Source organism: Pongo abelii, chromosome 4 (assembly GCF_028885655.2).
Source record: "Pongo abelii isolate AG06213 chromosome 4, NHGRI_mPonAbe1-v2.0_pri, whole genome shotgun sequence".
Classification (NCBI taxonomy): Eukaryota; Metazoa; Chordata; class Mammalia; order Primates; family Hominidae; genus Pongo; species Pongo abelii.
Genome location: NC_071989.2, coordinates 118,951,555 through 119,018,253, shown reverse-complemented (window position 1 = coordinate 119,018,253; position 66,699 = coordinate 118,951,555). Strand labels below are relative to the sequence as shown.

The following is a 66,699-nucleotide window of genomic DNA, read 5'->3' as shown; positions in this document are numbered from 1 at the left end:
CTGTGTTACCTGGTTTTACCTCCTTCTAACTGGTGATACTTCATGAGCTCTTACTTCTCTCAGCCTTAAGTTTACTCAACTGTAAGCCAACCTTTTCTGTAGTCTTTTATTTAGCAAGGTCATGCTTAGGGTCTGAGATGAGAAAAATTATCCTTTCTGGTTCCTTGAGAAGTCTAATATTCTTGTTTTTGTTTTTTACCAAATATCTTGATACTTGTTTTTCCCATCTTCCAACATATCTAAGATAAAAATAGAAATAAGATATATTCTTACTACTACCAACTAGCTTAAGGCCGGACAAACCTCTGCTGTAGGTAAAAGCCATCACCTGCCACTTCTTGCAAGGACCAGCATGGCAAAAAGCCAGTTTTGGCTTATATAATAGGAGTCGACCTCATCTGAAGTTGGTAACAACAATATTAATTCACTATGTAAATTATTTTCCTTTGGGGTTCCCTCAACAGAGAAGTGAGGATGTTGTGGAAAACATACACAGAACGTGGACCAAGAGTATCTTCCATTTTACCACACCCATTCTACAATACTTGGAGTGTAAAATGCTGGGGTGCGTGCACAGATACACAAGACATAAGATTTTGCCCATGATCTTGCTGTTAAGTTGAGAAGGCAAGAGATAAATTTGTGAAAATAAATATAATAAGAGTAAAACAAGAATACAAATGACATGGTCTGGCTCTGTGTCCCTACCCAAATCTCATCTTGAGTTGTAATCCGAACTGTAATCCCCGCATGTTGGGGGAGAGACCTCATGGGGGATGATTAGATCATGGTGGTGGTTCCCTATGCTGTTCTCATGATGGTGAGTATCCATGAGATCTGATGATTTTATAAGGGACTTTCCCCCTCTTTGCTCTGTGCTTCTCTCTCCTGCTGCCATTTGAAGAAAGACGTGTTTGCTTCCCATTCCACCATGCTTGTAAGTTTTCTGAGGCCTCCCCAGCCATGCAGCACTGTGAGTCAATTAAAAGTCTTTCCTTTATAAGTTATCCAGTCTCAGACATTTCTTCATATCAGTGTGAGAATGGACTACTACAAGAGATATACAAAGCTTGCATATGATTTAGTGGGGCTTGAGTAGTTCAGCTATTTAGTGAATACATAAAAAATCACCATGAATTAGTCAAACAATCACTCATATTTAGAAGGTATTTTTAACAATGAAAAAAAAGTTGGTCTTCATCACTTCCAAGTTAGATATAATGATAATGATAAATAATTATGGGATGTGAATAACAAAAGTTGCTATTTATTACATGCATATTAAATGTCAGGCACTTTTCATATTAACTCCAATTATAGGAATAATTTTACCTCTCATTGGAAGGGTAGGGAGACAAAAACTAAAATGTCAAGGAAGCAACAATTCCTTGTTGCTCTTGGTACAACCATCACGATCATTATGAGTTTACATAATCATTATCATCATCCTCAAGCTGTGATGTTATCACAAAGACATAGACAAGTTAGGGAGATATTTTATTTTATTATATTTTTTATTATACTTTAAGTTCTGGGATACATGTGCAGAACGTGCAGATTTGTTACATAGGTATACACATGCCATGGTGGTTTGCTGCACCCATCAATCTCTCATCCACATTAGGTATTTCTCCTAATGCTATCCCTCCCCTAGCCTCCCACCCCCTGACAGGCCCCGGTGTGTGATGTCCCCTCCCTGTGTCCATGTAAAAGTCTGATACATTGAGTTTCAACTGTGAGATAAAATATGAAGTCATTGTAGACTGCAGTAGTCATAGAAGGTATTACAAAGGAAGGGAGCTATGACTTGGATCTTGTAGGCTTTAGATGAACAGACTGAAATAAGGAAATTTTCCAGTCCAGGAATCCTGACAAGGCAATCTGTGGGAAGCAGAAATGGCTATGTACATATGGAAAATGTAGGTGTTGACCAGTGTGGTTAGGGTAGAGCATTCTTTATAATGGCCTATGAGGCTGTACATGGGCTGGTCATCATCACCTCCTGATTTCATCTCCTTCCAGTTTTTGTCTCACTTATTCCCATGCCAGCCAGGCTTGTCTTTTTGCCAGTCCTAGAACCTGCTAGACATTCATCAGCTTCAAGGCCTTGGCACTTGCTGTTCCCTCTGTCCCAAATGCTCTTCTTCTAGATATTCATGTGACTTACTCCAGTATGCCTTTCACGTCTTTGTTCAGATGACTTCTACTTGATGAGGCATGTCTTGATCAACTTTGTAATTACAGGCTTCCTTGACACTCCTCATTTCTCTTCTGCACGATTTATTATCTTCTAAGATCTAGTATAATTTATGCATTTTTGTGTGGTTGGTTATTGTCTCTCTCTTCCAGCTAGATAAAGCTCCAGGAGATTAGGACATTTTAAAATGTGCATTTCTGAATTCCAATACCTAGGAAAGTGTCTGGAACATAGTAAGTGATTAATTAGTAAGTGTTGTTCATGAGTGAGATTTAAGACTAGAAAACTGTATGGAGATGTTTCTCTGCCAGGAAGACCCAGGCAGAGAAACTCAGCAAGAGTGTTTGACCCAGAGAGTAACATGAATAAGGTATGCTTTAAGGAAACCAATCTGGTAGTGGTATGTAGTTTGGATTTTTTCAGGGAAGAAACTACATTAGTGCTCTGGAAGTGAAGTGATCTGAGCTTATAAAAGAGTATGGCAATAGAATTGCAAATAAAGAAAAGTATTTTTAAAGAAGGTATTTTAAAAGGAAGACTATTCATATTTGGCAACTGATGCAACATTAAAATTGGGGGTATAAGAATGAAGTGGGAAAATAGAAGGTTCTGACTTTCCTTCCCCTTCTTCTCCATTATTTTCCTTCTCTGCCCTGCTCTGTGCCATGGAAGGCTGACTCGTGGGAACTGCCTCACCGGGGCTCCCATGCCACCTGGCTTCCAGTTGGGTTCATTGAGTGGGAGGAGCAACAATAGAGTTGAGGGTGGAAGGAGATAAAGATAGGAGTCTTTCTTCCCGTATTCTCCCTACTTTGGATCTATGCTCTGGCAATGACTATATCCTTTTATAAGGATAGTGCTATTGGGTGGTCCTTTCTACACAGTTCAAGGTCTCATTGAGCTTCTGATCCCTGGCCCTTTATCTCTAGAGCTATTAAAAGCTTCCTACTATTGACAGTCTCCAAATCCATTACTATCTTTAGTTTGTTTCTGCAACTTGCCCATACCTCTAAAAGTAGTTCTTTCATTAAAGATTCTTAAGTTGGGCTGGGCGCAGTTGCTCACGCCTGTAATCCCAGCACTTTGGGAGGCTGAGGTGGGTGGATCACCTGAGGTCAGGAGTTTGAGACCAGCCTGACCAGCATGGAGAAACCCCATCTCTACTAAAAATACAAAAATAGCCGGACATGGTGGCACATGCCTGTAATCCCAGCTACTTGGGAGGCTGAGGCAGGAGAATTGCTTGAATCCAGGATGCAGAGGTTGCAGTGAGCCGAGACTGCACCATTGCACTCTAGCCTGGGCAACAAGAGTGAAACTCCATCTCAGAAAAAAAAAAAAAATTCTTAAGTTGAACAATTTAACGGTAAACTCTATTTAGTTCTAGGAGTGTGACTGATGGAGAGGGGAAGAAGTTAAGATTGACTGCATACTTTCAAACCTAAGAAACTGAAGAAAAAAAGTCACCTTTAAGAAAAATAGGAAAATTCAGAAAGAAAAACGTCAATTTTGAGAAATGATGAAAATTTAACTTTGAAACAGTGGAAGGTGAACAAAATGGCAAAATATCTAAGTGAAATGTTTGTTAGTCAGACATGAAAACTAGACATATTAGAATAAAAGTTGATTTCATCATCAATTTATTAAGTTCCCAAAGTGAGTCAGATTCAGATTTGGTCTTTATTGAAGTCTGAGTGTAACTGAGACCTTTGAGTTAGGAATGATGAGTAATGTGTAGGAAGGAGTATAGATTGAGAAATTCAGAAGGCCAGGAACTGAAATCCTCTTTTCTAATTTAGGACTTGAAATGATAAAGTGGAGATAGGCAAGAGGCCAGAGAAGAAGAGAGAATTCAACAAGTAGAGCATGGAGAGTGTCAAGAAGGATGAAATAAAAATTCAAATATTATAGACAATATCAGCTATATCCCATTAGAAAAATACTATTTACATTCTTACAAAATCAGAATATAGATTAATTTATAATATGAATTATGTGACGTAGTGTCACAGGATCCTTGGAGTATCTCTTCTGGCCAGAAACCTCACCCAAGTTTTGTTGGGCCTGCTGGGCTTGTTCTGCCCACTTGGCCTGGCAGGCTGCTCTTGGCTCACGCTACCAGCCTGGATCCCACACCTGGCAAAAGTGAGCAGAGTGGCAAGGGGTGTGTTAGCAAGCGAGCATGGGGTCTGGCCACTACGCACAGCCAGGTATGCTGGTTGTGGCAGGGTGGGCAGCTTCAGGCGCTGACATGGGTGTCAGCTCCCTGCATGGCTGTGGCTGAACCAGGTGTACTGCAAGCAGCTTCTGTGGTTGGCACTGGGAAATGCGGTGGTGCCCAGAAGCTTGGAGATGCCTGTAACCGCAGAGCCCAAAAGAGGGTGTCACAGCCCTGGCTCGAGGAGCTCCTAGGTCTGGGCTTCTTGAAGGGCCACAGCTTTTCTCTCCTTCTCTCTTCTCTCCTTGTCATTTGCAATGTGGTGAGAAAGGGGTGTGTTTCAGCCCTGTTTGTGTTACAGCTCTTTCATTCCCACCATTTGGCAGGTCCCGAGTTCTTTCCTCACATCTAGGAAGAACGAGGTACATGGACAAGTGGAGGGTGAAGTGAGCAAGGCAAAGAGGTGCTTTATTGAGCAACAGAACAGCTGAGAGGAGACCACAGTGGGTAGCTCTTCTTCACAGGCAGGGTGTCCTGATGTTTGTTCAGCTCTCAGCAGAGAGAAGACCCATAGGGGTAGCTCCTCTCTGCAGAAAGGTCATCCCAACATTTGTTCAGCTCTCAGCAAAGAGGAAACCCACAGTGGGTAGTTCTTCTCCACAGGCAGGGCATCCCAATGTTTGTTCAGCTCTCAGCAAAGAGGAGACCCACACTGGGTAGCTCCTCTCTGCAGGCAGATTGTCCCGACGTCTGACTGAGTCGGTCTGAGTCTGGGGTTTCTGTGGTCTTCAGAGGGGTGGAAGTGCATGCTGATTGGTCCATGGGTGGCCATGGGTGGGACCAGAAAAAGCACCATACGTTCTCACTTCAGGCAGCGGAACTGGCAGCCCTGCCCCCAGGCTTCAGGCTATCTGAGGCCTGAAGGTGGGGCTTCACCGAGGACCTGTCCTTTTCTGCCCAGGAGCCTGTCTGCCTCTGGCGGCCACCAACCCGCCATCCCCAGCCCCCAGGCTGTTTGTGCCGAGGGACACCACCTGCAGACCCTTGCAGAACCACACTCAGCACCCCCTTGGCCTCCCTCTCGTGCTTGTCGGTGCCTGAGACAGCAGGGGGCTGGCTTGTCCGCGCTGCCCTGAGTGCACGCGCACCTGGCAGGGTCTTGACAGCACCTGGGCTTGGCCACAACTTTGGTCTGAAATCGGAGTGGGCGCAGAGAGCAGGGAGAGGCCAGGCAGTGGGAGTTCCCAGCCTGCGCAGACGTGGGGGCTTCCCGGGCCACTGAGAGTGCAGAGATGCCTGGGTCTGCAGCCATGGCTAGGTGGCTGGCTGCAGCTGCACCAGAGAGGGCGGGACTCCTTCCCCTTCAACTTGGAAGGGGGCGGGGCTTGCACCTGTTCCCAGCTCCTGCCTGCTACTGGGAGCATGCAGCCCTGCCTGCGCCTCCCACCCCACTTCAGCTGGCATCTTGGCAGCAGCCACTCCAGATGGGCCGCCGCTGCCATCAATAGCTTAAGGTCATCACCTGTTTTGTCTGTGAAGATCTAGTTAAAAAGCATGGACTTAGAAGGAAGAGATTTAGATACATCTATCTGAATCAGACAAATGTAGCCTGACACATATATTTCTTAGTAGGGATGATCTTGCAAATGAGAGATATACCACAATTTGTAATTAAATTTATCCTACCCAGTTAGGGTTTGAACAGGTATCATCAATATTTGCCCTTGTGACTCTCTTTTCTAACTTCCATGGTAGGCTAAGTGCTACCATTCAACAAATACATATTGGAAAATTTCAGGCTCTATTCAAGAATAAGACTATAAGACCCCTGCTCTCATGGTGTATATATTATAGTTGAAGAGACACAATAACGTACAAGAAGTCACTAAAAAAATAAAAGGGACTTTCAGGTCATGATAAAAATGATTAAGAAAACACAATATGTGACCAAGAGTGACGGTGCTCTTATGGGGAGTGTTAGATATGCCTGGAAAGGACTTTCAGGAGGTGACATTCAAATTGAGTTCTCAATAGTATGCCAAGTTGTAATACTAAGGAAGAATATTTCAGGCCAGTGAAAAATAGGTATAACTAACCTGAGGCAGGAATGGGTTTGGAATGTTGGATGAACAGAAAGAAGGCTAAAAGTCTTGAGCAGTGTGAGTGAGAAGAGTGGTAGAAGATTATATAGATAGGATAAATCATATAGGCTTGTATGTCAAGTAAAAGTTTGGATTTTACTCTAACTGCAAGGAGAAACCATTGGGGAATGTTAATGGAGGGTCACTCTTTGTGCTCCATGGGGAATGAATTGTAGGGTTCCAAGTGTGGAACCAAAGAGATCGTCTAGGAGACCACTGCAATAGTTTAGGCAAAATATGGCTTGTGGCTTGGGCTGGAATGGTAATAACTGAGATGGAGAGGAGCACATAGATTCAGGATGTATTTTGAATCTGGAGCCACAAGGACTTGGTGCTGGATTAGACGTGTAGGATAAGAAAAAAGGAGGATTCTTGGCTTGAGCAAGTGGGTGAACATGATGGTAATTACCAGTATGAGAAAAATGGGGAGAAATAAGTTTCAGAGATGTGTTGGGAGGTTCCTAAGACCACTCTTATGTTCTGTGATTTGCCATAAGGACTCCCAAAATCAAATAAGTTATTATCATCACTCATAGCGGTGATCCATTACAGCAAAAGGATACAGATTAAAATCAGCAAACGAAAAAGGAGCATAGAGTATGGCCTAAGAGAAACCAGGCATAGGCTTCTACTTTTCCTCTCCCAGTGGAGTTACATGAACAGTATTTAGTTCTCCCATAAATGATGTGTGATAACACATATAAAGTATGGCCAACCAGGGAGGCTCATCTAAGCCTTGTGTCCAGAGTTGGACAAGTTCATTCACATAGTCATGGGGCACCCACATGGCTTGGTTATTCAATGTCCAGCCTTCACCCTTGCTCCACCAAGTTCAGGCTGATATAGCATGTCCCAGGGCTCCAGGTATACAGAGACAGTCTTATTAGGCAGAATATTCCAAGGACTCAGAGGTACATCCCAGGAACCAGACCTGAAGATCTTTGAAATGTGCAGGGTTTAAGCAGTCCAGGTCAGCTGAGTTAACCCTTTAATACACAAGGGGAAAATCAAGAGCTGTGGTTTGGTAATTTTAAGTTTGAGATGCTTCTTTGAAATCCAAAAGGAAATGTCAGGGGTTAGTAATAAAGTTATGGAAGTTTTTAGTTTATGAAAGGTATTTAAAATCATAAGAGTAGGTAAGATTACCCCAGGAGAGTATCTAGGTTAAAAAGAGAAAAGGGCCTAGGACGAAGATACAAAGCTTTCCAATATTTGGAACCTAGAGGAGGAGAATATGAGAGCAAAGCAGAAAGAAGGGAAACTATGAGATTACATAGTCACAGAGACTAAGACAAAAAAGTGTCTTAAGATGGACGAAGTCAACTGTATTGACAGAGTTTCGCTCTGTCGCCCAGGCTGGAGTGCAGTGGCGTGATCTCAGCTCACTGCAAGATATGCCTCCTGCGTTCATGCCATTCTCCTGCCTCAGCCTCCCGAGTAGCTGGGACTACAGGTGCCTGCCACCATGCCCAGCTAATTTTTTGTATTTTTAGTAAAAATGGGGTTTCACTGTGTTAGCCAGGATGGTCTCAATCTCCTGACCTCGTGATCTGCCCGCCTTGGCCTCCCAAAGTGCTGGGATTACAGGCGTGAGCCACTGTGCCTGGCCCGAGATGTTTAAAGGTGAAAGATGGAAGGTCACATGTGCTTGTAGTTGGGATTAATCCAGTGAAGAGCTTAATCTAGACATTGATAATACAAAAGTAAAAATGGGTAATTATAGGTGTTGGTTCTTTGCAAAGACAAGAAAGCATAGAATTTATCGCAGAAGTCTTGTATTGTGCAGCAGGGAAGGCAGGAAATAGAGTTCAGGGCCCGTGGCTTTGGTGCCAGAGAAATTGAAGGAGTTGCCGTTAACTTGCTTGTTATCTCCCAGGGAAGAAAACTCCATTTCAGATTTACGTTTTTTTTTCCTTAGGTCTGGTCAACATAATTTTCCAATTTAAGGACAGTAGTGAGAGAAGAGAAGAATGATTGATAGGCAAAATGAGAGGAACTGATAGACTTGAACAAAGATCTTGATGATGTGTTGGGTGTAAAAGACAAAGCAAGTTGGAAGGATAGGAAAGTGTTGTTTTAAAGGTACTACGTTTATTTATTTAATTTTTCTTTTTTTTTTTTTTCCCGAGACAGAGTTTTGCTCTGTCACCCAGGCTGGAGTGCAGTGGTGCGATCTCGGCTCACTGCAAGCTCCGCCTTCCGGGTTCATGCCATTCTCCTGCCTCAACCTCCCAAGTAGCTGGGACTACAGGCGCCCACCACCACGCCTGGCTAATTTTTTGTATTTTTAGTAGAGACGGGATTTCACCATGTTAGCCAGGATGGTCTCGATCTCCTAACCTCATGATCCGCCCGCCTCTGCCTCCCAAAGTGCTGGGATTACAGGCGTGAGCCACCGCGCCCGGCCTAAAGGTACTACATTTATTTCAGTAGTGAAGTAGCTGCATTTGACAACTAGGCCCAGAATGTGTTCATGGAAGTGAGTGCCCGAAATAGAGCTAAGAAGCAATCCCTAGGTATAAGGAGGTGACGAAATCTAAAGAGAAAAAATTTAAGATAAATCAGTTATGTGTTTCCTCATGGTGATGACAGGATTTGAAGATGAAGGAAAGGCCAAAGGCTTTAATAAATAATAAATGAGAATGACTGAGAAAGGGTTGGAGGTGAGGTTTAACAAGAGAAGAAAAGAGTAATTGTCTAGAAGTGGTGGTGGAGAGGAAGGAGGATCCTGATGACATCCTAGGGTCTTCATATGCTTGGAATATTGGAAAATGATTCAATTCATGGAAGCCATTTTCCCTGGGAAGAACTAAACTATAGTAAATTATAAGCACTGAGGAAATTACAAAGTAAAGATTATGGAGATATGAGCTTATTAATCTTGGAATAGGAATTCCTAAAGGAAGATTGAGTAATGAGAGCAATAGTGGGAATTTGGATTATGAAAGAGAACTTGCATAAAGAGGGAAGTAGGGAGAATACAGCAGTCTAAGAGCTTACTTAGCAGAAACCAAGGAAAACAGGCTAAGGATCTGTGGACATATCTGACTTTCAGGTAGCCAGGAAAAGAACTGATGTTATCTTGGTGAGCATGAAACTCAAACATTTAGAGTTTAATAACATTCAGGAAGAGCCTCAAAAGAAATATCCCCTCTATCTAATATTCTACTTGTAGTCACTGTTGAGATTATTGTATTCAGAATAATGTTACTAAACTGTCAATATGGTTATAGTATCTTCTTTTCTTAAAAAGAAGTCCAAGCTACTAAATCTTGAATGAGTAAAGAAGGAGGAAGAAGAAAGAATAATTTTTGGAGAAATATAAAGGAGTAATATAGAAATGCAGGTATGTTTAGGAAGATGGACAGAGGGAAAAAGAAGAAAGATTGAATAAGTATGTAAACATATTTTGAAGAAGAAAGGAGGTGTATGCTATTAATAGAAATATCAACAAGAAATAAAAAAGTTAAACCAGTGTTTTATTTGTTTCTACCAGTTCTACCCCTTCTGGCTCTAAATGCAAGAGAGTTATTGTGCAAAACCATAGTATTTTGCGTCAAACAGACGAATCTGAATTTGAATAATGGCTCTACCATATACTAGCCATGACCTTAGACAAGTCACTTTACCTCTCTTAACTATATGTTTTTCATTTACAAAGTGAGGTTGACCATCTGAACCTCTTAAGTTGCTTTGAATATTATATGAGAAAACATGAGAAAGAGTAAAACGTGATACTTGAGACATGGTAAATGCCCAGCAAATGTAGATTCTGTCTTTCTTTTTGATTGCTTTCTTTTTGGTTACTTTCTTTTTATTACTTTTCTGATAATGATTTCTAGTTTTCTTGAGAGTTTCTGCTTCTGCCTATCAAAATTCAGTATCATCTTAGACTTTGTTCTTGAACTCCTTCCCTTGATGATTCATTTTCCCATTTTGAAATCTGTGATGTGTGCATTGGTGGTTCAGTTTTTTCATGGGCACTAGAAACCTTCTCACAGTCTTCAGGATATTTTACTTGAATGTTAACCTAGGTAAATTTAAACATATTTTAGAGAATTAAGTTACTCATTTGTTATCACATGCAGCAAAACATTTATCCAAGTTTCATAACTAATGGAATTGGCCTTCATGCCCAATCTGACTTCAGGCAGAAGGGCAATCTGACTTCAGGCAAAAAGAGATTTGTTTTTTAAATGAATCATACTCTCTCACCTCCAAGGCTTTAAGTGCTTTGGAATGAATTTATTTTCCCTTTGTCTAGTGGTAAGGGTTCAAGCAAATCACTTTAGGCCTCTGGGTCTCAATTACAAAATGTGATGGTTATTCTAGCTCAAAATGTATATGATTCCATGAAGCCTATGGAAATTTCACACTTTTCTAGAGGCCACAGCTGGTTTGTAGTAGATTGAGGAAGAGAACCTGTATCTTCTAGCTCAGAGAGCATTGTATTTTCCCATATGCTCCTGTTAACCACGGGAAAATAATGTCACAGTGTTACCAGTGGTGAATACCTACCGGTCTGCAGCAATTTGGTTCTTGCCTCCTAGGAGGAAAGAGTTTGACTGAAGGGCATAGGCAGAGAAAGAGATTGAGGCAAGTTTTAGAGCAGGAGTGAAAGTTTATTAAAAAGTTTTAGAGCAGGAGGAAGTGACAGAGCCGAGCTAGCGCGTCAAAGGTACCTCTATGGTTTTCCTCATGTTCTTGAGCTGGGAAATGGCCGCTATGTAGTCGCAACGGAAATAAATCCCTGGAACTGCGATTCCATGTGTCAGGAATTTGAATTTAGAGTTTAATTTCTCAGAGCATTCTCTCCAGGAAGAATTTTTACAGTATCTCAAAGACTTCACTTGACTTCTTGATCCTACATAAACCCAAGGAGAAAAGAAATGGGTCGCTCCAATTCTAGATCACGTTCTTCAAGGTCAAAGTCTAGATCACAGTCTAGTTCTCGATCAAGATCAAGATCTCATTCTATAAAGAAGTGATACAGTTCTAGATCTCGTTCCAGAACATATTCAAGGTCTTGTAGTAGAGATCGTATGTATTCTAGAGATGATCGTTGTGATTACAGAAATAATAGAGGAATGAAACGAGCGTATGGGTACAGAGGAAGGGGTAGAGGGTATTATCAAGGAGGAGGAGGTAGATATCATGGAGGTGGTTATAGACCTGTATGGAATAGAAGGCACTCTTGGAGTCCTAGACGAGGTTGTTCACATTCCAGGAGTCCAAAAAGAAGATCCATTTCTTCTCAAAGATCCAGAAGCAGATCTCGCCGGTCATATAGCTCTTCTAGGTCTCCAAGGTCATCCTCTTTTCGTTCTTCATCTCCATATAGCAAATCTCCTGTTTCTAAAAGACGAGGGTCTCAGGAAAAACAAACCAAAAAAGCTGAAGGGGAACCCCAAGAAGAGAGTCCGTTGAAAAGTAAATCACAGGAGGAGCCGAAAGATACATTTGAACATGATCCATCTGAGTCTATTGATGAATTTAATAAGTCATCAGCCACATCCCATGATATTTGGCCTGGCCTTACAGCTTATGATAATAGTCCCTGATCACCCCATAGTCCTTCACCTAATGCTACACCACCTAATCAGAGTTCATCTTGCTCTGATGTTCCCATGCTCAGTACAGTTCACTCTGCAAAAAATACTCCTTCTCAGCATTCACAATCCATTCAGCGTAGTCCTGAAAGGTCTGGGTCTGGTTCTGTTGGAAATGGATCTAGTCGATACAGTCCTTCTCAGAATAGTCCAATTCATCACGTTCCTTCACGAAGAAGTTCTGCAAAGACAATCGCACCACAGAATGCTCCAAGAAATGAGTCTAGGGGCCGTTCCTCATTTTATCCTGATGGTGGAGATCAGGAAACTGCAAAGACTGAGAAGTTCTTAAAAAGGTTCACAGATGAAGAGTCTAGATTATTCCTGCTTGATAGGGGTAATGCCACGGATAAAGAGGCTTCAAAATAGAAAGGATCAGAGAAAGGGAGGGTAGAGGGAGAATGGGAAGATCAGGAAGCTCTAGATTACTTCAGTGATAAAGAGTCTGGAAAACAAAAGTTTAATGATTCAGAAGGGGATGACACAGAGGAGACAGAGGATTATAGACAGTTCAGGAAGTCAGTCCTCGCAGATCAGGGTAAAAGTTTGCTACTGCATCTCACCGGAATACTGAGGAGGAAGGACTCAAGTACAAGTCCAAAGTTTCACTGAAACGCAATAGAGAAAGTGGTGGATTTAGAGAAGAAAAAAATTATAAACTTAGGCTGGATATGTAGTGGAAAGGCCTAGCACTACAAAAGATGAGCACAAGGAAGAAGACAAAAATTCTGAAAGAATAACAGTAGAGAAAGAAACTCAGTCACCTGAGCAGGTAAAGTCTGAAAAGCTCAAAGACCTCTTTGATTACAATCCCCCTCTACACAAGAATCTGGATGCATGAGAAAAGTCTACCTTCAGAGAGGAAAGCCCACTTAGGATGAAAATGATAGCAAGTGATTCTCATCGTCCTAAAGTCAAACTAAAAATGGCACCTGTTCCTCTTGATGATTCTAACAGACCTGCTTCCTTGACTAAAGGCAGGCTGCTTGCTAGTACACTTGTCCATTCTGTCAAGAAGGAGCAAGAATTCTGATCCATCTTTGACCACATTAAGTTGCCACAGGCCAGCAAAAGCACTTCAGAGTCATTTATTTAACACATTGTGTCCTTGGTTCATCATGTTAAAGAGCAATACTTCAAGTCAGCTGCAATGACCCTAAACAAGAGGTTTACTTCGCATCAGAAAGCCACTGAAGAATGTAGTACTCAGCAAAAGAGCCCTGAAATACACAGGAGAATTGACATCTCACCAAGTACCCTGAGGAAGTAGCCCCGTTTAGCAGGGGAAGAGAGAGTTTTTAAAGAAGAAAATCAAAAGGGAGATAAAAAATTAAGGTGTGACTCTGCTGACCTTCAGCCTGACATTGATCGCCGTAGAAAAGAAAGAAGTAAAGAACGGAGAGATTCCAAGGGCCCCAGGGAATCCCGTGGATCAAGAAAGCAGGGAAAAAACTCCAAAAGATTACAAGGAATACAAATCTTATAAAGATGACAGTAAACATAAAAATAGAGAGCAAGATCATTCTCTTCACCATCACCTTCTTCTCCCAGTTCTAGAGAAGAAAAGGAGAGTAAGAAGGAAAGAGAAGAAGAATTTAAAACTCACCATGAAATGAAAGAATACTCAGGCTTTGCAGGAGTTAGCCAACCATGAGGAAACTTTTTTCGAATTAGAGGCAGAGGAAGAGACAGAGGAGTTTTTGCTGGGACAAATACTACTCAAATGCTACTTTTTAAAAGAGACTGAAGGAAGAGGAATGGGATCCAGAATATACCCCAAAGAGCAAGAAGTACTTCTTGCATGATGACAGAGATGATGGTGTGGATTATTAGACCAAAAGAGGAAGAGGTCGTGGTACTTTTCAACGTGGCAGAGGGCGCTCTAACTTCAAAAAAATCAGGTAGCAGTCCTAAATGGACTCATGACAAATACCAAGGGGATGGGATTGTTGGAGATGAAGAAGAGACCATGGAAAATAATGAAGAAAAGAATGACAGACACAAGGAAGAAAAGGAATAATAAATATGAAGTAAGATTTCAGCAGAGCAGAAGTTGTACCTACCATTTTTTTACCTGATTTTTGTTTTCAAATAAGAATGTAAGCATTTTACTTAAATTTTACTGTTTGAAGTAGTCTATAGAAATTTTGTTTTAAGTCTTCAAATATCTTGAGAAATAGTAGACTGTATGTTGAAAATTGTACTGAAATAAAGTAGAAAATTGTTACATACCATATTTGTAACTATCAACTTAAAAAAAAAAATTTTAACGTTTTTGTTACACGCATTGTAATTCTGCTTTGTCTACAAGATATGGTCAAGTACAGCTCTGTGAAAGTTCTGATTCTCTTCCTTCCCTGTTTGTCAATGTTTTATTCTGAAGTAAACGTTAGCTGTATATATAAATCCCAGAACAGAAATTGTTTATAGAGACTACACTAATTATTTTAACTGTATACATCTGTTTAATTTGAACACACTACATTGTAGGGTGACTAATTTTTGAAGTATACCACAGAAAAAAAGTTGTTACTTTGGTAAACTAAGCTAGTTTAACACTTGAGCAAATGCTTAAGAAGGAATAAAAAAGCTTTGCCAATAGCTACAAAGTACAAGCTATTAAAAATTAAATTGAAAAGTTTTAAGAAAATGTTATTTTTACTGAAAGCAAGCAGTGGCCTATAAAGAACATTCTTAGGAACCTTTTCTATTTGCATTCACAACTGAGTGTTCTCTTTCTATTCCTATTTGTTAGTTTGAGTCATGGTCTTAAATATTAGCTGTTTGCGAGAGGAAACTGGTTTGTAATAATTCTGCAAATGGAAACCCCATTTCTACTGAACATCCTAGTTTTTTTTTCCATTTTTATTTTTTATTTTTTATTTTTGACAGGTTTTTATTTTATTTTATTTTATTTTATTATTATTATACTTTAAGTTTTAGGGTACATGTGCACAATGTGCAGGTTAGTTACATATGTATACATGTGCCATGCTGGTGTGGTGCACCCATTAACTCATCATTTAGCATTAGGAATATCTCCTAAAGCTTTCCCTCCCCCCTCCCCCTACCCTACAACAGTCCCCAGAGTGTGATGTTCCCCTTCCTGGGTCCATGTGTTCTCATTGTTCAATTCCCATCTATGAGTGACAACATGCAGTGTTTGGTTTTTCGTCCTTGCAATAGTTTACTGAGAATGATGATTTCCAATTTCATCCATGTCCCTACAAAGGACAGGAACTCATCATTTTTTATGGCTGCATAGTATTCCATGGTGTATATGTGCCACATTTTCTTAATCCAGTCTATCATTGTTGGACATTTGGGTTGGTTCCAAGTCTTTGCTATTGTGAATAGTGCCGCAATAAACATACGTGTGCATGTGTCTTTATAACAGCATGATTTATAGTCCTTTGGGTATATACCCAGTAATGGGATGGCTGGGTCAAATGGTATTTCTAGTTCTAGATCCTTGAGGAATTGCCACACTGACTTCCACAAGGGTTGAACTAGTTTACAGTCCCACCAACAGTGTAAAAGTGTTCCTATTTCTCCACATCCTCTCCAGCACCTGTTGTTTCCTGACTTTTTAATGATTGCCATTCTAACTGGTGGGAGATGGTATCTCATTGTGGTTTTGATTTGCTTTTCTCTGGTGGCCAGTGATGATGAGCATTTTTTCATGTGTTTTTTGGTGGCATAAATGTCTTCTTTTGAGAAGTGTCTGTTCATGTCCTTCACCCACTTTTTGATGGGGTTGTTTTTTTCTTGTAAATTTGTTTGAGTTCATTGTAGATTCTGGATATTAGCCCTTTGTCAGATGAGTAGGTCGCGAAAATTTTCTCCCATTTTGTAGGTTGCCTGTTCACTCTGATGGTAGTTTCTTTTGCTGTGCAGAAGCTCTTTAGTTTAATTAGATCCCATTTGTCAATTTTGACTTTTGTTGCCATTGCTTTTGGTGTTTTAGACATGAAGTCCTTGCCCATGCCTATGTCCTGAATGGTAATGCCTAGGTTTTCTTCTAGGGTTTTTATGGTTTTAGGTCTAATGTTTAAGTCTTTAATCCATCTTGAATTAATTTTTGTATAAGGTGTAAGGAAGGGATCCAGTTTCAGCTTTCTACATATGGCTAGCCAGTTTTCCCAGCACTATTTATTAAATAGGGAATCCTTTCCCCATTGCTTGTTTTTCTCAGGTTTGTCAAAGATCAGATAGTTGTAGATATGCGGTGTTATTTCTGAGGGCTCTGTTCTGTTCCATTGATCTATATCTCTGTTTTGGTACCAGTATCATGCTGTTTTGGTTACTGTAGCCTTGGAGTATAGTTTGAAGTCAGGTAGCGTGATGCCTCCAGCTTTGTTCTTTTGGCTTAGGATTGACTTGGCAATGTGGGCTCTTTTTTGGTTCCATATGAACTTTAAAGTAGTTTTTTCCAATTCTGTGAAGAAAGTCATTGGTAGCTTGATGGGGATGGCATTGAATCTATAAATTCCCTTGGGCAGTATGGCCATTTTCACGATATTTATTCTTCCTACCCATGAGCATGGCATGTTCTTCCATTTGTTTGTATCCTCTTTTATTTCGTTGAGCAGTGGTTTGTAGTTCTCCTTGAAGAGGTCCTTCATGTCCCTTGTAAGTTGGATTCCTAGGTATTTTATTCTCTTTGAAGCAATTGTGAATGGGAGTTCACTCATGATTTGGCTGTTTGTCTGTTATTGGTGTATAAGAATGCTTGTGATTTTTGTACATTGATTTTGTATCCTGAGACTTTGCTGAAGTTGCTTATCAGCTTAAGGAGATTTTGGGCTGACACAATGGGGTTTTCTAGATATACAATCATGTCATCTGCAAACAGGGACAATTTGACTTCCTCTTTTCCTAATTGAATACCCTTTATTTCCTTCTCCTGCCTGATTGCCCTGGCCAGAACTTCCAACACTATGTTGAATAGGAGTGGTGAGAGAGGGCATCCATGTCTTGTGCCAGTTTTCAAAGGGAATGCTTCCAGTTTTTGCCCATTCAGTATGATATTGGCTGTGGGTTTGTCATAGATAGCTCTTATTATTTTGAGATATGTCCTATCAATACCTAATTTATTGAGAGTTTTTAGCATGAAGGATTGTTGAATTTTGTCAAAGGACTTTTCTGCATCTGTTGAGATAATCATGTGGTTTTTGTCTTTGGTTCTGTTTATATGCTGGATTATATTTATTGATTTGCATATATTGAACCAGCCTTGCATCCCAGGGATGAAGCCCACTTGATCATGGTGGATAAGCTTTTTGATGTGCTGCTGGATTTGGTTTGCCAGTATTTTATTGAGGATTTTTGCATCCATGTTCATCAAGGATATTGGTCTAAAATTCTCTTTTTTGGTTGTGTCTCTGCCCAGCTTTGGTATCAGGATGATGCTGGCCTCATAAAATGAGTTAGGGAGGATTCCCTCTTTTTCTATTGATTGGAATAGTTTCAGAAGGAATGATGTACATCCTAGTTTTAAACAGAAGAAAAACTGTAATCCTGGGGTTGGTATGGAGGAGGTTTATCCTGCAGAATAAGTTGATACATTAGTACCTGATTTCATATCTTACATATTTATTTGAGCTGAACATTACTTTGTAGTGTAACTATTGGTAAAAATAGAGAAACAAAACATACGTTCATTAATAGTATTTTAAGAAAATTATTTTTCAAATGTCACCAATAAAAGTTTTGGCAGGAAGCTTGTTGCCACATTGATCTAATTTTTTTTTTCTCCCCTATTTCAGTTTCACTTTGTAAAATGGCTTTTTCTTTTTCCTCTTAAGGGTTCTATTCTTCAGGTGGATAATTTTTCAAATGTGAATTATCTTTTGTGTCTATATTGATAGCTCTTAAAGGAGTGAAAATCTAAAATAGTAAATTTCAATGTTAAATCTGCCTGCTTTATGGGCATATGTAAAAGTAGACACATTTCATTTGTTAATTTAGTTGTGTGTGCTAAAAAGAGCTAATGCTTATTCTGTTAATGTAAACTTTTGAAGATCTTAAGTGTATTGCTCTTTCATCTTAAACACTTTCAAGGATTTGCAATGCTTCTAGCACCTAGATTACAGCCAGGGACATTGGTTAAGAGCTTTTGGAAACAAAACTAAAAGGAAACTCAACATATGTGATGTTTATGGTCCTCAGATCCTTAGTATTGTGTGATCTTCCACCCTTAACATGTCTTTCTGAAATTGTCTATTAAAGCAGAGGAAATACCTGCCAAAGGAAGTATGTATTGCATTAATCAGGACATAACTAATAATCTCCTGTTCAGAGTAATATTTATGTGTGAAAGCAACAGGGATGTGATCCTCAACACAGAATTTTCATGACCTTCTATTGTATACAAATAAATACATAACAGTGACTTGGTTAGACATCAAAAAAAAAAAAAAAAAAAAAAGGTTTAGAGCAGGAATGAAAGGAAGTAAAGTACACTTGGAAAAGGGCCAAGCAGGCAACTTTAGAAATTCAAGTTCACTGTTTGACACTTGACTTGGGGTTTTATACACTGGCATGGTTCTTGGATTTGTGTCTCCTCCCTTGATTTTTTCTTTGCGCAGGCTGTCCATATGCACAGTGGCCTGGCAGCACTGGGGTGGGGCCATGTGCACAGTGTGTTTACTGAATTTGTGCACGTGCTCATTTGAGGTGTTTTCCCTTACCAGTCATGTGTTCCTAGAAGGTTATAGACCAGTTAAACTCTGCAATTTTGCCTCTTAGTGCTCATTCTTGAGCCTGCTCATCAAACTCCTGAGATCTTAACTGGAAGCTGCTGATCACAAGCTTCAGTTTTCTATTTTTTTTTTTTTGGAAGACTGCCTTTCCCTGACACTGGCTACAACCAATTATTATTTTAGAGAAACAGTTTAACAACCTCTTGACTATCCCATGATGGTTGCCTGACATTCCTGGTTGTGGGGGTCCCTCTCCTGCCCTGCTCATGTCTGTCTGACTACCTGCTCTAACAACGTGCTACCACCTTTCCTATTACTTTCCCATACATAGAATCAGCTCAACTAAACCATTCTTGACACTTTTCTGGCCACCAACCCAAATACCTCAGGACAGAGAATAAACATGGTGTTTAGGCTGCTGATCTTGGGTAATAGGCTCCAGGGATCTAAGTTAAAAAGAAAGCTTGTAGAGAAAAATAGTTGGCAGGAAAAGAGAGGTAAACAAAAGAGTTCAGATGTCTTTTTTGGAAAAGAAGGAGGAGTTGTCCAGCATAAAATCTAGAGCTCCAAGGAATTTACCACTAATAAATTAAGATGCTGAAATACAGACCTTTCAGTAGTATCAGCAAGGTTGACCTTTGCTGTGATATCTCCTGTTTACTGTATATACAAATTATATAAGTCACAGCAAAGTAGAAATTTGTCACATGGGGAGATTCCATGTGGTTTCATTGCCCTTGGTGGTGTGAAGAGGAAGCCATGCTTTGAATGATCTCACAAAACTCTATGTTTGTGTTATTTCAAGATGACAAGTAAATAAGAGGCCTTGGGAATTCCCAAGAAAGGCAGGATGAAGGAAGGAAATTAGAATGTCAATGCCTGAATAATTGATATTATAGTTAACTCTTCCATGACAGTGGGTAGTAAAGATGATCAGGAAAACAGAAACGTAAGAAGCAGAAACCAACTATCAATTGGTAGGTTTCTGTTTTGAAAACAGCTCTTATTTGTTTCTTTCTCTTTTTCTGGGAAGTTGTAGTTTTTCAGGGGTAAACTCTAAGTTTTCTCTTGTGCAAGATTTTAGTTTCACAAATAAGTGGTGGAAATCTTGGGTTCTTCTTTTTGCATTGGGCACTGGCTGTCCTCTGTAAAAGGAGTTGTGTGTCAGTTGATGTCCCAATATAGAGATATATCCAACTGGTTCTGTTCTGTTCCCCATTGGTCAGGGGCAAGATGCTCTCCTGCATGCCTCTATCCTCATACAAGGTGTCAAAACGCCCCTCCTCCTGTTTAGAGGCTAGGAAGTTCCCAAGACTATTGAACCCTCGGTTTTCTTTAGGTTGATGACATAGGTTGTGCCAGTTCTTCAGTCCATTTGGTAATTGCTTTTCCTTCCAGTCTGCTTATTGGTATTTGTGACAGATAGTATTCCTTCTCCTTTCCTCCGCAAAGACCACTGGTTTTATTCTTCCATATCTCTTTGCTCTATGTTGGAGATACTCTACTTTTGTGTTACCCTCCGCCAACTCCTCTAGTCTATGAGATGGGAAAGTTGGCCCTGCAAGCCTAGATATCAGAATCTTCCTTTTGGATTTGACTTTCCATCTGCTTTGTTATAGGCAAGAGGAGGAAAACCAGCTCTTGGATAGCAGTGAATGTTAAGAGGGAGCAAAATGCACAGGAAGCAACCATACTAATATTCTGAGCTAGCATGCTACAACACCTATCTAAATCATTATGTTTACCTTTTCTTTAATAGGACCAAGTGGTATGAGACCACAGTGCATTTCCTTGATTAGTTTTGTCTTCTACTGAGGTTTCCTTTGCTTACAAGTGACGTATAGCAAATTTGAATTAACCTTAATTAGTAAGGAAATTGATTGGAGAGATACTATGATATCTTGGTGAAATAAAAGGAAGAGAACAATCCAGTCCTAAAAAGGGCAGAAGTACAGCTGGGTCTTGAGAGCTGCTAGTCCCAGGCTCTACAATGCCCTTATGGCTCTTTTCCTCTGTCCATTCACTCTTTTCCTTACTTCTATAGATTGACTTGCTCTGCATGATAGAAAACATGACCACTCACTAATTCCTAAGTGTAACTTTGTAATTGAAAGAAAGATATTATGTTCTCTTTCCCTCATAGAAAAAGAAGAAGGAAAAGACAATCTGAGCAAGATATCACCTAGACAAAAATTTATTTTAGACCTTAAAATAATAAATTTCAGAGCTTCTACTGGAACTTTGTACAGTGAAAGGAACAGCCCTTAAGAGATATATGTTTGACAATGAGTTTGTTTTCCATTCCCAGCAGATACAATAGGATAAAATTGAAAGTATAATTTGGGGATAAAGGAAAGGAATTAGCACTGATCTACATAATAACAATATTAAGTATGTCATTGTGAGATTGCTAGCCTTGCAAAGCCTGTGTTTGGTAAGAACATTTCTTCTCTTCCTTATGAGTTGAAATTAAGCTGTTTTATAAAAACCAATATTTATACTTTCCATATATACATGTGAGTGTGTGTGTTTCCACCACTACCTACTGGAAATTAGAATGATAATTGGACAAGTTCTATGACAACCACTGGTACAAAGACTTTTAGAACCCTTGGGTTGTTATTTTAGGATGAATCACTCAGAGCTGTAAAAATATTCCACAGGGAGAAGTCAAATGCATCATACAGCAAAGGTTTCCTATCGGTAGGGACATAGTATCCCAAAAGGTGTGTGTAGCATCACAAAGAGAGACAGACCTGAAAATCAGCCAGGCGTGATGGCACACACCTGTAATCCTAGCTACTCAGGAGGCTGAGGCAGGAGAATCACCTGAGCCCGGGAGGCAGATTGCAGTCAGCTGAGATCGCGCCATTGCACTACAGCTTGGGTGACAGAGCGAGACTCCATCTCAAAAAAAAAAAAAAAAAGAAAAAGAGAGAGAGAGAGATACAGACCTGAGAAGGGGGCATAAGGTTAGGGAAAAAGGTGTTCATGAGAGGCTACCCTATACATTTTAAACTTCTTGATTGCTTTTATTTTAGATGGTGTACACAGCATATGACAGCCAACAAGTATCACAGACTTAGCTTCAAAATATCTTACTAGCTTCTATACTTACTAGATATCTCTACTTAGCTTCAAAAATATCTGTCTAGAGAAGAAATGAGAAAATGTGTCATGTGAGACCAGGATGGGTATAGAACACAGAGCAGATACCTACACATTCCTTAGTCCCACAGGGGTTCATAGGCCAGCAGACCCAGATTTCAGCTATATGGAGTGACCTACAAGAATATTTGCTGCAAGTTTGAGAAACCATTCCTCACCTTCCTTTGCCATTGTCTATAACCCTCTTGTATATCAGAGGCACCTTCCTAGTTACAATGTTCAATGACACAAGGCATATTTAAGCACATTTAGTTTATCAGAATATGTGTTTGATTCAAAATAAATCATCTGTAACATAATTAGATTATTCGTATTTTTGAATGATCACCTTTGTAGGTTTTGTGGTCTGGACATCTCCATATGGAGTTACAGAACACTGTGGTAGAGATTACATTATTTAATTTTCTCCCTTTTTATGTTTTAATGTTCTTTAGTTACTTCAATCTCTCTGTAAAGGCCAATATAGCTGTTCAACCTTATGTAGCAATGCTGTGTGGGATTAAAGAGTAGGCAGTACAGAAAATGTATCTGGAACAGATTAACCATTTTGCTGGTTCCAGTGCAGAGACAGAGTACACTATTAAGGTGACTACATCAAGGCATATGGGAGGTGACCAGCAGGGAAGCGAAGTTTTCTTAGGAAGGAGCTGGGAATATCAGGGTGGACTGCTGTGAGAACTGTGATGTAACAGCTATGTGGACAATGCAAGGAGAGACATGAGAATCCTGCTTGTACACACAGACTTGAGATAGATAACAGTAAATTGGGAAGAAAATTGACACATAGAGTACATGTTATGATTAAATTCTAGCTCCCAGTTACAGAATCCCAGGGTAGAAATTTATTGATTCATTTTAAATAAAATGCTAAAACCCAGATGATCACTCATTATTGAGGTAATGGGTCTCTTCCTGCAGGCATATGATTGGGGAAAAGGGAAAGCAGTTTCCAAAATGGGAGAGGGATTAAACAGCCAATCTCATGGTAATGCACTGTGGGCCACATCTTCTACTACTAAGCATTAAGACCGGAAGCATATTACTATTTTTGGCAAAGCTGACTCTTCCTCATATTCCTCCTGTTTGACATAAAAATGCACTACACAGGTCATAAACAGGTTTATGTATTAAATGGTATAGTCTTTGTATTTCATGCATTTTAGTGTTTAAGTATGCCATCATACTTGGAACAGTTACCTCCTTAACATGACAAACTATTAAAAGACCTCTGGAAATATCAGGAAAATCGGAAAGACCACAGAGATAGAAAGATGCCTTTTTTAATTCCAAGAAAATCAACGTTTTCAGAAGCTATCTCATATAACCTGAAAAAAAGGAAGAAAATTGCAAAAATGAAGAAACTGAAATGAAGAATCACCAACTAGAAACATGTTTACTGAAAATTAAACAGCAATAACATAAATAATTACTTAAAATTTTTATCCTGAAATTGTCTCATGGTTACAATTTCTATTTTTCTTCTGCAAAATCAAGAATATCAGTTCTAGGCTACTTCTGTATTGAGAAGAATGTTTTACAAAGACAAGTGGCTGAAGCTTAGGACAGTTCTAGCTAGACTATGAATCTGAGGTCTTTCCGAGAAAGACAAGTGGCCTCTAAACAAAAATATATTTCTTTGGTAAGTTTTGTCTCTTTATTATGCTTGAGCAAGGCAAAATATTTGTCCTCCAGGGATCCTTCCCCGAGACTAGTGACCCATTTCTCTGTTTGGAAGAACTTTTGTACTTGGACTCTTTATTTTTATTGTCCAGTTTTGTCTATCTCTTCTGCTACCACTCTAGTTCAAGCCTCCATCATCTGTTTCCTGGACAACTATCTTCTAATGGTTTTCCCCAATCCCTCCAGCCATCCTTCCATTTCATTCTCTCTACTGTTGAAAGATAAAATTTTAAAAAATGCTAAATAAATAAATACATAAATAGATTCTGTTTAAAACCTTTTGGAAGCTGCTTCTTGCTCTTGGACCAAGTCCTACATCTTCCCTAGGATTCACAAAACCCCCACATACCTAATCTTTGTTTATCCCACCTTGCTCTCTAACCTTGCTTTGCATGGTCAAGCTGAATGACCACCAGAAGGCTGTTGCATTTGTTGTTCTCTCTGTCTGAAATGCTTTTCTCCATACTTCTTCTTCACCTACTTAGCACTTGTTTGTTGCTATACTGAATGTGAGTGTCCCCTCAGAATTTGTATGTTGAAATCCTATCCTCCAGTATGATGGCAGTAGGTGGTGGGGCCTTTGATGGGTGTTTAGGTCGCAAGGGTGGAGTTCTCATGAATGGAACTAGTGCCCTTGTAAAAGAGGCCTCACCTATTCTAGATGAGAGAGAGCTTCCTCACCTATTCTATCATGTGAAGACACAATGAGAATACAGTTGTCCATGAGCAAGGAAGAGAGCCCTCACGAGACACAATTTTGGAATTAGATCCTATGTGAGCTTGTTGTTCCAATTAGTCTTTGTGGAAATTTCAAATGGAGAGAAGCAGGCGGAGCAGGAGTGCCATCACTTCTACGGAAGTCTGCCAGCAGGTGACCAAGATCAGTGCCAGAGTGGTGTGGCCTTACTTTGGATAATTTTTTTCTCTTCCAGGCTCCTTGGCCTTTTAGGTACAGACGATGAACTTTATGTGAGCACCCCATGAAGATCAGGCTAAACCAGCTCACAGAAGACTGATGCATATTTCACAATACTTTTTTTAAAAAATTATACTTTGTAATGCATATTCTTCTCGAGACTCTGGAATATTTACATTTACTTACAAAGCATTTTTCCTAAGAAGCTCAAAATTCTAAACTTGTCATCAGTTCTTAATAGCAAGTGTAGTGTGATGTGATTTTTTCAAGGAATTTGTGCAACACTTCTTGGAGCTGCAAGGGAATAGCAAGCCCATGCAGCAGCACACAGACCTGAGGAGGTCTTGGTTCCTCTTCAGACCCATTATAAGCAGGTTGTTTTTTAACCTATAATTCACACATGGCTCAGGTTTTCAAGTCACTTCTGACTTTGCCCAAACTGAAATAACTAAGAAAATAAGCAAAAGTCCAAATTCTTTAGATGTTCTTCCACAGGACCAAGGACACTGCAGCTAATAATGACGTAGGATGAAGATGGGTAGACTTAATAAGGGGAAAGCGGCAGTGTTCACTTACTTTAATTTGTTTGGGAGAACAGATAAGTGCCCTTCAGTTTCAGTACAGAGTAAAAAGGCAAAATTTCAGAGGCATTTCATTTTATTAACATTTCATTATCATGAAACGCTTTTAAGAAGGTCAGCCTCTTGAGGCAATGTGAATAAGATACCTTTCCTGTGTTTGTACTTTGTGTATTAAATATTCCTGAATCAGATGCATACATTACCCAAGTGTCAAAACTATGTGTTTCTGTTAGACAACATGTCATTCATCAGAAGTTTGACCTTTTAGGTCTTACAGTTTAAAAATATTTTTTCTCTTATATGTCTTAATTTTATTTTAAAATAATAATAGATGACTAATCTCTCTAAAGGAAGGTATTTTTTCAGATATTGTATGGATAACTATTCTGAAGTTTAGAGGTTTTAAGTGGAGTCCTGTACACTAATTATGGACAGTTTAGATGGTAATTTTAAGTAGCTGTAAGTGGGGTGGGTGATTAAGGAAGTAGAAAAGCAAGGGGAAAATCATATAGGAGATTTCCTCTTTGGATAGTTTGAAAACAATTGCTCTTGGGCAGGAGTTGGAGATTTAAAACTGAAATGTTGAGAATGGGGCCAAGATGGCCAATTAGAAAGCAGCTGCAGTCTGAGGCACTCATAGAGAGGAATGAAAGGGGTGAGTGAATACAGCACCTTCAACTGAAACATCCAAGTACTCACATTGGGACTGCTCACGGAAACAACTTGACCCATGGAAAACAAAGCAAAGCAGGGTGGGGCAGTGACCCACCCAGGAGTGATATGGAGCCAAGGGAACCCCCATCCCCAGCCAAGGGAAGTGGTGACCAATGGTGCGACCCTGGGAAACCACACTTCTCCCATGGATCCTTGTAATTCATGGATCAGAAGATCCCCTCATAAGCCCATACCACCAGGGCCTTGGGTCCAACACACACAGTTGCGGGGAGTCTTGGCAGAACAGCTGCTTAGGCTTGCGCAGAGACCCAGGAGCTTTATATACTCCGGCCCTGGGATCTCCAACAAACGTGTCTGCAACTGACGCAAGGTAGGAAGTCTGTACATACCCCTAGGAAGAGGGCTGGATCAGGGAGTCAAGCAGCATCATTCTGCAGGCCCCACTTCCACTGGCACCTCTCAAGATAAGACTCACTGGCTTGGAATTCCAGCCAGCCACTATCAAGAGAGTGAAGTCTGCCTGAGACTGGACGAAGTCCCTGGGAGAAGGGGTGGGCCACATCTTTGCTGTTTGGTCAACTCAGTTGTTCCAGCCTGTGGACTTTGGAAAGTGCAAACTCTCTGGACGAGGAATGGTCCTCTCAGCACAGCACAGCTGCTTTGCAAGATCATGGCGAGACTGCTTTTTTTTTTTTTTTTTGTTATACTTTAAGTTTTAGGGTACATGTGCACAATGTGCAGGTTTGTTACATATGTATACATGTGACATGCTGGTGTGCTGCACCCATTAACTCGTCATTTAACATTAGGTATATCTCCTAATGCTATCCCTCCCCCCCTCCCCCCACCCAACAACAGGTCCCAGAGTGTGATGTTCCCCTTCCTATGTTCATGTGTTCTCACTGTTCAGTTCCCACCTATAAGTGAGAACATGCGGTGTTTGGTTTTTTGTCCTTGCGATAGTTTACTAAGAATTATGGTATCCAGCTTCATCCATGTTCCTACAAAGGACATGAACTCATCATTTTTTTCTAGCTGCATAGTATTTCATGGTGTATATGTGCCACATTTTCTTAATCCAGTCTATCATTGTTGGACATTTGGGTTGGTTCCAAGTCTTTGCTATTGTGAGTAGTGCTGCAATAAACATATGTGTGCATGTGTCTTTATAGCAGCATGATTTATAATCCTTTGGGTATATACCCAGTAATGGGATGGCTGGGTCAAATGGTACTTCTAGCTCTAGATCTCTGAGGAATCGCCACACTGACTTCCATAATGGTTGAACTAGTTTACAGTCCCACCAACAGTGTAAAAGTGTTCCTATTTCTCCACACCCTCTCCAGCATCTGTTGTTTCCTGACTTTTTAATGATTGCCATTCTAACTGGTGGGAGATGGTATCTCATTATGGTTTTGATTTGCATTTCTTCGATGGCCAGTGATGATGAGCATTTTTTCATGTGTTTTTTGGCTGCATAAATGTCTTCTTTTGAGAAGTGTCTGTTCATATCCTTCACCCAATTTTGATGGGGTTGTTTGTTTTTTTCTTGTAAATTTGTTTGAGTTCATTGTAGATTCTGGATATTAGCCCTTTGTCAGATAAGTAGGTTGCAAAAATTTTCTCCAATTTTGTAGGTTGCCTGTTCACTCTGATGGTAGTTTCTTTTGCTGTGCAGAAGCTCTTTAGTTTAATTAGATCCCATTTGTCAATTTTTGCTTTTATTGCCATTGCTTTTGGTGTTTTAGACATGAAGTCCTTCCTTGCCCATGCCTGTGTCCTGAATGGTATTGCCTAGGTTTTCTTCTAGGGTTTTTATGGTTTTAGGTCTAACATTTAAGTCTTTAATCCATCTTGAATTAATTTTTGTATAAGGTGTAAGGAAGGGATCCAGTTTCAGCTTTCTACAGGTGGCTAGCCAGTTTTCCCAGAACCATTTATTAAATAGGGAATCCTTTCCCCATTGCTTGTTTTTCTCAGGTTTGTCAAAGATCAGGTAGTTGTAGATATGCAGCATTATTTCTGAGGGCTCTGTTCTGTTCCACTGGTCTATATCTCTGTTTTGGTACCAGTACCACACTGTTTTGGTTACTGTAGCCTTGTAGTGTAGGTTGAAATCAGGCAGCATGATGGCTCCAGCTTTGTTCTTTTGGCTTAGGATTGACTTGGCGATGCGGGCTCTTTTTTGATTCCATATGAACTTTAAAATAGTTTTTCCCAATTCTGTGAAGAAAGTCATTGGTAGCTTGATGGGGATGGCATTGAATCTATAAATTCCCTTGGGCAGTATGGCCATTTTCACGATATTGATTCTTCCTACCCATGAGCATGGCATGTTCTTCCATTTGTTTGTATCCTCTTTTATTTCCTTGAGCAGTGGTTTGTAGTTCTCCTTGAAGAGGTGCTTCCCATCCCTTGTAAGTTGGATTCCTAGGTATTTTATTCTCTTTGAAGCAATTGTGAATGGGAGTTCACTCATGATTTGACTCTCTGTTTGTCTGTTATTGGTGTATAAGAATGCTTGTGATTTTTGTACATTGATTTTGTATCCTGAGACTTTGCTGAAGTTGCTTATCAGCTTAAGATTTTGGGCTGAGACGATGCGGCTTTCTAGATATACAGTCCTGTCATCTGCAAACAGGAACAATTTGACTTCCTCTTTTTCTAATTGAATACCATTTATTTCCTTCTCCTGCCTGATTGCCCTGGCTAGAACTTCCAACACTATGTTGAATAGGAGTGGTGAGAGAGGGCATCCCTGTCTTGTGCCAGTTTTCAAAGGGAATGCTTCCAGGTTTTGCCCATTCAGTGTGATATTGGCTGTGGGTTTGTCATAGACAGCTCTTATTATTTTGAGATATGTCCCATCAATACCTAATTTATTGAGAGTTTTTAGCATGAAGGATTGTTGAATTTTGTCAAAGGACTTTTCTGCATCTATTGAGATAATCATGCGGTTTTTGTCTTTGGTTCTGTTTATATGCTGGATTACATTTATTTATTTGTGTATGTTGTACCAGCCTTGCATCCCAGGGATGAAGCCCACTTGATCATGGTGGATAAGCTTTTTGATGTGCTGCTGGATTTGGTTTGCCAGTATTTTATTGAGGATTTTTGCATCCATGTTCATCAGGAATATTGGTCTAAAATTCTCTTTTTTGGTTGTGTTTCTGCCAGACTTTGGTATCAGGATGATGCTGGCCTCATAAAATGAGTTAGGGAAGATTCCCTCTTTTTCTATTGATTGAAATAGTTTCAGAAGGAATGGTACCAGCTCCTCTTTGTACCTCTGGTAGAATTTGTCTGTGAATCCATCTGGTCCTGGACTTTTTTTAGTTGGTAAGCTATTAATTATTGCCTCAATTTCAGAATCTGTTATTGGTCTATTCAGGGATTCAACTTCTTCCTGGTTTAGTCTTGGGAGGGTGTATGTGTTGAGGAATTTATCTATTTCTTCTAGATTTTGTAGTTTATTTGCATAGAGTTGTTTACAGTATTCTCTGATGGTAGTTTGTATTTCTGTGGGATCGATGGTGATATCTCCTTTATCATTTTTTATTGCATCTATTTGATTCTTCTCTCTTTTCTTCTTAGTCTTGCTATCAGTCTATCAATTTTGTTGATCTTTTCAAAAAACCAGCTCCTGGATTCATTGATTTTTTGAAGGGTTTTTTGTGTCTCTATTTCCTTCAGTTCTGCTCTGATCTTAGTTATTTCTTGCCTTCCGCTAGCTTTTGAAATGTGTTTGCTCTTGCTTCTCTAGTTCTTTTAATTGTGATGTTAGGGTGTCAATTTTAGATCTTTCCTGCTTTCTCTTGTGGGCATTTAGTGCTATAAATTTCCCTCTACACACTGTTTTGAATGTGTCCCAGAGATTCTGGTATGTGTGTCTTTGTTCTCATTGGTTTAAAGAACATCTTTATTTCTGCCTTCATTTCATTATGTACCCAGTAGTCATTCAGGAGCAGGTTGTTCAGTTTCCATGTAGTTGATTGGCTTTGAGTGAGTTTCTTAATCCTGAGTTCTAGTTTGATTGCACTGTGGTCTGAGAGACAGTTTGTTATAATTTCTGTTCTTTTACATTTGCTGAGGAGTGCTTTACCTCCAACTATGTGGTCAGTTTTGGAATAGGTGTGGTGCTGAAAAGAATATATATTCTGTTGATTTGGGGTGGAGAGTTCTGTAGATGTCTATTAGGTCTGCTTGGTGCAGAGCTGAATTCAATTCCTGGATATCCTTGTAAACTTTCTGTCTCATTGATCTGTCTAATGTTGACAGTGGGGTGTTAAACTCTCCCATTATTATTTTGTGGGAGTCTAAGTCTCTTTGTAGGTCTCTAAGGACTTGTTTTATGAATCTGGGTGCTCCTGTATTGGGTGCATATATATTTAGGATAGTTAGCTCTTCTTATTGAATTGATCCCTTTACCATTATGTAATGGCCTTCTTTGTCTCTTTTGATCTTTGTTGGTTTAAAGTCTGTTTTATCAGAGACTAGGATTGCAACCCCTGCCTTTTTTCGTTTTCCATTGGCTTGGTAGATCTTCCTCCATCCCTTTATTTTGAGCCTATGTGTGTCTCTGCATGTGAGATGGGTTTCCTGAATAAAGCACACTGATAGGTCTTGACTCTTTATCCAATTTGCCAGTTTGTGTCTTTTAATTGGAGCATTTAGCCCATTTACATTTAAGGTTAATATTGTTGTATGTGAATTTGATCCTGTCATTATGATGTTAGCTGGTTATTTTGCTTGTTAGTTGATGCAGTTTCTTCCTAGCCTTGATGGTCTTCACAATTTGGCATGTTTTTGCAGTGGCTGGTACTGTTTGTTCCTTTCCATGTTTAGTGCTTCCTTCAGGAGCTCTTTTAAGACAGGCCAGGTGGTGACATAATCTCTCAGCATTTGCTTGTCTGTAAAGTATTTTATTTCTCCTTCACTTATGAAGCTTAGTTTGGCTGGATGTAAAATTCTGAATTGAAAATTCTTTTCTTTAAGAATGTTGAATATTGGCCCCCACTCTCTTCTGGCTTGTAGAGTTTCTGCCGAGAGATCCACTGTAAGTCTGATGGGTTTCCCTTTGTGGGTAACCCGACCTTTCTCTCTGTTGCCTTTAACATTTTTTCCTTCATTTCAACTTTGGTGAATCTGACAATTATGTGTCTTGGAGTTGCTCTTCTCGAGGAGTATCTTTGTGGCATTCTCTGTGTTTCCTGAATCTGAATGTTGGCCTGCCTTGTTAGATTGGGGAAATTCTCCTGGATAATATCCTGCAGAGTGTTTTCCAACTTGGTTCCATTCTCTCTGTCACTTTCAGGTACACCAATCAGAGATAGATTTGGTCTTTTCACATAGTCCCATATTTCTTGGAGACTTTGTTCATTTCTTGCTATTCTTTTTTCTCTAAACTTCTCTTCTTGCTTCATTTCATTCATTTCATCTTCCATCACTGATACCCTTTCTTCCAGTTGATCGAGTCAGCTACTGAGGCTTGTGCATTCATCATGTAGTTCTCGTGCCGTGGTTTTCAGCTCCATCAGGTCCTTTAAGGACTTCTCTGCATTGGTTATTCTAGTTAGCCATTCATCTAATCTTTTTTCAAGGTTTTTAACTTCTTTGCCATGGGTTCAAACTTCCTCCTTTAGCTCAGAGTAGTTTGATAGTCTGAAGCCTTCTTCCCTCAACTCGTCAAAGTCATTCTCCATCCAGCTTTGTTCTGTTGCTAGTGAGAGCTGTGTTCCTTTGGAGGAGGAGAGGTGCTCTGATTTTAGAATTTTCAGTTTTTCTGCTCTGTTTTTTTCCCATCTTTGTAGTTTTATCTACCTTTGGTCTTTGATGATGGTGATGTACAGATAGGGTTTTGGTGTGGATGTCCTTTCTGTTTGTTAGTTTTCCTTCTAACAGTCGGGACCCTCAGCTGCAGGTCTGTTGGAATTTGCTAGAGGTCCACTCCAGACCCTGTTTGCCTGGGTATCAGCAGCGGAGGCTGCAGAACAGCTGATATTGGTGAACAGCAGATGTTGCTGCCTGATCATTCCTCTGAAAGTTTTGTCTCAGATGAGTACCTGGCCATGTGAGGTGTCAGTCTGCCCCTACTGGGGGGTGCCTCCCAGTTAGGCTACTCAGGGGTCAGGGACCCACTTGAGGTGGCAGTCTGTCCATTCTCAGATCTCAAGTTGCATGCTGGGAGAACCTCTACTCTCTTCAAAGCTGTCAGACAGGGACATTTAAGTCTGCATCAGTTTCTGCTGCCTTTTGTTTGGCTATGCCGTGCCCCCAGAAGTGGAGTCTACAGAGGCAGGCAGGCCTCCTTGAGGTGTGGTGGGCTCCACCCAGTTTGAGCTTCCTGGCCACTTTGTTTACCTACTCAAGCCTCGGCAATGGCAGGTGCCCCTCCCCCAGCCTCACTGCTGCTTTGCAGTTTGATCTCAGACTGCTGTGCTAGCAATGAGCAAGGCTCCATGGGCATAGGACCCTCTGAGTCAGGTGTGGGATACAATCTCCTGGTGTGTCGTTTGCTGAGACCATTGGAAAAGTGCAGTATTAGGGTGGGAGTGACCGATTTTCCAGGTGCCATCTCTCACCCCTTTCCTTGGCTAGGAAAGGGAATTCCCTGACCCCTTGCACTTCCTGGGTGAGGCAATGCCTCACCCTGCTTTGGCTCAGGCTTGGTGCACTGCACCCACTGTCCTGCACCCACTGTCCGACAATCCCCAGTGAGATGAACCTGGTACCTCAGTTGGAAATGCAGAAATCATTCATCTTCTGTGTCGCTCACGCTGGGAGCTGTAGACTGGAGCTGTTCCTATTCAGCCATCTTGTCTCCTATCGAGACTGCTTCTTTAAGTGAGATCCCGATTCATTTCTTCTCACTGGGTGAGACCTCCCAGCTGGGGGCCTCCAGTAACCCCTACACATTTTCAACAGACAGAGCTCTGATCTCTCCCTGGGATGAAGCCTCTGCAGGGAGGGGCAGGCTGCCATCTCAGTGGTTTGGTTAACACAGCAGTTCCAGCCTGTGGGCTTTGGAGAGTCCAAACTGTCTGGACAAGGAAGGGTCCTCCCAGTGTAGCATGGCTGCTTTGCCAGATCATGGCCAGACTACTTCTTTAAGGGGTCCCCAATCCATTTCTGCTCTCTGGGCAGGACCTTCCAGCCAGGCCTTCCAGCCACCCTCACCTGCATGTATCTGCTCTCTCCCTGGGATGGAGTGCCCAGGAGAGCAGATGGGTGCCACCTTGGTTGGTGGGATGACTCAGCTGTTCCAGCCTGCAGGCTTTGGAGAGTTCAAGCTGACATGGGCAGATGCGGTTCCTCAGCACTACATGGCTGTTTTTTCAAGGCATGGACAGACTGCTTCTTTAAGTGGGAACCCATTCCCCTCTTCCTTGTGTGGAGGGTCTTCCAGCTGGGAACTCCAGCCATCCCCACCTGTGTTCTATGGCTGACAGAACTCTAATTTCTCCCTAGGATGGAGTGCTTGGGGGGTGGGGCAGGCTACCACATTAGCACAGCTGCTATACCAAAAAGCAGCCAGACTTCTTAAGTGAATCCCTGATCCTGTTTTTCCTGACTGGGTGAGACCTTCCAACCAGGTTCTCCAGCCACCTCCTATAGTCGCATACAGGCTGGCAACAGGTCAGTACCCCATTGGGATGGAGCTTCCAGAGGATGAGGCAGTTTGTCATCTTTGCTGTTTCACAGCCTTCACTGGTGATAACTCTCAGGTACCAGAAAAAAATTGGTGACTAGGGACTGGAGTGGGTGCCCAGCAAACCACAGCAGCTCTATAGAAGGGTGAACAGACTGTTAAAAGAAAAAGAAACAGAAAACAAACCAAAAAAAAACCCATCCAAAGGTCAGCAACCTCAAAGAACAAAGGTAGATAAGCTCACAAAGATAGAAAGCAAAAACACTGAAAACTCAAAAAAGCCAAAGAGCCCCTTTTCCTCAAAATGACCACAATACCTCTCCAGCAAGGGCTCAGAACTGGGCTGAGGCTGAGATGGTTAAAGTGACAGAAGTAGGCTTCGGAATGTGGATAAAAATGAACTTCACTGAGCTAAAGGAGCATGTTGTAAACCAATGCAAAGAAACTAAGAATTATGATAAAACAATATAAGAGCTGACAGCCAAAATACCCAGTTTAGAGAGGAACATAACTGACCTGATTTAGATGAAAAAATACTACAAGAACTTCACAATGCAATCATAAGTACTAATAGCAGAATAGACCAAGTGGAGAAATAATCACAGAGCCTTGAAGACTTTCTGAAATAAGACAGGCAGACAGAATTGAGAAAAGGGAAAATGAAAGAGCAAAAACTGAGAAATATGGGATTATGTAAAGACACCAAATCTATGATTGACTATAGTACCTGAAAGAGGGAGAATGGAACCAATTTGGAAAACATACTTCTGGATATTATCCAGGAGAACTTCCCCAACCTAGAAAGACAGGCTAACATTCAAATTCAGGAAATGTAGAGAACCCCAGTAAGATATACTCCATGAGAAGATCATCCCTAAGACAGATAATCAACAGATTCTCCAAGGTTTAAATGAAAATAAAAACGTTAAGGGGAACCAGAGAGAAAGGCCAGGTCACCTAAAAAGGGAAGCCCATCAGATTAACAGTGGAGCTCTCAGCAGAAACCCTAGAAGCCAGAAGAGATTGGGGGCCAATATTCATTCTTAAGGAAAAGAATTTCCAACCCAGAATTTCACATCTGGCCAAACTAAGCTTCATAAATGAAGAAGAAATAAGATCCTATTCAGACAAGCAAATGCTGAGGGAATTTGTTACCACCAGACTGGCCTTACAAGTGATCCTCAAGGAAGCACTAAATATGGAAAGGAAAAACCATTACCATCCAGTACAGAAACACACAGACCAGCAACACTATGAAGCAACCACATAAACAAGCCTGCAAAATAACAAGTCAGCATCATGATAACAGGATCAAACCCACATGCAACAATATGAACCTTAAATGTAAACTGGCTAAATGTCCCAATTAAAAGACACAGAATGGAAAGCTAGAAAAAGAACCAAGACCCATTGGTATGCTGTCTTCAAGAGACCCATCTCACATGTCAAGACACATATAAGCTCAAAATAAAGGGATGTAGGAACATTTACCAAGCAAATGAAAAACAGAAAAAAGCAGGGATTACAATCCTAGTTTCTGACAAAACAGACTTTAAGCCAACACAAATTTGAAAAGACAAAGAAGGGCATTACACAGTGGTAAAGGGTTCAATTCAATAAGAAGAGCTAACTATCCTAAATATATGTGCACTCAACACAGAAGCACCCAGATTCATAAAGCAAGTTCTTAGACCTTCAGAGAGACTTAGACTCTCACACAATACTAATGGGAGGTTTTTAACGTCCCGTTGACAATATTAGACAGATCTTTGAGACAAAAAATTAACAAAGCTACTCAGGACCTGAACTCAGCTCTGGATCAAGTGGACCTGATAGATATCTACAGAACTCTCCAACCAAAAACAGCTGAATATACGTTCTTCTCATTGCCACATGGCACTTACTCTAAAATTCATCACATAATTGTAAGTAAAATATTCCTCAGCAAATGCAAAAGAACTGAATTAATAACTGTCTCTCAGACCACAGCACAAATTAGAACTCAAGATTAAACAATTCACTCAAAACAATATAACTGCATGGAAATTGAACAAACTGCTCCTGAATGACTTTTGGGTAAATAAAGAAATTAAGGCAGAAATAAAGAAATTCTTTGAAACTAAGGAGAACAAAGACACAACTTTACCAGAATCTCTGGGATGCAGCTAAAGCAGTATTAAGTGGGGAATTTACAGCACTAAATACCCACATCAAAAAGCTAGAAAGATCTCAAGTTTACAACTTAATGTCACAACCAAAAGAACTAGAGAAGCAAGAGCAAACAAACCTCAGAGCTCACAGAAGACAAGAAATAACCAAGATTAGAGCTGAACTGAAGAAGATAGAGACACAAAAAAACCCTTCAAAAAGTTAATGAATCCAGAAGCTGGTTTTTTGGAAAAAAAAATATAAATAAATAAAACAGACCACTAGCTAGACTAATGAAAAAGAAAAGAGATAAGATTCAAATACACACAATCGGAAATGATAAGGGGGATACACCACTGACCCCACAGAAATACAAACAACCATAAGAGAATACTATAAACACCTCTATGGACATAAACTAGAAAACCTAAAAGAAATGGATAAATTCCTGGACACATACACCCTCCCAAGATGGAACCAGGGAGAAGCTGAATCCATGAATAGACCAACAACGAGTTCCAAAATTGAGGCAGTAATAAATAGCTTACCAACAACAACAACAAAAATCCAAGGACCAGATGGATTCACAGCTGAATTCTACAAGAGATAACAAAGAAGAGATGGTACCACTGGTACTAAAACTATTCCAAAAAATTGAGGAAGAGAGACTCCTCCCTAACTCATTCTGTGAGGCCAGCATCATCCTGATACAAAAACCTGGCAGAGATACAGCAAAAAAGGAAAACTTCAGGCCAATATCCTTGATGAACATTGATGCAAATATTATCAACAAAATAGTGAAGCTGGAAACCATCATTTTCAGCAAACTAACACAGGAACAGAAAACCAGACACTACATGTTCTCACTCTTAAGTGGGAGTTGAACAATGAGAACACGTGGACACAGGGAGGGGGAACATCACACACCGGGGCCTGTCAGAGGGTGGGAGGGGGGGTTAGGGGAGGGATAGCATTAAGAGAAATACCTAATGTAGGTGATGGGTTGATGGGTGCAGCAAACTACCATGGCATATGTATACCTATGTAACAAACCTGCACATTCTGCAAATGTATCCCAGAACTTAAAATATAATAACAACAACAAAAAAAAAATAGTGGCAAACTGAATCCAGCAGCACATCAAAAAGGTTATCCAACATGATCAAGTAGGCCTCATCCCTGGGATGCAAGGTTGGTTAAACATATGCAAATCAATAAATATGATTAATCACATAAACAGAACTAAAGACAAAAGCCACATGATTATCTCAATAAATGCAGAAAAGGTCTTTGATAAAATTCAATATTCTTTCATGTTAAAAACTCTCAATAAACTAGGTATTGAAGGAACATACATCAAAATTGTAAGAGCAAACCCACAGCCAACAATATACTGAATGGGCAAAAGCTGGAAACATTCCCCTTCAAAACCAGCACAAGACAAGGATGCTCTCTCTTACCACTCTTATTCAACATATTATTGGAAGTTCTGGCCAGAGCAATCAGGCAAGAAAAAGAAAACAAGGCATTCAGGCCAGGCGCGGTAGCTCACGCCTGTAATCCCAGCACTTTGGGAGGCTGAGGTGGGTGGATCACCTGAGGTCAGGAGTTCAAGACCAGCCTGACCAACATGGTGAAACCCCATCTCTGCTAAAAATACCAAAATTAGCTGGGCATGGTGGTGCACACCTGTAATCCCAGCTACTCAGGAGGCTGAGGCAGGAGAATCGCTTGAACCCGGGAGGTGGAGGTTGCCGTGAGCCGAGATTGTGCTACTGCAGTCCAGCCTGGGCAAAAGAGCAAGACTCCATCTCAAAAAAAAAAAAAAAAAAAGAAAGAAAGAAACAAAACAAAACAAGGTATTCAAATAGGAAGAGAAGAAGTCAAACTATCTTTGTTTGCAGATGACATGATCCTATATTTAGAAAACCTCATTGTCTCAGCCTAAAAGCTTCTTAAGCTGATAAGCAACTTTAGCAAAGTCTCAGACATATTTCACAGAGTTGGATAAAACTATTCTAAAATTCATGTGGAACCATAAAAGAGCCCAAATAGCCAAAGTATTCCTAAGTGAAAAGCACAAAGCTGGAGGCATCACGCTACCTGGCCTCAAACTATACTACAGGGCTACAGTAACCAAAACAGCGTGGTACTGGTACAAGAACAGACACATAGACCAATGGAACAGAATAGAGAACTCAGAAATGAGACCACACATGTGCAACCATTTGATCTTCAACAAACCTGACAAAAACAAGCAATGGGAAAAGGATTCCCTGTTTAATAAATGATGCTGAAAGAACTGACTACACATATGCAGAAAATTGAAACTGGACCACTTCCTTACACCTTATACAAAAATCAACTCAAGATGTGCTAAAGATTTAAATGTAAAATGCCAAACTATAAAAATCCTAGAAGAAAACCTAGGCAATGCCACTCAAAGAGTAGATGTGGCAAAGATTTTATGACAAAAATGCCAAAAGTAATTGCAACAAAAGCAAAAATTGAAAAATGGGATTCAATTAAACAAAAGAGCTTCTGCACTGCAAAATAAACTATCATCAGAGTAAACAGACAACCTACAGAATGGAAGAAAATTTTTGTAATCTATCCGTCTGACAAAGATCTAATATTCAGCATTTATAAGCAACTTAAATTCACATAGAAAAACCAACCCCATTAAAAAGTGGGCAAAGGAAATGAACAGACACTTCTCAAAAGAAGACATACATACTGCCAATAATTACATGAAAAAAAGCTCAACATCACTGATCATTAGAAAAATGTAAATGAAAACCCCAATGAGATACCATCTCATACCAGTTAGAATGGCTATTATTAAAAAGTCAAAAAACAATAGATGCTGGCCAGGTTGTGGAGAAAAAGGAATGTTTTTATACTGGTGGTGGGAGTGCAAATTAGTTCAACCATTGTGGAAGACAGTGTGACGATTGCTCTGAGACCTATGGGCAGAAATACTATTCTACTCAGCAATCCCATTACTGGATAATCAAAGGAATATAAATTGTTCTATTACAAAGATACATGCATGTGTATGTTCATTGCAACACTTCACAATAGCAAAGACATGGAATCAACCTAAATGCTCATCACTGATAGACTGGACAAAGAAAATGTGGTGGATATACACCATGGAATACAGTGCAGCCATAAAAAGAAATGAGATCATGTCCTTTGCAGGGACACTGATGGAGCTGGAGGTCATTATCCTCAGAAAACTAACACAGGAACAGAAAACCAAACACCACGTGTTCTCACGATAAGTGGGAGCTAAATGATGAGAACACATGGACACATGGAGGAGAACAACACACACTGGGGCCTGTCAGAGAGTGGGTGGGTGACAGAAGGAAGAGCATTGGAAGAATAGCTAATAAATGCTGGGCTTAATACCTAGGTGATGGGATGATCCGCACAGCAAACCACCATGGCACACGTTTACCTATGTAACAAACCTGCACATCCTGCACATGTACCCCTGAACTTAAAAGTTGGAAATAAAAAAAAAATAGATTGAATGCAGAAGTAGATATGAGAATCCAGCCACTATCTATTAAGCTAGACTCTAAAGACAGTTATGATATATAAAACAATGCTGCTCTTCTCAGATATTTTTTGTTTGGAAAAATATAGTTATTTTTCCTAAAATATGCTATTTATGTTAATCAAATAGGTTTGTTATTATTGTAAAACAAATTGAAATTTTAAAATTTTCCAAGTTTTAATTTTTAACACTCTATATATCATTAATAAAAAACAAAAATGGAGACCACAGTGTAGCTATACTCCAAAGCCAAACACCTGTAACCACATAGCCAAAACTTACATCATCCTGATTTCCCAGAAACACTAGCTCTAAGCATAAACAAAACCCAAAATCATAAACACAAGCTTTTATGTCCTTTTCAGCATGGATCAGTGAAATTAAACCATCAGCTATAGACAATCAGGTTGAAGAGTTCTGGTTGCCTTAACAAAATGATAAAAATAGCCAGCCACAGAAAAGGTCAAATACTTCCTCCTTTATGTTTTATAAACTATGTTATAATTGCTGTGAGTGGAGTTTCTTACCATCTTGGGTTGAATTCTCCTGGTTCATGAATTGTTACTTTGTATGCACAATAAACGTTTAAAATGTTTCTTAAAAAAAGTGAAATATTTATCTAATATGTAAATTCACCTGAAGATCAATTTGGGCAGAGTGTACTATCTATCTCTCTAATCTTGAGGCCTGTTCATAGCTTCCTTAAATAAATGTTTACCTCATTACTCAACCTGAGTACAATGACCCCACATAGAGGCCCATGTTGTAGGGAGGGGATGAGGATATAAAAGGGAGTACTGTGAGTATTTTTGCAGTCACATGTATAAGACCCACAGGCTTCTGTAGATCCCACCTCTTTATCCTCTTACCTGTCTCAGGTCATACACACGGGAAAAAGTGAATATTTAGGATGTTGGAGATATGGAGACAACTACTAAATAAAACCAATGGGTAATATTAATTAATTGGCTCATTCCTAAAAAATAGTTATCCAATAGTATTATATTGCTCTGGTAGATGCCATTGTGGTTGTGGCTCTAAGATGAGTATAATGTATGGTCTGTAATCCAAAGAGTTAGTCCAATTTTGTCTAGACAAAAAGTTAATATACATGAAAATTTAAATATTACACAAGCAATAATGCAAAAGATATCATAAACCATTTATGTTGGTGATTTTTTTCATTAGGTGGTGGAAGATTTGATGAGTTTATGGATGCTTAGACCACTTTGGGGGGCCCTATTCAGAAGGCAGTAACATTTTTTAACATAACAGTATTCAAAAGTAATAAGTGGCTAAAAATAACTCCTAGAAAAAAATAGCACAGGAAGCAGGATAAGCCAGGGTTACTCTGTGCTCTTGCTAAGCCTGAGTGAAAGGGGCTCAAAGTTACATCACTGCCAAGGTATTGCCCACAGTCACCCAGGAAGACGCACCGGCATGGGGGTATCTTCTTTTTTGATAATGTATCGCCACAGCACAGAGCAGTATTTGCTTTTTGTGTTGAATTTTAGGGATTGTTGATGAAATCGAATTGGACAAGAAAATAATGTGGTTCTCCCATTAGTGTGTGTTTGTTGAGGATCAGAAATAGGATGGAGAAGCTCCAGTGTGAATTTCCTGCCTCACACTGAATGTCCCCAAACCTTGAAAAACAGACTCTAGGTGGTGCATTAAAAAATATTTACTGATTTTTAAATGTATCACAATTTATGTTTTAATTTACCCTCAGGTAGTGTCATTTTCTCATGTAAAACATTTTTTCTTTGGTGTGTAACAGTTTCTGTAGGAAGCAGTGGTGATACTGCACTTACTTCCAAATCATTTCAGAAGACCTAGAGCCAGGAAAATACATTATCTCTCTGTGCTGAAATCACAGGATGAATCACAGTATTGTTCATTTTCCTTTTGTGCTAGTAGACTTCTCCCCCTGCAAAGTCTGCCGCCCAATAGGCCTCTTTTTTAAAGCTGAAGCCTCTCTCTGGAGTCCCTGAGTTGCTCTCCAAACCTAGGCACTCTAAGGATATCGTGTCCAGTGCACAAAAGAACATAGAAACCTGTTAGCGTTGGACATATACATGTGACTGAATATATGTTTAAAATTTAAAATTTATAGAGTGTGGAATGCCATGTCCGTGGGAACATGTATCTCAGGCAGTATTTTTGACCCAGAAATAATATGAAGTTTCTTAACTTAAAAAAAATTGTTCATTTACATAGTTTAACTGATTGAAGTGTGAGGACTTACATTTTTCTGAACAATTACTATGGACTTGAAGGTCTTATTGAATTGGTGGGAGACTGAAAGATAGAGGTTATAGATCAGAATCACTTTCGGAGTTCTAAAATTCACACATGCTCCCACTTCTCGCTGAGACTTATGTGTGCACCCGTGGGCAATACTTGAAACAACACAATTTCTCTACCCTTTGGGGATTGCTGATTCAGATGAGTTCATTACTGGTTATGCAGTTATACCAGTTTAAATAATGCTCCAAAATGATTTGAGAAACATCTTTAGGTATATTCCATAAGGCTTTATTGTTTTCTCTATGCTTCTCAAAATTTTTATCAACAGTTTAGAAGAAGATATAGAAATTAGATATTTGGAATCAAATATGCAGTGATAGAAAACTATGAAAAGAATCCTAATAGGATTCATGAAAGTATTGGAATCCAAAGGGATCTATGTAGACTGAAACACTTGACTGAAATAAAGTCAAATTTAGCAGGAATAATTTAAACATTCAATTAATGTTGAATTTATTTAACATTAATAAATGTTCATTTATTTAACTCACAAATAGAAAAAAATGTGTATGAGGAAGAGACTGCAGCTTTCTAGAAGACCGAAATTAACTGAGACAAGGTAAGAAAATATGATCTTTTGTTTCAATTAGCCTGACTTGAAATGTACAAGGTAAGCCATTGCTAAAATCTTCTCTAAAATAACATATTCTAATAGATGATTTTAATATGTGGCTGATTAGACTAAGATATCTTCTACCTTTAATCTCAGATTAAAAGAAAATAATGCTAAAAGTAATTATAAGCTAGTTCAATGGTATATAATATACCGTAAGTTGCAGAATGATGCAACAGAGAGAATCTCTGAATGATTACTATGTTTCTGGACTTCTTGTTAGATATACTTTTGCAATGGAGCTGACTTTTATGCCTTAATATTCTATCCCATGATCATCCAGTTCTCATTTATCTGATTTAACAAGAAACCTAAGGGAAGAAAATGAACTAGCAGGCCCATGAAAGCCTTCCAGCCAGTTCTGCCAATTTATTTTTGGCATTGGTATGATTGTCTAAATTCACATTCTAGCCTAACAACCATTCACTCCCACCACAAATATCTACCAAGTACCAGCTAATAAGCCAGGCACTTTCTAGGTCTTAGGGATAGTACCAGAGGTGCGGGGCAGTATCCTTCCTTCAAGGAGCTCGAACTTTGCAAAAAGACAAATATAAACAAATACAGACAACATGACATGGTATTAAAAAAAAAAAACCCTGGATATACAGAAAGAAGGAAAAAATTGAATTCACTTGAGAAGTGGTGAAAGATTCCAGAGGAAGTGGAATATGATTGGGTTTTGAAGGATGGGTTAGTGCTTTCAAAGAGAGAAGAAAAAGGGGAAGACATACAGGAGGAAGCAGATCACGTGGGGAGTGGGAAAGAGTTCTGTGTGTTCAGGGTGGCTTTGCAAGGTACACAGATTTGACTAGAAGTGTCAGGTGGGATGATATGTGGGCCATGTAAAGGAGTGTGCAGATCATCCTGATGGCAAACTAGCATGAGTTTTTAATTTAGGGAAAAATATGATCAGATTAGCATTTTCAAAAGATAAATTTGGAGAGTATATGGGAAGGGGGTTTACAGTTAGGAGATAGTTGCCTGAGGGAAACCAGTTATGATAAGCAGCTGAATCTAGACAATAAGAATGGGCGAACAAAAGAGGATTAAGAAGTTAGGTTTTATGAATCAGCTTCCCAGACTTCAATCAGGTATACATTAATTTGGAAAGCTGTGGATCAAAATTGTTGTCTCTGGCAATTCCCTGAATGTGTATATACCACCTGAGGTCCTATTTAGAGCATTCTCCACTGCACAGGCCAACAAGAAATGTGTCAACACAATCTTATCAGTGGAATCTTAGTTCATTTTCAGGTAAACTTGGCCATTATTTTTGTGAAATATGTTTGTTCTTCATTTTTCTGTTTATTTTACTCTTGTGAAGCATGTTTTTTACTGTACAGCTTTTTGAGCTTCAAGCTACTATTAGAACTCTGTCCAAGAACAAGGCTGGTACTATCAGATGGTATTTGAAAATGGCGGGCTCCATACACACAGGGGATTTTTAGTATGAGGGACCTAATGTATATGGCACTGCTGTGGTAGAAACATTAATCTATGCATTTGTCAAAACCTATAGAAGTGTATACCTTAAAGAGGGAATTTTATAGAATTAAAAAAAAATCAACCAATACTTTGTAAGAACCCAGTCTGTGACAAATGAATTTAACTATATTTTTAATATATGACATAATTTCACAGCAAGGGCAGAGGAACAAAGGGACCAACCTAAAAATCTTTGGAAAATAGTGTTTGGACTAGATACTATATAGCTAAATATAGAAAAAGAATTCCTTACAAACACAGTACTCTAGTTGGTATATTTGTTTTTTACAGTAGTATGTTTTGGAAATTTGGAAACCACTTAGTTTGTATACGGAATAAACAAAGAAACAAATGTATTGTAGATAATGAGAGCCAGGTTTCTCACTGCCAGAGAAAGAAGTTACAATAAGCTGGAGAGGTGGAGGGGAAGGCTAGAATGAACCCTCTGGTGCTGCATTAGAGTTGGAGATGTCGGAATGAACTCATTTATTTTAACAGATACACAGTTATACAAATATATGCATATTAACATGTAACTATATAAGCATAGATATGTGTGTATATGTGGGTTGGTATACATGCATAAATTTCCTAGGTCTCTCTATTAAGAGGGCCTTAAAAAGTGACACACTCTAGTAACAATAAAAACACCAAAAGCTTAGATTATAGTTTCTATATGTCGTTCTCCAATAAAAGAAGCCAAGACCCCCTAGAAAAATGGCTGACTTTAATCTGGGACAGGGAAAATATAAGATGATCCTGGAGCATCTTATAGTGCCAGAAAGTAAAGCAGTGCTGAAAGAAAAGGAAAAAGGAAAAGTAAGAGTATGTCAAGAGGACACAGGAGCCATTATGAAATGGCTGGAATGGCCAAAGCTGGAAAAACTTGAGCAATGTAATATATAAAAATGACACAGAATTATAACCCAGAAGATAAAATAAACCTCACAGAGTCCTTATTTATATAAATTTGTGATTGAATATATAAATAAATAATGAATAAGTGGGGAAGAAGGAACAGATTTTTCCTTACAGAAGAATTATACTTAGTAAATGTAGAGGGGAATAGAAAATCACCATTAGAACACCATCGGAATAATTGCAGCAGGCAAAATCTACAGCTGAAGCTATGTTAGAAAGCACAGCTTTAAGGAGAAACAGGATATTTGCACAGCCTTTAAGTATCTCCTAAGAAGTTTTAATAATGTCCACAAATTCTTTGATACTGCTTTCTCCAAGAGGTGGAGTTAATTTTCCTTCCCTTGAGAGCATATTGGATTGAGTGACTTTCCTTTAATAAATAGAATATGGAAAAAGAAAGATAGTAGCTATAGAATGGAGAAAACTGGGCACCCACCACCTTAATCAAGTGATTAAAGTTAATATCACCTGTAATGAGTCATGTCCATATCATGTACTTCCTGAAATGATATAATGAGAAGAGCACTATTGTCTTCTTCCCTCAATCCACAACCTCAGTTTAATCATGGGAAAACATCAAACACAGAGTGAGGGATAGTCTACAAAATACCTGGTCAGGACTCCTCAAAATTGTATGAAAGACAAGGAAAGACCAAGAAACTCTATTTGGTGAGAAGAGACTAAGAAGATGTGGCACCTAAACGCAGTGGGCATTTCTGAATTGCATCCTGGGATAGACAAGGGACATTATGGGGGAAAGGTGGCAAAATCAGAATAGAGTCTGAAGTTTAGTTTATAGTACTGTATTAACATTGATTTCTTAGCTTTGATAAATACACCATGGCTATGTAATGTAGAAGTTGAGTGAATTATATATGAGAACTACTGTTGCAATTCTGCAAACCTAAAATTAATTCAAAATAAAATTTAGTAAAAAATCATTGGCTTTAAACCTCTTTAACTTTCACTGTAAAATAATATTAGTTTTCAAGGAGCTGGAAATTTCTTCAAGGACAAGGCAAAGGTAACATGGAGTTACAATAAATCAAGAGAATCAAGAGGCTTATCTAGAAATCCTGCCAGGAGTGATTCAAATATAACCCAGTTGTGAGCCTTCGACATTAAAACTTCAGAGAAATTGGGTTTTAAACCTAAAACTATCTGAAAGAAAAATTATATTGAATATTTCAACAAGACACATGAATATGTCTAATTCCTTAAGTATAAACTTTTTAAAAAAGTTTTATCAACTTTAGACATTTATGTTTTGCTCACAAGGCAAAGAAAACCCTACTGAAAAAATAAAAAGTATTTTGGATATTTTTCATAAAGCTATATTACCTAACTAACGTTCCACAGTTAACAAAGTGTTTCTAAAATTCTCTGAAATTATCTGGACTGAATGAATGGGTAAAAGCTATATGTTGATAATAGGTATGAAAATAAATTCAAAAACTTGCTTATGTTTAACACCCAAATGTAAAAAACTGCTACTTCCTTATACACTTGGTATGCTATTTTTAAAGTCCCCAGAAATAGGCTGAACATGATCTCAGATATGCTTTTCTTAATATGCAGTAGGGCAAATTAGCAGGAAGGGGTCAATTTAGATCCCATGTCACTCCCATAAACCACTAAGATTCTCAGAATGCAGGAAATCCTTATTTTATCCTGTTTTGGATACGTGACATATGAGGACTTCCCAACTATAGGGTACATATAAAATCTTGCAGATTTAGGTGAGCCACAGAGGTTCATACCTGACAGAAGCAGAAGATTTCACATAGCATGGTTGCAAATTCAGCCCATATGTTCACCATAAGACACCTAAAGGATACTTAAGAACATTACTGCTTATAATATGTGTTCAACAATAACCTGGAAATTACTATATATTCCAAAGTGATTCAATAACATGAGATTATTATCCATAATCCAAAAACTGAAAAGTTTAACCAGTGATTTAGTCAAACAAAATACAATTATATTTTTCTCTGTAGACAATCATTAGATAAAAGGGCCAACTATTTGCTAAGACCACACACAGAATGAGACCATAAAAGCATTATCTGCACACAAGAGGTTAATTGTTTGTTCTCAATATCAAGTTGCTACAGGGGTGAGGGTGAGGCTCATACATTCAGTTCAGCCACAGAGATGTCAGATTTTAATCAACAATGTTTTTTAAGGAGGGCCAGCATACAAACATACTTTATTCTCCTGAAAATTATTATTTGATTAATCCAGAGACCATTTCCACTGATCCTGGGCTTTGAGACCTTATGGCTGTTTTGTAGGATTTACTGCATGCATGTGACTATTAAGGGATGAAGAGGAAGAGGGGATTTCATTCAAAACAGCTTTGGCCGAGTTCCGAGGAAATTCAAAGAAACAGAAAATAATTTGATATTGCGCCTCACAAGTTTCCTGACAAGGCGTTAAAAGGGTATCAATAATATCTTGTAGAGAAGAGAAAAATGTGTCAATGAGTGAGGATGAATGGTTAACAAGGCAGAAAGAAATGGAACCAGTTTGCTGCAAGAGTGGCAAGAGGAATAAACCCTACAATTCCCAGGGCACAGCAGGAGAGAGGAAATTGATTTAACTTGATTTAGTCTACTCCAAATTCAGCTGTGGCCAAAAACCATGATGGTGGAGAGATCCTATGGTCCACAAGACAGGGTGGCAGTGGGGACTTGGCCACACCCTGGCACTGAGAGGTGGGCCTCTAGCTGGGACGTCAGCAGTTCTGTGAGGCATCAGAGTGAAGGTGTGGTGCAAGGGTGGGAGGGACAGGCCTCTAGGAAGGGTCTACTTGTGTGCCCAGCCATGCATTCCTGGGAGTCAGTTTACAGAGGATGCTCAGCTGTCACAGAAACATGGCAGAACTGGAAAGGTGAAAAATGATGGAGAGAAACTGCATTTCTTTGAAGTCCTTGGGGAGCACACTGCTTATGGCTGAAAGGGATATTTCATAAAATGTTCAAGAGCGAGACCCCCAAGGGCATGCTCAAGTCACAACAGATATTTGCTGAAGTGACTTCTAAGTCTTGTGGACTGAAAAAACTGTGAAGTTTCTATATTGCTGAATGAAGTATGCATGTAAGGGATTGGAGCTGAATTGAGGAAAGCATTTCTTTAAAAAAATGTTTGTGTGCACATTCTAGAGAATACAGCATGAAAAGGGAAAAAGGGGTAACTTTGCAGTGGAGACACCTGACAAATATTGCTTCAACCAGGTCATGAAGGTCAACATCAACAGTGGAAAGTCACATTGACGTGATATAATAAAAATAGCACAATACCTCTGTGGTCTTCCTTCTAAAACCCATAACCCCAGTTTAATCATGAGAAAAACATCAGATAAGTCCCAATAGATGGCCATTCTACAAAATAATGACCAATAATCCTCAAAACTGTTAAGGTCACCAAAAACAAGTAAAGTCTGAGAAACTGTCACAGCCTAAGGGGACCTGATGACTTAATGTAATGTGGTATCCTGGATAAAATCCTACAACAGAAAAAGAGGTAGAAACTAAGAAAATAGGAATGAAGTATAAACTTTAGCTAATAACAGTAATATATCAATATTGGTTTATTAATTGTAACAAATGTACCATGCTAATGTTAAATGTGAATAGGAGAAACTCAGCGAAGAGCATATGGAAGCTCTCTGTCGTATCTTTGAATTTTTTCCCTACATCTAAAAGTGGTCGGAAAATGAAGTCTATTAAAATGTGTATGTCTGTATATCACTCACAAATATAAATATTAAACAAACATTAAAGGAGATCTAAGTCATTAACTTACCTCTCACTTATTTATGCAATTACAAGGACTGGTAAATCCTCTTTCTAAATGTCCTTTGACAATTCCTTTTTCCCTTGTCCCTTCTCTCTGTACCCTCATGCAGGCCCTTAATATTTTCCCTGAACTTCTGCCATCTGCTTTTGATCACTCTCTGTGACTGCAGTCTCTGCTCCTTTCTGACCCGTTGTGCAACAGTCACTTCGTAATTCATTTTTTTCTAGTGTTAATTTCTTGTTTAAAGATTTCCCAGAGACCCCACCATTGTGCTCTGTAAAAAAGGAATTCTCCTGGTCATTTAATGCCTTCAAGGTCTGGCCCAGACATTCTTCTGAGCACATTTCTATCATTTCTTATGTTAACCCATTGATGCTCTTAGTGGTTTTCAGGTTTTAAAATATTTTTAGTAAACAGAGCTTTGTTTTTTTCCAAATAAAATCTTAAGTAGAAACCCAAGTTACAGATCAGATAAAGACACTGCCATAGGATGGCCTGGATCAAGAGATAACCTCCTTTTCAGCCTCCTCCTGCAAGATCTGTTGAACATCATCTGAAAAGCTTGTTTCTGAGTCAGTGGACTTCTCACTGTTTCTAGCGCACTGGGCTCCCCTGCCTTCAACTCGAATGCTTTTTATTCTTGTTTCTGCCAGTGTCACAGTCTACAATGCCCTTCTCCTGCTTCTTTCTCTATTTGGTCCTGTCAAAGTCATTCTCGTTTTTCAAACCTCTCCTGACAGGGCTTCTCTGATTGCCCAGCCAAAAGTGCTGTCCCACTCCAGTGGGGTTCTTGGCCCTTGGTTGAACTTCTCTTAGACATTTAATGAATGCTGGCTGATCTGTGACAGAATTATTTGATTATACTTATCTTCCTCATTAGTCCATTAGTCTGTAAATCCTTTAAGGACAGGATCTATGGTTTTTCATATCTGTGAATTTTCCACAACAGCTATCATGATGCCTGTACTTAGCAAACTTTCTGTTAGTGTTACTTGAATAGATGGGTGGATAGAAGGAATGCCCTGAGTTTACTTTGGCTTGAACGGATATTTCTGCTTTTGATCCTTAGCCTGTTTCCCACTCTTGGTATCTGTTTGCTTCTTTTACATTCTCTTACTTCTTTTTTTTTGACTAATGACTTCCTATCTAACCACTAAATATGCCAACTCCCCATGTCCCGGGAAGACACAGGGAGAAATGGATCTCAAGAGTTATTAGACTGCATCCCCCTGTCTTCGTCCCATGTTCTTCACCCAAATTTGAGTCCAGTGCCTGGGGCATTATAGGTATTCAATATGTGTTTATTGAAATATTGAATAAAGGAGAATAATTTGAAAAGACAGCATTTTTTAAAAAAACAAAAGTAGACTGTCTTCATAGCCTGTGTTTCTGTTGAGACTAAGCTGCAGCAACTGTATAGCTATCCATCGAGAGAGATGTTAACTACTCTCAAAATGACTTAAGGCATTCCAATTCAAACTTGGGGCTGTCTACTTGCTTCTAAAACTTAGTACCCATTTCTGTACAAACCTCTTATTTACACTGTGTCATTTAGCCTGGTTTTCCCCTTGAATGCTGTTCTTGATAACGATTCACAAATATTTATTCTTAATGAAAATGTTGGAGAAGAGTACAGAGTGTAATGTTTCCCAGACCCCGCAATCCTATACAGACGGCCGTAAACACAAACCACAGTGATCAGAGCTTTGCAGACTGCAGCAGGTGACTCAGTACGAGAGTGTACATGCTTAGAGGATTTTGCAATGGTAATGAGTTGAAGATAAAAAAGATTAAGGGAATATTTTTAGTGTGAGTAGCTAAATTTAAAATCACATAAAGGTTATAGCCTGAATTTCCAAACTTGTTCACCTGTTTTTCCCAATACAACGTGAAAGACAAAATGTCCTATCTCACACACACACACACACACACACACACACACTAAAGAATGGTATTAAAAATGTTCTCCTTTTTGTTGTTTAAAATGATATAAATATATTCACTGGAAAAGATTCCAATCTAAAAAAAACACTAAACAAAATGAGAGCATTTCCCTCTTATGACTGCTTTCCTTTCCAGGGCAACCACACTTCTGAGTTTGCTGGTTATCCTTTCAGTCCATTTTACATGGATGTATCTGTTTGCCTATATTACATTATTCTAATATACATTATACATAGATTAGACTACATGTGTATCAGTCACAATTTACTTTCAGCTGTATAAAAAATAAATAACCCAAGGAGCATTTATCTTTATGAAATAATAAGCCGAAGACTAGTAGGAGATCCACAATACCAAGAGAGACCAGATTCTTTATATCTTTCCAATTTTACCATTAATTGTTACTTTTACTCACATGTTTGTTACCTTAGGACCCCAAATAGCTGCTATATTACCAGCATTTTTTCACCTTCCAGGGAGGAAGAGTGGAAAGGACAAAGAGCAGTGATGACCCCTCACAACCCATCAGTCAGAATACTGCCACTTGGCCCCACAAAGGTGCAAAGGCGTCTAAACCACAATTTTTTTTAAAGCTGAGCACATTGTCTTCCTGAATAAGATCAGAGGTTTCTTTGTAAGAAAAATTGAAGCAATAGTTACTGATAGGCAACTACCATGCCTGCCATAACTAATTTTGCTTTTCCCACTTAATAATATACCCCACATCCCTTCTCATGTTAGTACATTTATCATTATCTTTAATGACTGTCTGGTATGCTAGTATATGAATGTGCAACTTTTTGGCTATTTACCTACTGAGGCATGTATCTATTTTCTCTTTTTTTCTAAGCAGTGCTGATATGAGCATCCATCAATCTTAACTTTATATTTGTAATTTTGTTATAAATTTATTTTCCTTATAAAAGCTTCTCCTACTTCCTTGTAAAACCTTTTTCCTATTTCCTTATAAAAGCTTCTCCCAATTATATAAACTTCAGATCTCGCCGTACCTGGAACTTATTTCTAAATATTTTATAACCTACTACTTTTATTTCTTGTCTTCTGAATATCTGATATTTTAGTTGTTGGTATTTCACATTTTCAAAAGAGGATATAATCATCATCATTAATAATAGTTAACACATATAAGTGTTAATAATAGTTACCACATTATAATAGTTAACACATATAAGTGCTAGGCATAGTTCTACATGCCTTATTTTAAAATTAATTTAGTTCTCACAATGACCCTATGAGATAGATACTATTACTGTTTATGTTTCACAAACTGAGAAACTGAACCACGGATGAATAAGACATAATGCCACAAAATTACTGGCAGAGCCATTTTCTTCAGTTTTTCCTTTTGTAAAATCCCAAGGATTTTTTCTTATTTAATGTAATGGTACATTAAAAAATTGTTGAATGTTGAAAAACATATAAACCGACCTCTTATAATTTAAATCTTAATGAGAAATAGTACAGGGTGAGAAAGATACATTTTCCTCCACTTGTTCAATGTTAATAATATAGAAAGAAGTTATCCATTTGACATTATTGAGAAATCATTTGTTCATATAAATAATTTTTTCAGATAAAGAATGATTCATGCTTTACGAACACTGGACTGGATTTTTTTAAAGGTGGTACATATACACCATGGGGTACTATGCAGCCATAAAAAAGAATAAAATTATATCCTTTGCAGTAACCTGGATGGAGTTGGGAGCCATTATCTTAAGCAAATTAATGCAGGAACAGAAAATCAAATACCTCACATTCTCATTTATAAGTGGAAGCTAAACATTGAGTACACATAGACACAAAAAGGGGAACAATAGACAACGGGGACTACTTGAACCTATCAGATACTATGCTCACTACCTAGGTGACTAAATAATTTGTATACCAAACCCCAGAGACTCACAATTTACCCATGTAATGAACCTGCACATGCACCCTTAGAACCTAAAATAAAAGTTGAAAAAGAAAAAACACAACGCTTACTGATGCCTAGGATAGTCACAATTCTTTTGGTTTCCTAGCCACGAACAAATACAGAGGGGCCAGGTGCAGTGGCTCACACCTGGAGCCCCATCACTTTTGGAGGCTGAGATGAACAGATTACCTTAGCTCAGGAGTTCGAGACCAGCATGGGTAACATGGCAAAACCCTGTCTCAACAAAAGACACACACAAAAAAAAAAAAAAAAAGCCAGATGTAGTGGTCCACTCCTGTAGTCCCAGCGACTTGGGAGGCTGAGGTGGGAGGATCACTTGAGTCCAGGAGGCAGAGGTTACAGTGAGCAGAGATTGCATCACTGCACTCCAGCCTGGGTGTCTGAGTGAAACCCTGTCTCAAAAAAAAAAAAAAAAAAAAAAAAAAAAGAATAGAGAGGTACTCATCCTGATATCAGAATTAGTAACTTATATCATGACACAAATTAAAATGGCCCCGAAATCACTGTTGTTTGAGAACAGGATTACAAGAAATATTCCTATTCAATGTTCTCTGAAGAAAATAAAGCCTTGAAAAAGCTTGAAGATGAACTTTGTAGACTAGAAATATTTAAAAAATTAAGAAAAAGTTAGATATCTCATGAATGTGTAAATGGATGTAGATACTAGTCTATTTTCTCATTTACTATCACAAAATAAAAAAGTTGAAAGTTGTCAAAGCTTATAAACACCGACCATACAAAGTACCATTTGCAGTCAAGAGAAATGTCAAGATAGGTGAAGATACAGTATTAAAGAATAACTGCATAAAATTAACTATAGTACATGTTGTATTACTGTAACAATTTTGTAGCTTCCTCCTATTGCTATTACTCTGAGCTCAAGTGTTGCAAGTATCCTTGTAAAACACTCTAATCATCTCCACAGGAGCAGCTGTCTTTCCAGTAAATTTTGTATTGCAGTAAAAAGTTCTCTCTTGCAGATCTCATGTATTTTTCATCATGGTTAGTGCAATACCATAAAATTTAAATAAAACCATGGGATCCATATGAAGTGCTACTAGTGATGCTGAAAGTGCTCCCAATAAGCAAAGTCATGACATTACAAGGAAAAGTTGAATTGCTTGATATGCACCATAAATTGAGATTTGCTGCTGCAGTTGCCCACCGTTTCAATGAAAATGAATCCAGGGTGATATAGTTTGGATGTTTGTCCTCTCCAAATTCCATGTTGAAACATAAACCCCAATGTTGGAGGTGGGGCTTGGCGGGAGGTGTTTGCATCACTGAATGGATCCCTCATGAATGGCTTGGTGCTGTCCTTGTGATAACGAGTGAATGTTTGCTCTAAGTTCACCCAAGATCTGGTTGTTTAAAAGAGTGTGGCACCTCCCCTCCGCTCTTTTGCTCCCACTATGGCCATGTGACATGCTGGTTCCCCCTTCCCTTCTGCCAAGATTGGACGTTTCTTGAGGTCCTCACCAGGAGCAGATGCTGGATCTATGCTTGTACAGCCTGCAAACTGTGAGCCCGTTAAACTTCTTTTCTTTATAAATTATCAGCCTCAGGTATTTCTTTATAGCAATGCAAGAGCAGGCCAATACGTGGAGTAAGGACCATTGTAACAAAAAGGGAAATCTGTGAAGCTTTTGCTGAAGCTGCACCAACAGGTGTGAAAATCTTGCACTTTTTGTGAAGTACTTCTTTTTTTCACTTCTGACTTAAGTGTGAAATACCTTTTTGTTTCATATTGAAAATGCAGCTTTTATGCGGGTTCAGGATTACTATGAGAAAGACATACCTATAGACCTTAACACAATTCAAGAAAAAGCAATGTCATTATATGACAACTTCAAGCAAAAGGAATATGAAGGATTTAAAGCTGGAGAATTTAATGCAAGCAATGGATGGTTTGATCATTTTAGAAAGAGATTTGGCTTAAATAATGTCAAGATAACAAGAGAAACAGTTTCTGCCAACCATGAAGCAGCAAACAAGTTGCTATTAAGAAAATCATTGAAGAGAAAAGGTATAGGCCCAAACAGGTTTTTAATGCAGACCATAGTGTCTTATTCTGGGGAAAAAAATGCCACAGAGAACATTTATTGGTAAGAAAGAAAGACAAGCATCAGGATTTAAGGCAAGATGGGATAGGCTAACTCCACTGTTTTGTGCAAATCCAGTCAGGTTTATGATCAGGACTGTTTTTATCTATAAAACTACTAACCCCTGAGTCTTGAAGGGAAAAGATAAACACCAGTTGCCAGTCTTTTGGTTGTACAACAAGAAGGCCTGAACACTGAGAATCCTTTTTCTGGATTGTTTCAACTGATGCTTTGTCCCTGAAGTCAGGAAGCACCTTGCCAGTAAAGGACTGTCTTAAAGTTCTTTTAATATTGGACAATGCCCTTGGCCTCACAGAGCCCCATGAGTTCAGCATCAAGGGTGTCGAAGTGGGTTACATGCTCCCAAATACAAAGTCTCTAATTCAGTCTCTAGATCAGGAGACCTCAAAGACCTGTAAGGCTCATTACACACAGTACTCTATGGAAAGGATTGTCAGTGCTGTGGAAGAGAATCCCAATACGGAGAACATCATGAAAGTCTGGAAGGATTACACATTTGAAGATGCCATTATTGTTATGGAAAAAGCCATGAAACCCATCAAGCCAGAAACAACAAATTCCTGCTAGAGAAAACTGTGTCAGAGGTTGTGCATGATTTCACAGGATTTATGACACAGCCAATCAAGGAAATCATGAAAGAGATTGTGGATAAGGAAAAAAAAAAAGTGGGGAGGTGAAGAGTTTAAGATATGGATCTTAGGGAAATTCAAGAGCTAACAGACAGCACATGAGAGCAGTTAACAGAAGGTGAATCTCCAGCTAGTAGCTGGAGATGAGTACTTCCAAGCCAGTGCCAGATGATGAGGAAGAAGATATAGAAGAAACAGTATCAGGAAACAAACTGACATTAGACAATCTGGTAGAAGGGTTCTGGCTATGTGATACTGCTTTCGTCTTATTTCACAACATGGCCCCTTCCATGATATGGGCACTGAAACTAAAGCAAACAATGGAAGAAGGGTTGGTACCATACAGAAATATATTTAGAGAAATGAAAACGCAAAACAATCCAGACTGATATTTTCATAAAGTTACACCGAGTGTGCCTGTCTCTCCTGCTTCCTTTCTATCTCCTCTACCTCTGCCACTCATGAGACAGCAAGACCAACCCCTCCTCTTTCTTCTTTCCTCAGCCTTTTCAATTGGATAATGATGAGGATAAAGAACTTTATGATGATGCACTTCCACTTAATGAATAGTAAATATATTTTCTCTTCCATATAATTTTTTTATTAACATTCTGTTTTCTCTAGCTTACTTTATTGTAAGAACACAGTATATAATACATATAACACAAAATATGTGTTAATCAACTGTTTCTATTATTGATGAGGCTTCTGTTTAACAGTAGACTAATAGTGATTAAGTTTTGGGGGAGTCAGAAGTTATAAATTAATTTTCAACTACAGGGACTGTTGACATCCCTAATCCCCATGTTGTTCAAGGGCTAAAATTTGCACCATCACATCGGGGGCTAGGGCTTCTATATATTCAAATTCAGAGCTCACCTAGATTCTGAAAATTTTACTCTTAGATCAAAAATTGATATTATAGTTTGTGAAGAGTGGGAAGGAGAAAGTAGTTTCCTTAAACACCACTTGAATTTTTAACCAGACTGCTTATATTCAGATTAAAGTAGAATTGATAACCCTTACTTTGGCGTAGAAAAACCTAATCATGGCACTGATGGGGGAGAATGTCTTCTCCCTCATTCCACTCATTTTCTTCACTGTCTCTAGGTCATAGTTGCATATTTGTGATGTAGAAAAAAAAGTATAAAATTTTTAACATAATGTAACTGAGAAAGTGGATATAAAGTAACTTTGTTAACTGCAAATAAAGTTAACTTCCACAAAAAAATTTACCATAATGAAGTAAAGTAACATTACTATGTATTTAGTTATTGGCTATGATAATTAAAATAGGGTTACCAAATATCTTATTTTGAGATTTTCCTAAACAACTCACATTTTCTACATGTACTGTGGATGTTGTAACTGTCTTGCCAGAATTTACATAAAAAAGATTCCTGATGTTGGGGACATGTTTATTTAGGAAAGCTTGTGCCTACAGGAAAATTGGCACAGAATATATTTGGCATAACTGTGGCTTCTGCACACTGTCAGCCCAATTTAGGAATTAACCATAGTAAGAAATTGTGAGTACTAGAGGAAGAACTTTCGTAAAAAGCAGTAAGGAATGCCAAAAAAAACAAAACAAAACAAAAACAAAAACAAAAAAAACAAAACACTGCCTCTATACACATACATTGAACCAATAACAAATTCCTGATTTTGATATTATAATGTAACTAGGAAAGATGGAACAACTAAGAAAACTGGGTAAAAGTAGACTGCAACTACCTGTGAATCTATAGTTCCTTCAAAATAAAATCTGAAAAAAAATTGCTACCTCAATAAGGAAAGATCCTGGAGCAAAAAGTACAAGAATTGAGAAATAAATCATTGATATCCACTAATGTGAAAGTACAGATAGGCTGTCTAACTTTGAGGGGACTTGCACTGCCTTCAGGGTAGACTGGGGACACTTGATAGAGGTTCTAAGTCATGAAGTGAGCTGTGGTTTGCAGATTTGCAAGCTCCTTGTGGCTTCCACTCAAGCTGTGGTTTTCAAGGGGACATTACCAAAAGGGTTTTCCAAGAAAGATTAAGCAAATACCACAGACAGGCTGGGAAAAACCAAAGGGTGGAGACTTGAGTGGAGCACTGATGTAAATACTTTCTTTTCTGGAAAGGGTAAGAAGTGTGCTTTTCTGATTTCCAGCTGACTTTTTCCTCTTCCTCTAATTACACCGAAGCCAATGTGGAGAACAAGAGGGGTCAATTAAACTAGGTAGAGGGAAGGAGATCCATGTGGGCTATTACTATTGATTTAGGAAAGACTAGTTCATAATAATGAAATTCTCAATCTTGTGGACTGAAAGTTAGCTCTTTATACTCCCAGTGGAACAACTCTCTCTCCATTTTATGGCCTGAAGAATATTTTTCATCTATTTTCATTATTATCTATTTTCCTCTCAAGTAGATGGTAAGCTCCATAATGGTGTTTTTTTTTAAGTAAAAATCAAGACATTTAGAATGCATTAATCTTTTCAGTGAATCCATTGGTATCAGTAACTGCAATGTTGCAGCTTTCAGCATTTCACATTACTAGTCAGTAAATATTTGTTTTAAGGGTGAGAGTAGGAACAGAAAAGGAGATACAAGGATGTCAGATTTCACACATATTAAAAATTCAAAAATCAGAACCATTTTCTTTTCTGGACTGGGTCTGGTGGCATGTACCTATAGATCCAGCTACTTGGGAGATTGAGGCAGGAGGATGGCTTTAGCACAGGGGTTAGAGGTTATAGTGAGCTAGGACTGCACCAATGAACTCCAGCCTGGGTGACACAGTGAGACTCTGTCTCTATATAAGAAAAATTAAAAATAAGATAATTTTCTTTTTTGCATCAAAATTGTACTACAAATTTCAATGTTTTCATTTTACCCAAGACTCATCATCAACTGAACTGGGAGTATGTGAAAAAGAAAGCCCTGCTATGTTCAAAATGCTCTTGTCTGGAAATTTTTTCCAGTATCAACTGATGCAAACACATCAGTTGATGTCCCTCCTGTACCACCACTGAAGCCAGGAACATAGGTACTATCAGCAGTTTCTTTCAACCATGAAGGAGCATGCTGTTGAGCACCCAACCTCATCTAACAGCAGCAAACAAATAGTCCAACTTTATTAATTTCCCAGACAAACTTTGAATTTCCTTTAGAAAAGTAGAACTGGACATAAGGATGTTATACTTTTCCATTGATGGCATTACTAGGTGGGAAAATAGCTTCATTTCTGACCCAAAACCCATATCCAGTATGTAATTAGCTACATCTAAAACTAAATGTTTTAGTTGTCTGAGACCAATCTTTTCTTTTTTTTTTTTCTGAAGCTAAGTTACTTGTCCTAATTTTTTTTATTATTATTATACTTTAAGTTTTAGGGTACATGTGCACAATGTGCAGGTTTGTTACATATGTATACATGTGCCACGTTGGTGTGCTGCACCTGTTAACTCATCATTTACATTAGGTATATCTCCTAATGCTATCCCTCCCCCTCCCCCACCCCACGACAGGCCCTGGTGTGTGATGTTCCCCACCCTGTGTCCAAGTGTTCTCATTGTTCAATTCTCACCTATGAGTGAGAACATGCGGCGTTTGGTTTTCTGTCCTTGTGATAGTTTGCTCAGATTGATGGTTTCTAGCTTCATCCATGTCCCTACAAAGGACATGAACTCATCCTTTTTTATGGCTGCATAATATTCCATGGTATATACATGCTACATTTTCTTAATCCAGTCTATCATTGATGGACATTTGGGTTGGTTCCGAGTCTTTGCTATTGTGAATAGTGCCAAAATAAACATACGTGTGCATGTGTCTTTATAGCAGCATGATTTATAATCCTTTGGGTATATGCCCAGTAATGGGATGGCTGGGTCAAATGGTATTTCTAGTTCTAGGTCCTTGAGGAATTGCCACACTGTCTTCCACAATAGTTGAACTAGTTTACAATCCCACCAACAGTGTAAAAGCATTCCTATTTCTCCACATCCTCTCCAGCATCTGTTGTTTCCTGACTTTTTAATGATCACCATTCTAACTGGTGTGAGATGGTATCTCATTGTGGTTTTGATTTGCATTTCTCTGATGGCCAGTGATGATGAGCATTTTTTCATGTGTCTTTTGGCTGCATAAATGTCTTCTTTTGAGAAGTGTCTGTTTATATCCTTTGCCCACTTTTTGATGGGGTTGTTTGATTTTTTTTCTTGTAAATTTCTTTAAGTTCTTTGTAGATTCTGGATATTAGCCCTTTGTGAGATGGGTAGTTTGTAAAAATTTTCTCCCATTCTGTAGGTTGCCTGTTCACTCTGATGGTAGTTTCTTTTGCTGTGCAGAAGCTCTTTAGTTTAATTAGATCCCATTTGTCAATTTTGGCTTTTGTTGCCATTGCTTTTGGTGTTTTAGACATAAAGTCCTTGCCCATGCCTATGTCCTGAATGGTATTGCCTAGGTTTTCTTAGGGATTTTATGGTTTTAGGTATAATATTTAAGTCTTTAATCTATCTTGAATTAATTTTTGTATAAGGTGTAAGGAAGGGATCCAGTTTCAGCTTTCTACATATGGCTAGCCAGTTTTCCCAGCACCATTTATTAAATAGGGAAAATCGGTTCCCCATTTCTTGTTTTTGTCAGGTTTGTCAAAGATCAGATGCTTGTAGATGTGTGGTATTATTTCTGAGGGCTCTGTTCTGTTCCATTGGTCTATATCTCTGTTTTGGTAGCAGTACCATGCTGTTTTGGTTACTGTAGCCTTGTAGTATAGTTTGAAGTCAGGTAGCGTGATGCCTCCCACTTTGTTCTTTTGGCTTGGAATTGTCTTGGCAATGCAGGCTCTTTTTTGGTTCCATATGAACTTTAAAGTAGTTTTTTCCAATTCTGTGAAGAAAGTCATTGGTAGCTTGATGGGGATGACATTGAATCTATAAATTACCTTGGGCAGTGTGGCCATTTTCACAATATTGATTCTTCCTATCCATGAGCATGGGATGTTCTTCTATTTGTTTGTGTCCTCTTTTATTTTGTTGAACAGTGGTTTGTAGTTCTCCTTGAAGAGGTCCTTCATGTCCCTTGTAAGTTGGATTCCTAGGTATTTTATCCTCTTTGAAGCAATTGTGAATGGGAGTTCACTCATGATTTGGCTGTTTGTCTGTTATTGGTGTGTAAGAATGCTTGTGATTTTTGTACATTGATTTTGTATCCTGAGACTTTGCTGAAGTTGCTTATCAGCTTAAGGAGATTTTGGGCTGAGATGATGGGGTTTTCTAAATATACAATCATGTCATCTGCAAACAGGGAGAATTTGACTTCTTTTCCTAATTGAATACCATTTATTTCTTTCTCTTGCCTGATTTCCCTGGCCAGAACTTCCAACACTGTGTTGAATAGGAGTGGTGAGAGAGGGCATCCCTGTCTTGTGCCAGTTTTCAAAATACATATGCACCCAATTCAGGAGCACCCAGATTCATAAAGCAAGTTCTTAGAGACCTACAAAGAGACTTAGACTCCCACACAATAATAATGGGAGAGTTTAACACTCCACTGTCAACGTTAGGCAGATCAACAAGACAGAAAGTTAATAAGGATATTCAGGAATTGAACTCAGCTGTGCACCAAGCAGACCTAATAGACATCTACAGATCACTCCACCCCAAATCAATAGAATGTACATTCTTCTCAGCACCACATCACACCTATTCCAAAATTGACCACATAGTTGGAAGTAAAGTACTCCTTAGCAAATGTAAAAGAACAGAAATTATAACAAACTGTCTCTCAGACCACAGTGCAATCAAACTAGAACTCAGGATTAAGAAACTCACTCAAAACAGCACAATACATGGAAACTGAACAACCTGCTCCTAAATGACTACTGGGTACATAACAAAATGAAGGCAGAAATAAAGATGTTCTTTAAACCAATGAGAACAAAGACACAACATACCAGAATCTCTGGGACACATTTAAAGCAGTGTGTAGAGGGAAATTTATAGCACTAAATGCCCACAAGAGAAAGCAGGAAAGATCTAAAATTGACTCCCTAACATCACAATTAAAAGAACTAGAGAAGCAAGAGCAAACACATTTCAAAAGCTAGCAGAAGGCAAGAAATAACTAAGATCAGAGCAGAACTGAAGGAAATAGAGACCAAAAAAACCCTTCAAAAAATCAATGAATCCAGGAGCTGGTTTCTTGAAAAGATCAACAAAATAGACCACTAGCAAGACTAATAAAGAAGAAAAGAGAGAAGAATCAAATAGATGCAATAAAAAATGATAAAGGGGATATCACCACCGATCCCACAGAAATATAAACTACCATCAGAGAATACTATAAACACCTCTACTCAAATAAACTAGAAAATCTAAAAGAAATGTATAAATTCCTGGACACATACACCCTCCCAAGACTAAACCAACAAGAAGTTGAGTCCCTGAATAGACCAATAACAGGTCCTGAAATTGAGGCAACAATTAATAGCCTACCAACTAAAAAAAAGTCCAGGACCAGACAGATTCACAGTCATAGTCCACCAGAGGTACAAAGAGGAGCTGGTACCATTCCTTCTGAAAAACTATTCCAATCAATAGAAAAAGAGGGAATCCTCCCTAACTCATTTTATGAGGCCAGCATCATCCTGATACCAATGCCGGGCAGAGACACAACCAAAAAAAGAGAATTTTAGACCAATATCCCTGATGAACATTGATGCAAAAATCCTCAATAAAATACTGGCAAACCGAATCCAGCAGCACATCAAAAAGCTTATCCACCATGATCAAGTGGGCTTCATCCCTGGGATGCAAGGCTGGTTCGACATACACAAATCAATAAGCATAATCTGTCATATAAACAGAACCAAAGACAAAAACCACATGATTATCTCAATAGATGCAGAAAAGGCCTTTGACAAAATTCAACAGTCCTTCATGCTAAAAACTCTCAATAAACTAGGTATTGATGGGACATATCTCAAAATAATAAGAGCTATTTATGATAAACCCGCAGCCAATATCATACTGAATGGGCAAAAACTTTTCTTTAACTACGTTAGTCTTCCACAAATAGCACATGATACATTAACGCCTTGTAATGCCTGAGTGAGAAAGGAAGGGAACACTATTTTGGTTTCAGACCTCTGTTAGGCAACTTACATACTTGCTGCCACCACATACATATGTTGAGGCTGATAGTTTTACTTTTCTTTAGTTTTATACATTTTTAGGGATAGGTATTACTATGTTTACTTTGCCTATGAAACCAAAGCTCAGAGATGTTAGCTAATCTCGTAAGTAGCAGAGACAAGAATCCAACTAAGGTCTGTCTGATTTCAAAGTTGACATTCCTTTCATTACATGGATTTACCTCTTCATTCTCTAGAGTCGTTTAGCAGTTCAATGGCTAACAAGTATTTGTTGGCTAGATAGAAGGATAAATGAATGGATGACTAAATAAAACCTTCTGAGGCTTTATGGACAATGCTAATCTGAGAAATAGAAATGCTAATAGGAATCCTTATAAAATCGGTCTGCATCTCTGAGCAGCCCTGTCTTTACTGCCAAAGAATGATTGCTCTGACATTCCTTAGAAGTGAAAGGAGAATACTGCTCCAGTTCATCCATCATTAGAATGAACTCCAGTCAAAGTGGAAAGGCAGGTGAAGAGAGACTCAGGAACTCTTCTATCACCACATTTGGCAGCTCCTGCCTAGCACTGTTCATGTAGTCACTCACTGACCTGAGTCTGGGACAACTTTCAGAATTATCTCCACTTCCCTTAGTTTCACAGTCCTAGCTGGTAATCATGGAGGAAAAGCAATCTCCAAAGACAATTCTCTTGGGGAAGTTTTGCTTATAGAATTTTGAACCATCAAAATAGACTGAGTTAAAAAAAACAACAACATAATGTCCTTCCTTCATTATATTTTTCACTTGAAGTAAGCCACCTAAGCACTCATTCCGAAAATTTGAAATATGAAAATTTCCTCTATGGTTGGTATGAAGAATAAAGATAATGTAGATAAAGGACTAGGCTCCCCATAGATACCCATGAAGATGTGTCTACTCCTAGTAGTAATATAGCTGAATTTTTGGTATCTATGATACCTGTACTTTTTCCAACCAAAAATAAATTTTTTACAGTTTTGTGATTTTATCTGCATTATAAGCCTTATAAAAGTCCAAAAATGTATAGTTAAATTATGAATAATTTAATCACCATTGTTAAAGAGAAAATGATGTAAATTTGAAACTATCCCAGCACTTAGGCTTTCCTTACCTTACTTTGGATTTTTACCTTAGTTTGCTCCTCCTTAGAGATTTTCTGTTCTGAAATATACAGAGGATGTCAGTTTTGTGGTCACTGGGATCCTGCATATGTATAGGACACTGCTCATGTACAAATTCCTCCACCTGCCCAATGTGGAAACAAAGGGAAAGATCTCATGAAGGTGTTGGGATACAAGCCTTTATGGATCTCTCATGTTTCTGTACAACTTGCAAACAGAACTAATAGCCCTTTTGTTCTAGTTTATTGTTTCACAGTAAATTGCAGAGTGAATGACATTGAAGACAGATGTAGCCTACTTTGCAGAGCAAAATATAGATTGTTTATTGTCCAGCACAATCAAGATAATATTTCCCTTCAGGACAAAGGTTGGCAGGTTTGCTTGCAACCCACTACAACAGATTTAGGTTCCCTAAGCTAAAGATTCCACTGCATGTCCAGCATCTAGATGGACCCCCTCTGCTGCAACACCATGGGACTTTGGGAACAGGGAGAAGCAACACGAACATAAAGTTCATGCTGTCTGCTGAGAGTAAAGTCTATTGCCTCTAATTCAGGAATCTCTTGTTTTCCAGTATTATTAAACTGTAACATGTTAACCTGTTAGCTTGTAAGTAAAAAATTCATGCCCTTCACAGTCTTGACAAAGAGCATGTAAAAACACTAGAATATGCTGTTGACAACCCAGAGGAATCTTTTCTGATTGGAGAGTACAAGCAACTTAGGGAAATTGTTGCAGGAGTGATAACTGGGCCTCAAAGGATGAGTGGAAGTGGGCTGAATGTAGAAGGCTAACAGAGGTGTTCTAGGCAGAAGAAATAAAGCAAAGATGTATGTATGTTTGTGGGAAACTGGAATGTTACAGCCTGGATTGCAAGAGGATGAGTATTGCAAGATATAATATAAAAAGCAATTTGTAATTATATTGAGGAAAGAAAATTGATTTTTGGATTTGCTATTCCACTAAACAGTCTCAAATGAATTGTCTCATTTTAGTAACACAGCGACTTTCTTGGATATGTATTACTATCCTGTTTGAAGAAATTAAGTCTCAAAGAGTTTAAATAATTTCTTTTTCTCTAAGAGTAAACAGCTGCTAAGTACTAGAACAACAATATAAAACCAATATTCTTTTCATACCATCTTCAACCAGTGAGGAGTTTTTACTCATATTCTGTAAACAGATCAGGAGCCATGTGTTTTATTTTTTGTTTTTGTTTTTTATTTTACAATTTTCATTTAGGTTAAGATATCCTGCTCAGGTCTACTGTAAATGAATGATTTGACAGCAGTATGAAGTATTGGAGAGGGATAGTCTGGAAAGAGCAAGAACAGTTACGAGATGTGGCAATACACCTGAGCATTTGTAAGGGGCCTAGAATGGTCATGGCAATTGTGATGGAGAAAAGGATGATTAATGGAGTTTGGAAATACAGTATATTGTAGAGGAGAAATTATTTTTTAACATGCACAGAGGTTTCTAGCTTGGATGGCTAAGTGATTTCACTAACTGAAATAGATGATTCTGGATAAGGAGAAACTGAGGGACAACATTATTAACTTTATAAAATAAATCAGATGGCATAGAATGAATTTCAGATGGTCAAATTTCAGGCAGGTTTTGCTTTGTGGAAGGTACATTTTAGATTAAGAGATGTTCAGTTTTTTCCTTGAGTTGACAAACTATTCTTTCATTGATAATTACAACCTAATGATTAACATTCTAAAGTCCTACAGATATAAGATAGCTTTTAGCAAAATATGTTTACTTTCCAGTTATTAAAAGGACAAACATCGAACAGAATTTATGAGAATTAGAATGCTAACTTACTTAATCTGCTTTTTGTTGCACTTCATAAAAAATTTTATTGGTAATATTATGTCCTTTTTTTTACTGGAATAAAAAAATGCTAAACAATTTTGGCACAAAACAACTATCAAATTTCTCTTATTCTGTACCCTTTCTATCTGAAACCTCTTCCAAAAACTGAATCCTTGAAAGTATTTCAAGTAAGTGTTGCTCATGAGTAGAAAAAGACAAAAAGTTATGTAACTTTTTTGACTTACTTTGCTTATTCTTTACACTGGTTTATAAAAAGAGAGACTGAATGATTCATACCATCTGTGAATTTGCATGTTTCTCCTATCACTTGTTAGAAATATGGCTTTCCTTTGAAAATGACCACAAATGTTCCTTTTACACAGTTTCTTCTCAAGAGGAAAGGTGAAAAGGTTTTGTATATGCGTGCATAAATGTTCAAGTTTTGAATCAATGTTTGATATCTCATTGTGGTTTTGGTTTGCATTTCCATTATTAGTGATGTTGAACATCTTTTCATGTGTCTGTTGGCCATTTATGTGTCTTCTTTGGAAAAATGTCTATTCTGGTCATTTGCCCATTTTTTAATCAGAATAATCTCTCAGAATGTTATACCTATATGTAGTGTTACAGCAATGAATCATGGCCCATTAAATAATTTAGGTAGATAGTTACCCTGTGAATCATTAAAACTTGTTTTTAACATTCACCTTTAGTTTGATTTTGGGTAGTTTTAGATAAGAAGTGTTTCACTATGTATTCATTCAGAGTATAGTACATTAAAAAGTATGTGGCTTCTAGGGGGATATACTGAAAGCTTGGTTCTGTAGTAAATCCAAGAATGTTATCACAATAATAAAGGATTTTTAAGGTTTGATCTGCAAACAGAAAGGTTTTAAAGGTTTAGGTGAACTATCTTCCTCAGGACAAGGGTAATAATGCGTTGGCAACCCTTTTCTTTTTCCTACAAAGGACCAAATAGTGAATATTCTCAGCTTTGCAGGATATATGTTCTCTATCACAATGACTCAACTCTACTATTGTAATGTGAAAGCAATATGTAAATGAGCAAATGTGGCTTTGTTCCAGTAAAACAATTTGCAAGATCAGGTGATGGCTGGATTCGGCCAGTGAGTTGTATACTGCTAAACCAGAAGCATTTGCGTTCAAGCCCCCACTCTTCAGAGCCTAATACAAATCTTTAAAAAGACACAAATTAAGGTTTCTTAAATGAGTGAATTATTACAATAGAATGATAGAATAAATATACGAATTCACTCACAAATTTAAGAGGCATATATTGAGTATCACCCACAGTTCTAGGCTCTATAGTTGTAACTAGTGGTCCAACCAGCCCACCCCACCCCACCCATAAAAAAATTCTGCCCTTACAGAGATTATATTCTCAAAGAACAACAGACAACATGCAAGATAAATAGTAAAATGTATAATATGTTAAATGTAAATAATAAGTAACAAAAAATAAAGATGGTACAAGGCGGGAGACTTGCCATTTTAGATTACATAGCCAAGGAAGGCTTTATATAAAGGCCACATTTCAGTGAAAACCACAGGGATGTAAGGGAGCATGTTCTAGGCAGAGGGAACA

At 38.6% G+C, this 66,699-nt stretch overlaps 1 pseudogene; it reads left to right on the top strand.

The window, feature by feature from the left end:
- Window positions 1-11,260: 11,260 nt before the first annotated feature.
- On the top strand, window positions 11,261-13,816 carry LOC100456823 (bcl-2-associated transcription factor 1-like; annotated as a pseudogene).
- Window positions 13,817-66,699: the final 52,883 nt, after the last annotated feature.